General features: G+C 42.8%; 1 protein-coding gene across 1 annotated transcript; it reads right to left on the reverse strand.

Moving 5' to 3' along the window:
- Window positions 1-18,191: 18,191 nt before the first annotated feature.
- LOC124803026 (Parkinson disease protein 7 homolog) lies at window positions 18,192-49,472 on the reverse strand. Its single transcript, XM_047264138.1, has 5 exons — window positions 49,354-49,472; window positions 42,193-42,354; window positions 29,846-29,915; window positions 28,214-28,339; window positions 18,192-18,608 (listed from the first exon to the last, which is right to left on the reverse strand). The coding sequence occupies exons 1-5, from the start codon at window positions 49,441-49,443 to the stop codon at window positions 18,490-18,492; spliced, it is 567 nt and encodes a 188-aa protein (XP_047120094.1). The 5' UTR covers window positions 49,444-49,472; the 3' UTR covers window positions 18,192-18,489.
- Window positions 49,473-72,089: the final 22,617 nt, after the last annotated feature.

Here is a 72,089-nt window from a genome sequence, read left to right on the forward strand (position 1 = left end):
GTGGGCGCATAATGCCGCATTCTTTTTGTTAAAATATACGTGATCAAAGCTGATGAGACCATTTTTGAACACTCTGTACGTGAGAGAAGCAAATTTGTCTGGTAGTTTCAGTGAAATGCTATCGTAGTTAAAACCGACTGCGAGAAATAAAACAAAACTGCACGTTTTTACACCACAGTACAATGCACAGGGTTTTCTTTTCATAGTCGGTTTTAACAGAAAACCTGTACATTGTTGTTTGAAAAGTCAGGTATAGCTAATTTTAGTTTAGTTTAGTTTTAGTTATGTCATTTTCCGTAGATCATTTTCTCAATTATTTTATCGGTATGATGTCCATCCAGATGTTTAATAGAGTATTGGGCAAAAATCTGTAGTGAACCAGTTAAGACCTTTTCGAAATTTTTGCTAAGAACGTATCCTATTTATATGTTGTACATATTTAAAAAGTTTATATAACCCATGTCTGTCGGATGTATATATTACGATTTATTTACCGAGCAATGGCTCATTCTCATCAGTACCTTGAATATATATTCAAGGTACTGGTGAGAATGAGCCATTGCTCGAAACCGATAGCGGTAAATAAAACATAAAAAAAGTATCTCTGATGGATTATTGTTACAGTAGTATGCATTTCATACCTTTGAAGAAGAGCATGAAGGTCGACGGTCGGAATTTTGTCGTCGACTGATTGGAAATAGCCGAGTAATCCCATTAATGCTGTTTATTGATGAAACCAGTTTCGCTCGTGTAATACGCGTAATTCGCATCGATGGTCCGCCTAAATCCGATATGCCTTTGCCGAGACACATTTTCAAGAACGCTTCTCTGTTAATCTGTGCTGCTGCATGATAGACAATCAGTTGATTGGGCCTGTTGTCTGACCACATCGTGTTACAGATTCCCGTTGGCTAGGCACACTTGAAAACTAGCTTCCTGCACTGTTGAAAGAGGTACTTTCTGCTGCATGGTTATGTTTTTCAAGCGTGACGCTGTCATTGCCCATTCTAGTCGTCTGTTGGCACACCATTTAAACCCATCATTCCTCGGAAGATGAATTGGCGAAAATAGTCACGTTTCTTGGCCAACAAGGGCTCCGGACATTGATGCTTTAGACTTATACATGTGAGGATACTTGGAAGGTGAAGTCTGCAAAAAAAAAAAAAAAAAAGTAAATACAAGAGGAGAAATTGACTGGAATATGAATAGTGCTGTCGCCATTAAAGAACGGCAAGAAGACCTCAGAAGAGCAATACTTGACGTTGCCAAGAGAATTGGAGAATACATTGAAATAGTAGGTGGAATTTGTGGAAATTACATATGAACTAAATGATTTGCCTTTGCCTAACACCTTCTGTGAGTGTCTGTTTGGGTTACATTGTAATAGCTGTATCTCTGACACCAAGAAAAACTAGGCACATGATATATGGAATGTTTCAGTCTGTAGTGCCGCTGTGGAAAGGATTACCATTCCTCCTGGAACACCCAGTGTAGTCATAGGCGATGGCGACGGACTTTCAGATCCAACATTCCGACTGCCACCCAGCCCCATGTTTACCGACACTCACAAGAAACACAGGCTTCAGTGCGTACGACGTGTAACACGCCCGGGAGTACTAATCGGTGTGGTACTTTAAACTGGTTGTCGTTTCGACCGTGCGCCCTGTCCACACCACGTACCTGATAATCCCGCGGCGGTCGTACTGTTCTGCTCCACACTGCTGCTGGCTTGCCTGAAATTATCTATCGAAATACGCAAGTGGGTTTAATGGAGCCACTCAAGTCAAGCACAACACTGTCCTACGTCTGATATGAACATCTATATTCTGAGACGATAAGAAATCACAGGTTGGACTGCGTTCATTCTAAGTCATAAGTTCTGATGCCAACTTCAAGATGATCATCTGTCCACAAAATCACTTGAAGCAGCGTACGCGTAACCGAACACGGCGCGGATGATTCTTGATGGTGCGAAAGCCTAATCGAACGAAAGTTCTTACGCTCGCCACGCATACACAGATTTCTTTTGGTACCAGTCCTCCTTGACACTAGTAATGATATAACACTGTCCGTAAAGTTAATTTTTCAGTTTTCAGTTCTCACTTGTACGACGAGCGTGCGCGTAACCGTCGCGGCGCATCTGATTGTTGATAATGCGGAAACGCGATGATCGAACGCACCTCGCAACAAGACACTGGCACTTGACTGCACTCTTTTATGGTAACTAATTTCTACTGATTCACATCAGTTCATTCTGAGAGACCGATCACGGCGCGGGTGGTTGATACTGTGCGACACGCAACGACAGGAGACACAAATACGTTATCGGCGGCACTGCTCATTTTTAATTACTTCTTGACGCACTTTCCTCCAAATTACTTCCATATTTCATCACTTTACTGTGATAGCACTTGTAACAAAACTTCAACTTCCATACTAACAATGCTTCTTACATGCAGAGCTACCCACAACACAACATAACAGTTCGGTGACCCGCGCTCGACTGAACAACGCTCTGCCCGCAAAGATACTCCGCAATTAAGCCAGTGATATGATAGTACGCTTACAGCCATAGCATGTGACGTTGCAGATCTTTTTAGTGCCAGTATCCATTTCCAGCGGTTAGAGAGTAACTATTTTAGGCGAGTTTAATAACTCTTAACTGCCTGTTTAAATACATGCAATGCCATACTGATTTCCCTGTGCCCTGCACGGCGCTGACAGTTCGTGAAGAATGGAGGACAAGGCGATTAGTGTGACGTCACGAGTTCCTTGCAGGGCCCGTATTTCTCGCAGGCGCCGGTTTCTGCACGGTGGCCGTGGGCCCGGGCTCGTCCCGCTGCAGGCCTCTCCCAATGCCGGCTGTGCTGCCCTCTCCTGCCGCACAGCAGGGCTCGTCAGCCTGAGCGGCTGCTGTGTCTCTTTAGTTTGTTTATTGACATTAACAAAGCATTACAACGAAGGAAAACGTTACGCTTCATCAATTCTTTTGTGTATGGTAAAGTGGAGAATAGTGAACGGCATACAGCATTGTACAAATACACTACTGGCCATTAAAATTGCTACACCACGAAGAAAAGCAGATGATAAACGGGTATTCATTGGACAAATATATTATACTAGAACTGACATGTGATTACATTTTCACGCAGTTTGGGTGCATAGATCCTGAGAAATCAGTACCCAGAACGACCACCTCTGGCCGTAATAACGGCCTTGATACGCCTAAGCATTGAGTCAAACAGAGCTTGGATGGCGTGTACAGGTACAGCTGTCCATGTAGCTTCAATACGAGACCACAGACCATCAAGAATAGTGACTGGCGTGAGCCAGTTGCTAGGCCACCACTGACCAGACGTTTTCAATTGGTGAGAGATCTGGAGAATGTGCCGGCCAGGGCAGCAGTCGAACATTATCCAGGATCCAGAAAGGCCCGTACAGGACCTGCAACATGCGGTCGTGAATTATCCTGCTAAAATATAGGGTTTCCCAGAGATCGAATGAAGGGTAGAGCCACGGGTCGTAACACATCTGAAATGTAACGCCCACTGTTCAAAGAGCCGTCAATGCAAACAAGAGGTGACCGAAACGTGTAACCAATGGCACCCCATACCATCACGCCGGGTGATACGCCAGTATGGCGATGATGAATACACGCTTCCAATGTGCGTTCACCGCGATGTCGCCAAACACGGATGCGACCATCATGATGCTGTAAACAGAACATGGATTCATCCGAAAAAATGACGTTTTGACATTCGTGCACCCAGGTTCGTCGTTGAATACACCATCGCAGGTGCTCTTGTCTGTGATGCAGCGTCAAGGGTAACCGCAGACATGGTCTCCGAGCTGATAGTCCATACTGCTGCAAACCTCGCCGAACTGTTCGCGCAGACGGTTGTTATCTTGCAGACGCCCCCATCTGTTGACTCAGGGATCGAGACGTTGCTGCACGATCCGATACAGCCATGCGGATAAGATGCCTGTCATCTCGACTGCTAGTGATACGAGACCGTTTGGATTCAGCACGGCGTTCCGTATTACCCTCCTGAACCCACCGATTCCATATTCTGCTAACAGTCATTGGATCTCGACAAACGCGAGCAACAATGTCCCGATACGATAAACCGCAATCGCGATAGGCTACAATCCGACCTTTATCAAAGTCGGAAACGTGATGGTACGCATTTCTCCTCCTTACACGAGTCATCACAACAACGTTTCACCAGGCAACGCCGGTCAACCGCTGTTTGTGTTTGACAAATCGGTTGGAAACTTTCCTCATGTCAGCACGTTGTAGGTGTCGCCACCGGCGCCAACCTTGGTGAATGCTCTGAAAAGTTAATCGTTTGCATATCACAGCATCTTCTTCCTGTCGGTTAAATTTCGCGTCTGTAGCACGTCATCTTCGTGGTGTAGCAATTTTAATGGCCAGTAGTGTATGTACACGTAAAACATCGTGTCCGCTGCCCACTTCGACATTGGATGCCGCCTGGTGACATTGCGGTCACGTGACGCGGCAGCAAAAGTATGTAAGTGGAGCAGACGCGGACGGGAGATCACATTAGCGAAGATATTGGCAGTAAATAGGGAAATCCACTGAGATGGGTGATTTTGACAAAAAGAAGATTATTATTACACAGAACCTGGTCGAATGTTCTCGTGATGCTGTCGTGAGGCTACGGAAAGACGTAGAAGGACAGTGAAGCTACCACTAGGCGCTAAATGGTCGGACGTCCACGACTCTTCACAGAACATGGGATTCGGTGGCTTGTCTGTTCTGTAATTAGGAGAGATGGTATTCTGTGGCACCTCTGCTTAAAGAACACAAAGCTGGTGTAATCAGAAGTATTTCGAAGCACACCATTTATCGTACAATGTTGAACAAGGAGCTCCGCAGCAGACCACCCTACATGTCCACGTGTTGACCCAACGACATCGTCAATAGGATTTCAGTGGGGACGGGACGGTCGGGACTCGACCGTCGGTTAGTGGAAACGTGTCGGCCCTTGGCTCTTCAGTGTACTTACACATGTTTAAGTGAATCGCTTTTATGGAAACAAGTAATTAGTCCAGAGGCTTGATACAACGACGGAGACTGGTCAAGCAGGCCCACCGTGGCAGTGCTTACTCCGCCATAACCAATCCTGGCCGATTTGTTTTTGAATTTTAGAACATGGGACACTTTTGCGAAAGTTCCAACAACATTAATAATTCACTGTAATCGTCTCCTCAAGAGATTTCCTGTGGCATTAGGAAATATATGTTCCCAGTAAACCAATTAATGAAAAACATACTTGCTGCGTTACTTCGGTTGATAAACGAATTGAACTGATTAAATACGGAAACAAATTATGTACCCCTAGGTACTATCATATGCCGAAACATCGCTTAGATATCTCCTACGGTTCATGGAAAAAAGGATGCAAGTTTTGGGTCATCTTTGAAAAATGTGTATGTTGAACATGTAGGAGTTGCTTCGATGGGTTGTCACAAAATTCACAGACAGGCATTTCTGGCGTATCGACATCACAATGAAGGATACTACACAACGACACAACATGATGAGGAAGCTATGTCTTTGAAATATACATTCGCACAAGAAAAATGTTAGGATGTGTTGAAACGGTACAGTGGTTTCTGCTCTATAAGCAACAGGTTTCGCTGCTCGCTTGCACCGGGAAATAGAAACAGAGGCGGCTCCGCAGCCAATTTTATTACACGACGCGGCCGGTCGCGGGTGCAACAGAACCCATGTGAACGGGTGGAAAGAAATGTGCCAGGCTTCATAATACGTTTTTATATGTGTCGTGTATTATGCATTTCTTGTACGTGGATGTGAATCTGCACATGAACTTTCCTAATCCTCCTCACACCTTTCCGTAAAGCGTGGCCAAATCTTTGTTGGGAAGTAGTTCTGTAGTATAGTAATGCCAACCTTACTCCTGGCTAGGGCATCAGAGAGACAGCACAGGCAGGTAAAAGTCAAAGACTTTCCAGCGTCACAAGATTTGGGGTGGAGAGATTGGTCACGGCCAAGTGGTTCGACCACCCCCTCCACCGGGGTCCAGGAAGACCTCCGGGAACCCGCCATATTCTAGGAGTGTTACAGAAGACGGGTGTGAGCAGACGTGCCCTCAGTGCGTCTGTCTCAATGTTCACTCATGGAAGAGAGGTATTTGAATATTTGTACTAATTCTTTTATTTCCAGCTTCGGATTGTGTCAGGTAATGAATGTTCTCGTTTAATTCCTGAAATTTGACCCCCTGTGTTAATGTATCTAGTCCCCAGTTGGCCTGTTATCCTCCTCACGTAGTGGATGTCCTATGTAAAATATTGGGAGGCTTCCGTGGTATACATTTGGCCAACGCAATTCCGTCTTGCCCGTAGAAAAGTGCGTGCAGATTCCTATATAATATACCCGAGCTATAATTTGTAAAATTGTAATATCTGTAAACTGGAACAATTGTTGCAATCGCTGTAAAATCGAGTGATAATATTTAAAATAAATACGTACTCAATTGTCATCAATATTTAACATACCTTAAAAATCACAAAGAAGTCAAGTTAAAGGAATTCATTTAAAATAAAAGATATAGAATGCAGAGACCCACACATCAGCGTGTGAGCCCTCCAGCCCCTTGCCTAGTATCGTACAGAAAGGGCACACGCTCTCTAGGTAGCGCTCTCAAGCTCCCCTCCCCAGTTATCCGTTGCGCAGTTTTGATTCAGGGCTTGACGACATCAATTTTCATCTGGCGTCCCTAGGCAAGGAGGAAAGACGGTAAACTTTCAGTGTGTTCAATAACAACATATCTTTTCGGCTATTTTCGGTTGAAAAATGCGGAATTTGCTGTGGGACATCATGAATAATTCCCGCTTCGGTCCATATAGTTTCATGGAGTTTGTATTGATGTCGGCGCTATATGTGTCCTTAAGGCATCTCTAGCAGAGGTGCTTTCTAAGCAGGTAGCTGTCATTGAGTTTGGTTTGGAGGAAAAGCAGAGCATCGCAGATTTTCATAGGCGCTTGCAGAATGGTCACGGAGACCTGGCGGTGAAAAAACGCACGGTGAGTGGTTGGATGACGCGTCTGTCATCACTGCAACAAGGTCGCACAAACCGTCTGATCTCCCACGTGCCGGCCGGCCGCACACAGCTGCGACTCCTGCAATGTTGGAATGTGCTGACACTCTGATTATCGCAAATCACAAATCTGGACAGGAATGCTATCCTACTGAATTTAATTCCGAGTGTCCTACTTTATTATGAGAAAGTGGTTGAACTTGTATTTAATATTCTGTTGTCATTTGCTCAGCCAATTAGATTTCTGAGTAGGTCAAAAGACTACTTATGAAAGCACATATGTTATTTAAAGAGTTTTAGTTGCTGTGCTTTACTTATTTAATAATGAATGGTAAATATACTTACCATTTATCATACATACTGGTGTAGTTTTGTTAATGAGCATGGTTCTTCAAACTATGAAAGTTTAAGGGCCCTCATCTACTAGCCCAGTTAGTTATTGAAGCAATGCAAAGGTTCCTTCGGAGCCAGTGTAGTTAGATTTGCGTTCTGTTTAGTTGCATCAAACCTAGTTTAAGAAAGAACTATTTACTGTGTCCTCTATTCTAAGGCAGCTTGGTTTAAATTCAGAATCATTTCAAGCTTTTCCCTGTGCAGTATTGCTACTAGTTTTATTGTGTCGGTAATTGGTTTTACAAACTGTTGCACCTAGTTCACGTGTTGTTGAGAGGCATGTGTTACTGTTCACTATCTCGTTGGCAATTTTTTTGTTAGTAGCACATGTATCTACAAGGTTAGGTTACTGTGTTGTAGTAGAAACAGACGTAAGAAAAGAGTTTAGTGCGTGTGTGTGTGTGTGTGTGTGTGTGTGTGTGTGTGTGTGTGTGTGTCAAAGAAGGTTAGGTTAGCCTCAGCACTGCCTTCTGCTTTATCGTTTAGCTTGACACAAGAATGCTTAGTTAGGCTGGCAACCGATTGTAATATGTAATGTTACAACTTGCTTTTGTGCTGAAAGAGCGTCTGTTCCTGACCCACCTTTTTACTGTTTGTTATACTCTGCTGGAGTGTTTCGGAAACGAATCCCAGCTTGATTGTTCTGTTTCCATTAGGTTATCTCACTGTCACAACTACTTGCAATTCCTTGCAGAGGTATAATGTTAGCGTCGATTGCCGTTTAAGGTGGTCGGTGGTACTGTTACAACTCGTCCACCATTTGCGGTACTCAGAGGCATGTGCCCGTTGGGTTCGTTGCCGCCTAACAGAAACCATGAAGAGCAACGTAGGACCATCTGTGCAGAATTTCTTGAGCGTTACGAGGCCGACCGTGACAATTTTTCTTGAACATGTCATAGTCGATGAAACTTAGGTTCATCACTTTCAATCGGAAACAAAACAGCATTCCATGGAATGGCGCCACACCACCTCTCCTCGGAAGAAAACGTTCAAAACTTCACCCTCAGCCAGTTAAGTCACGGCGACCGCCTTTCGAGACTCTGAAGGGGTTATTATGTTTGACGTCCTCGCTCATAGAGCAACGATCAACTCTGAAGTGTATTGTGCTACACTCAGGAAACTGAAGAAACGGCTTTAGCGTGTTCGTTCCCACAAAAATGATACCAACTTCTCCTTGTGCGTGACAACGCAAGGCCTCACACAAGTCTGCGCACCCGAGAAGAGCTCACAAAACTTCACTGAACTGTTCTTGCTCATCCAACATACAACCCAAATCTTGCATCATCCGACTTGCAGCTGTTTGGCCTAACGAAGCTGCAACCCGCGGGAAGCAGTACACGGATCATTGGGACGTTACCAATGCAGGAAGACGTTGCGAGGTGCCGGGGTGGAGTTTGTACCTCTTTAATTCAGATGAATTTTGCATGAGAATGAGACGTGCACTGACCCCCTCCTTATCTACCAGGTAATTAATTATGAGCACCACGGTAACGGAAGGAAATGATGGTGGATCCTTATAGTTGGTAAAATAAGGAGTGCACACTCACAATAATTTAATAAAAATTGTAATCTACTGAAAAAAAAGAGAACTTTAAAATAATAAACAACAGGAAAAGGGATTCTGCCAATATCTACGAAATGATATGCGGATTAAATATTACAATGAGATTTATCATACATCAGGACATAAATGCACATGATTGTCTACACACACAGTAATTTAAAGGATAGGGTATACTGAGGCCGGCCGTTGTGGCCGTACGGTTCTAGGCGCTTCAGTCTGGAACCGCGTGACCGCTACGGTCGCAGGTTCGAATCCTGCCTCGGGCACGGATGTGTGTGATGTCCTTAGGTTAGTTAGGTTTAATTAGTTCTAAGTTCTAGGTGACTGATGACCTCAGAAGTTAAGTCGCATAGTGCTCAGAGCCATTTGAACCATTTTTGACAGGGTATATTGAAATATTATGAGAATAAGAGTTGGCTCAAGGACAAGGGGCTCCTACTCTCTGTGATGCAATAGATTGACAATAATGACTGGAGGTCCTAATGAATCAAATATTAATCTCCCAACTATATAGCAGTATCGCAATTAGAAGTGAGAGCTCAAATGGGATCACATGGAAAAACAAGCAAGGTGGACATGAAGCAAAGCGAGCACGCATGCTGCTGAGGGATTCAATATAAAATTGATAAGGTCCTACAATGTCGGAGCCGAAAAATACTGTAGCAGCACGTCGTCGGTAGGCAGCATTCTGTCGTAGGCGCCGACTTCTGCCGTGCAGCGACTCTGTGTCAACCCCTGGCCTCGAAGGCTGTCCGAGAATTCCAAGTTCTGCCGAGAACGAGCGACTAAGTCGCAATCCCGTCCGACTCCGACGAAGATCAGATCCCAAATCTTACTGCCCGCACAATGCAAGGGCGAAGCCAACATTGCTCTACTCCCTACTCTCCTGCGAATCAGCATTCAGTTCTGATTCCAAAATTCCCCCACACTGTCTCAGAACGTCATTCGCACCAATAGCGAGCGTTCCCTCCAATTTCTAGCAGGGCTTTATGATGTCAACTAGCCTCGGTTTTAGTTGACCAATCATGCCTCTGCTATTCAGCTGAGGGCACTGAACTTGTCGTTTGACCGGCTACGAAAATAACCTGCCCAGACCACCGGCCATCCGGCGCCAGGCAGTCGCACCCTTCAGGGCACAGTCCACAAGTATTCTCAGAATCATGAGGACAATGCAGTCAGTCGGTGCCAGGAATCTTCGTTCCGGACGCGCCGGAACGGCAAACACATAAACTGCGGCGACACCCAGATGTCTCGCAAGTCGTTCCGCACTGCATACAATAGGCGAAACTAGACCGACGTCAGTCGTTCCGCCAGGCGCATCAGCCTATTGTACGAACCCCTCAGAATTCAGGGAAGTGCAGCCCCCAACCGGAAGCGCAGTGTGCCGCGTCCTACGCTGCTCGCCTCGCCCAGGCCACCCACGGAAGTAAAACTACATTTTAGGAATCAAGTTAAAAGTATTTTTTGAGCTCTCAGTCAGATAATTTCATTACAATAACCTTATTTGGTCTGTTACTACCATGCAATGACATAGAACATTAATAAAATTGATAAAAATGAGAGGAGACATGCCAAAGAGGGCATGGAACCTGTCAACGTTGGCTCCGACGACGTGCACTAGAGTGGAACCATGCAGGCAGATAAGGCCTCCCAGTACGATGGAGTAAGGCCGTCACATTGAACAGTGGTTATGTTGAAAATTAGGGTTTTGTATCCAAACGAGTGTCGAATAAAACCAACTAAATTTCAGAAAAGAAATGTGCCACATTACTTATTGAATAACCCTCGCACAAAATTGAGTAAAAGATTTTATTACAAAGTCTTGCAGTAGATACTTCGGTGAAAGGTTACGTTAAGCACTCGATGAAATTGTACGAGCAGCGAGCAGAACAGCCGCGATGGCGGCTGCGGCTGCGGCCACACACGTAGAGCCGCGACCGCGCGGGCTGTTAATCTGCAGGCCGCGCACACCCACAGCCGCGTCGCGCCAGCGCCGCCTGTCAAATTTATGGCGCGTGAAGCGGGCGGCTGCGTGCCTGGCCCAGCGATTGAATTTCGCGGTCCGACAGCCGCGCCCCGCGACACAGGCGTGCGTGGAGGGCTGCCTGCGTGCCAGGCGGCGAGGTGGCAGCAGCAACAGCAGCAGCAGCAGCAGCGGCTCCCGGGCACGCGGGCACGCCTGGACTACGCCGGAACGCCAGGCGTCTCAAACAGCTCCGCGAGCTATATGCGTCACAGCTGGAAGTTTGTTCCTCCGTGTACGCGATTAACGGCTCAAATCTGGCTACACGCTATATACACTGCTGGCCATTAAAATTGCAACACCACAAAGATGTGCTACAGACGCGAAATTTAACCGACAGTAAGAAGATGCTGTGATATGAAAATGATTAGCTTTTCACAGCATTCACAGAAGGCTGACGCTGGTGGCGACACCTACAACGTGCCGACATGAGGAAAGTTTCCAACCGATTTGTCAAACACAAACAGCAGTTGACCGGCGTTGACTGGTGAAACGTTGTTGTGATGCCTCGTGTAAGGAGGATAAATGCGTACCATCACGTTTCCGACTTTGATAAACGTCGGATTGTAGCCTATCACGATTGCGGTTTATTGGGCCTCGACATTGCTGCTCGCGTTGGTCGAGATCCAATGACTGTTGGCTGAATATGGAATCGGTGGGTTCAGGAGGGTAATACGGAACGCCGTGCTGGATCCCAACGGCCTCGTATCACTAGCAGTCGAGATGACAGGCATCTTATCCGCATGGCTGTAACGGATCGTGCAGCCACGTCTCGATCCCTGAGTCAACAGATGGGGACGTTTGCAAGGCAACAACCATCTGCACGAACAGTTCGACGACGTTTGCAGCTGCATGAACTATCAGCTCGGAGACCATGGCTGCGGTTATCCTTGACGCTGCATCACAGACAGTAGCGCCTGTGATGGTGTAGTCAGTGACGAACCCGAGTGCACGAATGGCAAAAGGTCATTTTTCGGATGAATCCAGGTTCTGTTTACAGCATCATGATGGTCGCATCCGTGTTTGGTGACATCGCAGTGAACGCACATTGGAAGCGTGCATTCTCATCGCCATACTGGCGTATCACTCGGCGTGATGGTATGGGGTGCCATTGGTTACACGGCTCGGTCACCTCTTGTTCGCATTGACGGTACTTTGAACAGTGGATGTTACATTTCAGATGTGTTACGACCCGTGGGTCTACCCTTCATTCGATCCCTGCGAAAACCTACATTTCAGCAGGATAATGCACGACCGCATGTTGTAGGTCCTGTACGGGCCTTTCTGGATACAGAAAATGTTCGACTGCTGCCCTGGCCAGCACATGCTCCAGATCTCTCACCAATTGAAAACGTCTGGTCAATGGTGGCCGAGCAACTGGCTCGTCACAATACGCCAGTCACTACTCTTGATGAACTGTGGTATCGTGTTGAAGCTGCGTGGGCAGCTGTACCTGTACACGCCATCCAAGCTCTGTTTGACTCAATGCCCAGGCGTATCAAGGCCGTTATTACGGCCAAAGGTGGTTGTTCTGGGTACTGATTTCTCAGGATCTATGCACCCAAATTGCGTGAAAATGTAATCAAATGTCAGTTCTAATATAATATATTTGTCCAATGAATACCCGTTTATCATCTGCATTTCTTCTTGGTGTAGCACTTTTAATGGCCAGTAGTGTATATATCATTCTTTACTGCTCAGGACCACTTGTGTATCTGCGAACGTTTTTAAGCTTCGATACGGTAGGAGCGTCAATGTATCTGTGTGTTATTAATCTAAGAAACCTACATAACCTCCTAAGTGAATATTTTTCTTGCAAGCTCCTCTGCCTCGGTGGGTAATAGCGCTGGCTGCCTCAGTCGTGCAACGTGCCTTGCTCAATTATTCAAACATTGCAGCTTTGATTTTTAGTTAATGCATCTAAATTAAAATTTGTTAGGATCGACTATAATGTATTAAAGGCGACCGGGGGACCCGTGGAAAAGTTTCATATTTTTATACTTTTAAATAAAGACAATATTTCGAATAAGTGAAGTCGTTGGGATAAAGGTAGATGTGCGAATGCTGCCCTCTGATTAGGTGTCTGAGCTGCAGCCAACCTTTTGGAGTAACGCTTCTCACTGACAGCTTCTAATGTCCTTTTTCTTGACATCGTAAACTTATCATTTATTGTTTATGCAAGTAGTATTTACACCACCACGTTTCTGACAGAAATTAATAATTAATGAGAAAATACCAACACAAAATAAAATAAGCAAAGAAAAGTAATTTACTGCTCATGACAACATTTGAGTGTTATCAGTTCATCAGTTGCTCGTAAATTCTAACTTTTGACGGCAGTGTACATTTACCTGATGGTGAAGAGAAATGTAATGAGAAATACGAATATAAAATACAAAGAAGTAAATAAATGCGTAATGTATCGGTCAGAACGTAGTATTATCTACTTACCTGGTATATCACTAAGGGCACTGTAACCTCTTACTGGATTTGGAGATTTTAATTGCACTGCGCATTTTATGTAAGGACGTTAGGCCATAGCGCAACAGGCAAATCACAACCCAATGTGACGAGAACAAATATGTTCATCGTTTCGGAAAGTCTATTCGTTTAGAGAAGTCAACTTATACGACAGGCGGAGAACGAACTACCACAGTGGCCACGGTTATGGTTCAAATGGCGCTAAGCACTATGGGACTTAACATCTGGGGTCATCAGCCCCGTAGGCTAAGAACTACTTAAACCTAACTAACCTAAGGACATCATACACATCCATGCCCGAGGCGGGATTCGAACCTGCGACGGTAGCAGCCCCGTGGTTTCAGACTGAAGCGCCTAGAACCGCTCGGCCACCACGGCCGGCGCCAAGGTTATTATCTACGTAAATCATGTATACAAATTATTCAGTTAATAAGTAGTTTAAAACAAATTGCAGTGTACCCACAGGAATCAAATCATCAGTGTCAAAATAACAGTAATCGCCCTCTACAAACAAGCGAGACCTCGAGTTCGTGCCACCCCCAGTACTTACTATCGCGTCTCTGCCGCACGCAGACATCACAACCGCTTCTCCGACTACTCACCATCCTTAAAATTTTTTGTCTTCTTCCCTCTTTTCAGTATTTCCACCTCACCTCGGTTTACGTACCAACAGCGATATTAGGCGTTTGATTCCAACCAAAAAGAAGATTTCCTTCCGACACAACTTCCCGCCAAAAAGTACGCATCTCTTCCCGAATCCAATCATACTAAAATATCGTCTCCTGATTTAAGACCTCTACGCTAAAGACATTGACGTCAAAAGCTCTGTGCGTGACTGCCGTGTTTTCGTTCAAAGTTTTAGTCTCTCATTCAGGCCCTGTCTTATAGAGATCAACGCACTGGCTGTGAGGCTCCAGAGCCACTTGCAATCACCTCCATGATTTTTTCCTCCAGCGAGTTTGGCTGCCCCGCTTCCTAAAAGCCTCCCTGTTGCGTCACCTCAGCCTGGCGCCATGATATCGCCAAGCCAGCTCCGCATTGAGCAGGTCGGAACAATGCATTTCAGGTCCCTGTCCCTAAAACAAGCCACGTAAAAGTCACTCAGTTCTCCTCGCTGATTAATTATTATGGAAAACACGCGCGCTACGCGTATATATATATATATATATATATATATATATATATATATATGTGTGTGTGTGTGTGTGTGTGTGTGTGTGTGTGTGTGTGTGTGTGTGTGTGTGTGTGCGCGCGCGCGCCTACATGCATGCGCGTGCGCTTATCTTTAATTTTTTTTTTTTTAGCTCTATGCGACTTAACTTCTGAGGTCATCAGTCGCCTAGAACTTAGAACTAATTAAACCTAACTAACCTAAGGACATCACACACATCCATGCCCAAGGCAGGGTTCGAACCTGCGACCGTAGCGATCGCTCGGTTCCAGACTGTAGCGCCCAGAACCGCACGGCCACTCCGGCCGGCTATCTTTAATTGTGTAGTTTCGTTCGATTTCTCTTACTTTCTCCAGAAGTGAAATCTTATAAAGCCGTACCTCCAACCCAACTTGAAAAATTGCGACTAACGATGACCTATAATTATAATTCTGTGCACTTCAATAGCCAGCTGCAGCTCTTTCTACCGGAGAGTTATCCAACTGGGGAAAGGGGACGTACAGTGTAACGTGGTATCCGAACCACGTGGCGCTCCTGGCGACTCCTTACATCCCTGAGAGGTGAAGGCTATATTAAAGGCAGAAGTAAAATTTCCTTAGTCCGGCGGGAGTTCGATTCCTCGATCTCTCCGTTCCGGAGCAGGCATTTTACCGCTACACAACCAGACCAGACAGGAAGACCCATCCGATGTAGGGACGTTACGAATCGTGAGTTAAATGTACTTTACATCCGAGGATTGCTCAGCTGTTTATACAGAGCATATACCGTAAAAATTACAAATAGCCTACAATTCCTACAGTTAATGGCAATATATGACATCAGTGGATGTGTTTTTAAGATACATGTAGGCTTCCAATAATGCTTTTTCAATAAAAGCCAAAAGAATTTGACATTTAACTATGTACATTTATTTGTTACACAAAAGTGAATACTATGAACATAACATGTATATTTGACAATGAAGTGAGCAATAGAATTCACCTATCATCAGAGGTTGAGCATAAAACAGACAAAATCAGTTGTAGTATTCTCAGTAGTGTTACATTTGAGTTTTAAATTTAAACACACATAGGAAAGGAGACACATAGTCAAACGTCTGAGCTTCACTGGTAGCGAAAAGGTCAGGCCAGTCACTGATGATGGTGGTCCTTCCCGCTCATAAATGTAGGACCAGAACAAGAAAGGCGAAGAGAATAACCCTCGATTTCTTTTCATCAGGTAACCGTTCCCTTTCCTGTTCTAATGCTCTTACCCATTGATCGTTACTATCATAAGATCAAGACTCCTTTTCCAGAGCCGCAATGAATGGACCTAAAAAAAAGCCACTTGAAGTTCTAAAACCATGCTGAACGTCCAAATTTAAATGAAACCGTGTTTCCTCAGACAGGTAAGCGGTTTGACCCACATTCACGTAACTGTTTGGTTTTCCCATTGTGGCAGGCCTTCACTTGCAAAAATGTAGAAGTAAAACTAAGTTTAAACTAATGTAGATAAAATTTATATAATGACATGACTGTTTCAGTAGGCAACAGTTCTTACTATTTTTTCAGCAAAGTAACATTGGCGATTTATTAGACACAGTGCTGTAAATATACCAACGTTTCAACATTCTTTTGAGATGAAAAAATATCTATGTAATATTTTTTGTAGGTGAAGTTTAACAAAATGTGGGTACACTTATAAAGCCAATTAAACCAATTTTTAACTCCATAAAATGGCAAACATGTAACTTAATTCATAAATAGAAATATCTTCTTGTAACTGGAACGATTAATAAGAAATTAGGAGAAACGACAAACAACATTATTCACTTAAAGCAGTATAGAACATTAATTTATGGACGTAGTGTAAAGAAAATATTTCGACAAGTATCAAAATGTGAATGTTTGCAATGTGACATGTGTTGCTGTCGAAATCACTACACTATGTTTTGCACTTTGACGCAGTGAGGTGACTACTCGAAGATTTCCGAAGAATGTATATTCTGCAATTGCCTGAGGTGAATTGTATATGACAAAACCTACGCGGTACGTTTTACGATCCCTGTTTAGAACTTGTCCAGTCTCTCCAGTCTACGGTTGCAGAAAATGTTTCATCTCTTGAGAACTTTGTGGTATATCTTCATTGAGCTGGGGTTCGCAGCTGCGACAAATGGTTTGAGTGATTTGGTACTACCTGTGGTTGTTGTTTTTTTTTATTTGTGTACTATTGTATAGTTTCGGTCTTAGCCATTTTCAGATACCCTGATAAAGGAAGCAGCAGAAATTCAACAGTAACAAATCAGATGACGAAAAGTGCAAGGATTAATAAAAACTTACTATTCATGACACCTCTTGGATCATCTCATGTGACTGAATAAATCATCTCTTTAAGTCTGGTGTAGTAGAGCATAAGATCTCTGCGACAACATACTCCGTAGTTCCCATATTAAATACTGTGCGATCATAATGCGTAATTTGGGTGCAATGGATCGTAGGATTACACAAACTTTTAAATGAGTGACGTGCACACGTGTGTGTATGTGTGTGTGTGTGTGTGTGTGTGTGTGTGTGTGTGTGTGTATGTCAGTGTGTGTGTGTGATATTGATGTATAACAAATGCAGCGAAGATATTTACGGATTTCAAAACAGATATTTTTCAAACCACTATAAAGACTTACTTGAAAAGAGTTATTTGATGACCTCGACTCTAAACAGTGGTAAGTGACAGTCAATGAGAATCAAGAGTTACTGCGTGTAAAACATGGTAGGTGATGTGCTTTACTCATATTAGTTGATAGTTTCACGATGAACCATGAAATGAAAGTTTCATCTCTAATTCCAGCTTCTCACTGACGGCAAGTTTGCAGAATCTTTGCATGTAAACAGTGATAAGTGCAAAAACATAACCGCCAGTAGTAGTATTACGCGTTGTGTTCGTGCCAAGAAACTGTTTTTCAGGGATGAGCTGTACAAATTGGAGGTGATGTGGATAACTACGACTCAGATAAAGATTCCGAATATGTTCAGGAATGCAAATGCGCCTCAATAGTTGTTGCTAATGAGCAGATAAGAATAATTACTTAAGCAAGTAAACAATGTTAAGCTATATCCCTTACCACGGTCTACGTGAATTTACGTGACAGTGTGATGACAGAAATGTTAGAGGTCACCCCTGTCATCATTTACGTGCTCTAGTAAGGTGACAATAAAAATAATTTTGTATTTTGCTGAATCAAACAAGTAATTTTTGAGTTTGTTATACTTTGTTATTGCAAAAATTTGTAATGCAAAATCTTAGTATCATAAACTGAAACAGTTTTAGCATTTTGAATTTATATTTTTGAGAGGTTTCACAGTAACGTTTTGCTAACTCGCACAGTAAGTAAACAATCGTAAGTAAATGATTACTCACGTTTGGAAGTAAACGAGTGCTCACTGAAAACTTTTTAAGAATAATATTTTGAATAGGTTTTGCAATTTTAAAAATGTAGCGTTATATTGGAAACATTTGAAAAAATGACATACCGGAATAAATAAATCACAATTGATGCGCTTGAAATTCCAGCTTGTCCTTAATCATTGTTTACAGCCAGTTCTTCAATTTGGTAGCTCATTCTCAACGTTATCTACAAATTATATTACCATTAAGTTGCCTACCACGCCGAAACTACGAGGACCATTTACGCATATGGAGAGACGAAATATCACTGTATTTGCAAACGTGAGGGTGGACAAAGTGTGTGTTCTCGTATTTTGGCGTGAGCGCTGAGTACGTAGGAGGCGTGGCCCCCTCATGCCAGCAGCATCGCCTTGGCCACGGTGAGCGCTGCCTCCTTGTCCACCATCTCCTCCACGATCCGCAGAGCGAAGTCGAACGCCGTGCCCGGTCCACGGCTCGTAATGAGCTTTCCTGTGGGCACATCAACAGCATTAGGTTCAATTAACATAGCTTACATACACTATTAGGCAAAGAAACGACCCATTACAAAGAAATTATCCGAATGGGACGGAAATTAGTAGATGCGATGTACATGTACAGACAATCAAATTACAACAATTCCAGAAAAAATGGATGATTTATTCAAGAGAAAGAGCTTCTCAAATTGAACAAGCCAATAACGTGTTGGTTCATTTATGGCGCTTATTCAAGCAATTATTCGGCTTAGTACTGATTGATAAAGTTGTTGGGTGTTCTCCTGAGGGGCACCGTGCCAAATTTTGTCCAATTACCGCGTTTGATCGTCAAAATCCCGAGATGGTTGGAGGCCCCAGTCTATAATACGCCAAACGCTCTCAGTTGGGGAAAGATCCGGCGACATTACTGGCCAAGGTAGGCTTTAGCAAACACGAAGACAATCAGCAGAAACCCTCGTCGTGTACAGGGGGGCTTTACGTTTCTGGAACGTAAGCCCAGAATGGCTAGCCATGAAGGGCAACAAAACGAGGCGTGGAATATTGTCAACGTTCCGTTCTGCTGTATGGATGCCGCGGATGGCAATCAAAAGGGTCCTGCTACGAAAAAAAAATTACACCATCACTCCTGGTAGTTGGGCCACATGGCGGGCGGCAGTCAAGTTGGTATCCCATCGCTATCGCGTCTCCAGACTCGTCTTGGTCCTGGAATCTCATTAAAGAGAGTAGAATTATCGTCAGTGATGAGTCCCGCTTCGAACTGAACTCCAGTGGGCAACGAAGACATGTCTGGAGACGCCCTGGACGGTAGAGGAATACCAGCATGACTGTCGCCCGCCACACGGCCCGACAACCTGGGGTGATGGTTTGCGGTGCCATTTCTTTTCATATCAGGACCCCTTTGGTTGTCATCCGTGGCATCCTTACAGCACGGTAATAGGACGGTATTCGGAACAATATCTATCAGGAGGACATCCAACAACTCTATCGGCCAATGCCAAACCGAATTGCTGCTCGCATAATGGCCAGAGGCGGGCAGACGTGTTTCTGACGTAGTCAACTTGTGAAACTCTCTCTTGAATAACTCAGTCGGTCTCTTGAGAAATAAAAATCATTTGTTTGTTTGAACATGTACATAACATGTACATTGAACATGTACATCACATCTATCAAATTCCGTCTCCTTCGGATAATTCCTTCGCTGTGTGTCTTTTTTTCTTTTCTCTTAGAATGTATTATATAATATTTTAACATTGGAAACATTGGAAACCGATTGGACAACGGGAGCTCGTGTAACATCAACATAACCTAACGATGCCTTGGAAGAATACGGAACAATGGTTGCGCAGTCTGGTCAGTTTTTAGTGTTACATCCAGCGGTGCCAACAGTCCCATATTGTAAGAGATTTTCCGTAGTTGAGGATTAAAAATTATCCCGTATAGACCTTGTACAGGACGCTAAAATCCTTCATTTAATGTTTTCCAGCAACGTAGCATTTTCGTAAAACTCATTTGTCGAAATTACATCAATGCTAAGCCTATGTGTTGCAGATCAATATATATAAGTAACATTTGTCGGAATCACACTATCTCACCTTACGAATATATTATTAGACTAACATTCTCCACAAGAAGACTAATAATTTCTTCTCTGCCTGGCCTACAGCGTCATGAGGTCAAATTATGACATCCATACATATTTTAAAATGGATATATATATATATATATATATATGTGTGTGTGTGTGTGTGTGTGTGTGTGTGTGTGTGTGTGTGTGGTGTGCGCTCACGTATGCCGCTAAATGCACCTACAAAATTTTATAATGACACCACATATACTTTAGGAGAAAGTCGTCATAAACACTGAGATTCGTGAACAACTGCCGCATTGTGTACGACGCTTGAATGTATTACTTATTTGCTAGTAAGTTTACTCCCAATATATTTCGCAGTCAGTATCCACCCATGGGGCTGAACGTACCTACACAAATATATCATTATACGACAAATAGTTCAAGAGATATGCCAGCATAAAAACTGATATACGAGAAATAATGACGCATCATGTAGGAAGTTTTAAAACATTTATTCCTTACTACCGAGACAGTCCTACAGTCGAGTCAACTTAAGAAAATCCCTGACTCCTTGCAGCGCTTTGGACAGTTCTCAGTGAAAACAACAGCCGTCTATAGAGCTTTGAATAGGCGTTGCCATAGAGACATATACAAAATCGCGTTGTAATCACGCCAAGCAGCTGCGCCCGGCCTACAGAAACGGTTCGAGATCATCTCACATCGATTCTACTGCTGGAGTACGTATAAGGCTTCGTTTCTAACAGGAAATTGTCAAAATCAATGCCCGGGAAACACATGTCTGTCAGCTAGTTTTTATATAAACCGACTCCCAGTTAGCTGCAAAATATTGTATGTAGCTTATTCTGGTGGTATTTCTTTGTTTTACAGTTTTACTTACGTCCAGGTAGAATGACGTTCATATATGAGCGGAAATTTGTCTAGTGACAAGTTGTACAAATCATGTAAGTTCATTTGTATAAAACAACATGTTTACAGATGAAATGACATTCCTCACCCCCACGACGCTTTATCTTTGAAGAGTAAATCGCATCTCTGAAGGTCAGAGATGGTGATTGTGTATCACAGATATTAGAATTTTGTTGTTTGTGCGTGGAGGTAAAAATGTTTACCTCCATGTGTTAACTGCAGTTTTTGTGTCACTCACGTGGCTTTCTTTCCGTTTCGTTTTTCTAAAATTGCAATAAACTTTTCTAAATTATTTTTATCTTTCAAACTGGTTTCTTCTTTGAGGAAATTGTTTAGATATTTATTCGTACGTGTGTAAATTTCCAGTTCTTCCATAATGTTCATAGTGGACCAGGCGTTTGTAGAATTGTATGTCCCGGCTGCCATCCTATGTCACAAATGTCGCACTATGTGTGACAAGCCGCTAAACTGCTTGAAGCCAGGTTTAGCGATCTTGTCGCCTTAGATCGAAAAATTACGACAGAAAAACCTAACTGCGCTGCTTACGTTCTTGAAAGTGGGCATATTCCACCTGATTTGTTCTCACACATGAGAATGCTCCATCCATGTGAGAAGGGTACACGTGAGGACCTAGTGGATGCATATGAAGGCGCTATTTGCGATTACACTTCTTCTAGATCACATGTGAGTACATGGTTTTTGAGGACAAATAAGAGGGTTGGAACTTTAATAGTGGCAACTATTTATTTACTGCTCGTACAAAATAGATACACAAGTTTTACTGACCTTCAGAGTAGTCACCAACATTGTGTATAACCCGTTGCCATCGATGTGGAAGTCGTAGGATACTCTTAGCAGTGCCAGTTGTGTTGACAGTTCGAGCGGCGCGGTCTATTGCCCGACGAATTTGCAGTAGTTCCGAAGCGGATGCCGTGAAGTGTTTCCTTCGGTTCAGAAACTGAGTTGAACTTACGTCAGGGGAGTGCAGTAGGTGGTATAGCACTTAGCAGCCCCACCAGTCAAACTAATCAGTAGCAGCTTGCACTTTACGTGCTTGAGCATTGTCCTGCAAAATGATGGCCAGATCCTGCCAAAAGTGTCATCACTTCTGTCCCTAAGCTAGTCGTAGTTTGTGTTCCAAAAATGAACAGCATTGAAGGTCAGTAAAACTTAGAAACACGTATATATTTTGTACGAGCTGTAAATAAATAGTTGCCACTATTAAAGTTCCAAACCTCGTACAGTGCATTTCCCAAGTTATTACATGATGTAGTTGAAAGTCTGTTTTAACACCAAACTGAGTAAATTATAATTCATTTTTACGTGAAGATTATGAGAAAGAACATTACAAAGCAGAAAGATTTCGGGTATTTTTGACTTAATGCTTTTGGTGCTGTATCTTGTACTCCATTGCCTGTTCCCGTTCGTTCCAATGTGCTTAGAAGGTAACAGTGTTTCAATAAAAAAATTTGGTACTTAAATCAGATCTTTTGAACAAGATGTTTTGTATTTTAAACAATGTTCAGTTGTGAAGTATTCAGCAATAACCAATGCCACTGCCTAGTTCGCATAATTACCACAACGTATGTATGTATGGAAAACATAAGTTACTATGTTTAGTTACAACCACCTTATTTGTTTTACGTACGTAAGTTTTATAAAGTCTAAAATACAAATAAAATGATGACACATAGTAATTTCAAAATAAATACCGTTTGTTAAAATATCACACATGAACAGAGGGTGCTGTAGATTAATTTGACGTACACCGAAACAGACTTCATTGTAACTAGAAACAGCGGGCTCAGTGTGAACTCAGCCTTTGATATGAACACTCCAGTTGGGACTACGTGTAGATATAAGTGGTGTTAATATTTTAACTTACATTTAACGATCTGTATTTTATCACTGACTTGCATAAATTTTAAACAACTGTGCATGTAATAAGTCATGCAGGTTACCTTATTGTACCTCTAACGACACGTGAATCTCCTAATCGAGTGGTGTAATACGTGGAAACTTCAATTAAATACACAGAAAAGTCAAGCCACCATCTTATTATGTTGCACCACCCGGCGTTTCCATCGTCCAGACTTCCATCTCTCCATCTACAACCAACCCATCCCTCTGACTAACATGGAATACACATCTCCTAATAATCCAACACAAAGCCCGAAACCGACTAAAATTACACAAAGGCAGCATCTCGGGTCTACATCCTTCTACTATTATCCTCACCTACAAACCCCTTATCCGCCCCATCCTAAACTAAGCCAGTGTGACTGGATTTCTGCCTCAAATAAATTCTATCAGTCCCTTGAAATCCTGGAAAGACGTGCACTCCGCCTCGCCTTCCGCATTCGCCTACCTTTCCCAAGTCTCATCGTGTGCCCACTCATCCATAAGCCACACTTCTTGCACTTCTTCCCAGAGCACCTTCGGATCCCATACAATAATCGCAAAATTCAGCTCCAGCACCCAGTTTCCCACCCACTGATAACTAGTCCAGATAGCCCGCTGCGCCGCTACATCCGTATTCCACCTTCCATGCGCTGCCATGCCTTAACCATCCTCTGCCGGCTGAATTTTAACCAACTCCTACTCCCCAACGATGAATTCCGTTCTGAGACATGCTCTTCTTCCCAACACTAATCACAACGTTCCATCTCATACTATCCTCCCATTTTCTTCTTCCTACTTCATCCACCTTGCTGACTTCTAGTCGATACCTGCGCTTCTACAGGGCCCCATAGTCACACTCATCATCGCCCCTTCAACCTGACATTTTTTCATGTGTCACCTATGATCCCGTTACACCATGGTATCATTCACTTTCATCGATGACTGTACTTTAACCATAATTTAAAACTGTCAAACGAATTTTAAAAACCGTCAGTATTTTCCAGCTACGTGAATTTTACAAGATCCTCCTTTATTGTCACTTGCTTTTATGTAAAAATTGTCGATATCATCCAACTATGTATTTTTTACAAAATCATTTATTACCTTTTGTATACATTAACCATCTTTAAATATAGTTCTGCATTCTCTGGCTGAAGAGCGATTTTATACATTGTCCGGCCGCCCCCTTTGTGGGGAACTGAAAAAAAAAACCTTATTGCAACTGGCTCCTTAAACGTCTTTTAACAATGAAGATGGACACACAGTGAACTAAATCTCGATCTGGATTTGTAATACACATTATTTGCGATTGATTCCTGTATATTTTACTATTTAAGTCTCTTTCTCAATCAACAAACACAAATACCGCGTTTCTTCCACTGACCCTATTTCCCGAATGCTCTTGAGGCAAAAGACTTTTTCCACATAGAACCTCCTTTTTTCTGGAACCTCTTTCAAATTAACTTGTTCTTCTATTACGTTTGAATTACTTTGCAACAACAGGTAGCAGGAAAATCCGTAGATAGCTATTTTGGGCTGTTCAGTCTCCATTCTTATGTGATGGATTTATAACGGTGCACTTCCGGTCTCCAGAGACTTTTTATCTTTCGTATAAATTGCAGATCGGATGATGAATGTTCTGTTTCTTTGCACCCTCTAATTTTCTCATTTCAGCTACTATACCTTCGCTCTCGACGCTCATTTGTTTTTGTGTTTTTTGGCAATCTTTTATTTTATTTGGATAAGACTCAGTGGTTTTGCCTCCGTGTGAAGAATTCTGGTGGTTTCGTCTGTTCTTGCGTGATTTAGGTGGTTTTCAAAACAAAAGTCGAAATGGTGGTAATTCTCGCTGTTTTTTAGTACCAAAACGATGTCCCTCCTTTTAAAACAGAGATTACTACAGTTATAATCCTTCTTTAAAAGTTCCCTAGAGCTCTGTATTTGTCTGTTCTTTAAGCATTCTTCCAGACCAGAATGAGATTTTCACTCTGCAGTGGAGTGTGCGCTGATATGAAACTTCCTGGCAGATTAAAACTGTGTGCTTGGATAGCTCAGTTGGTAGAGCACTTGCCCGCGAAAGGCAAAGGTTTCGAGTTCGAGTCTCGGTCCGGTACACAGTTTTAATCTGCCAGGAAGTTTCATTCTTCCAGACGTTCAAACAGGTTTTTATTTTATTCCCCTTGTACACTTATCAGCCAGAATATTGTGACCGCTGATTACTATTGATATAAACTCGTCCAGGCAATAGCAGCGTCATCTGGCACACGAACGGTGTATATAGTATCAGTGAGTGTGCTGTCCATGTTTACATTGGGGAAGCCGCGCGATCTATCTGAGTTTGATCGAGGGCACATTTTGATGGCCCGGAGACTCGGCACGAGCATTTCGGAAACTGCACGACTTGTTGGGTATTCGAGCAGGGCTGTGCTGAGCGTCTTCAACATGTGGCGAAACCGAGATAAAACCACATCCAGACGTCGTGAGGTTGGGCGGCCATCCCTCATTACAGATGTCGTACGTCCTAGGTTGGGCAGGCTGGTAAAACAGGACAAGTGGCGAACTGTGACGGAACCGGCATTGGACTTTAATAATTGCAGAGCACAAGTGTGTCTGAACACACAGTGCACCGAACACTCATAACGATGGGCCTCCGCAGCCGACGCCTATGTATGTGGCAATGTTAACATCGCGGTATCCTATAGTTCGGGATGGACACAGGTTGGCGGCAGTTCCATTATGCTCTGGGGAACGTTCACTTGGGCATCCATGTGTCCAGTGGAGCTCGTGCAAGGCACCATGACGGCCAAGGGGTATCGTACACTGGTTGCAGACCTCGTACACTCGTTCATGACGATCATCTTTCCCGACGGCAGAGGAAGAGGGATAATGCTCCACGTCACTAAGCTAGGAGTGTGATGGAGTGGTTCGAGGAACACAGTGGCGAGTTCCAATTGATGTACTGGCCCTCCAACTCGCCAGACACGAATCCGTTCGAACACGTGGCGCCAGAGCTCATCGCTCCCCTCCCCGGAATTCACGGAAATTAGGTGAGTTGTGTGTGAACATGTGGTGCCAACTCCCTTCGGCGACCTAGCGAGGCCTCATTGCTTCCATGCTACGACGCGTCGCCACTGCTATCCGTACCATAGGTGGACATTTCGGCTATTAGGAGGGTGGTCATAATGTTCTGGCTGATCAGTATATATCGTCTGATGATGCAACAGTCTTATCTTCGTTAAATAAGGTTTATTTCTTCCATAGTTTGATTGGAATACATCTTTCAAGGCCACCGAGCGAGGTGGCGCAGTGATTAGCACACTGGACTCGCAATCGGGAGAACGACAATTCAAACCCGCGTCCAGCCATCCTGATGCAGGTTTTCCGTGATTTCCCTAAAATCCCTTCAGGCAAATGCCGGGATGGTTCCTTTGATAGGGCACGGCCAATTTCCTTTCCATCCGTCCTTAATACGATGGGATCGATGACCTCGCTGTTTGGTCCCCTCCCCCAAATCAACCAAACTAATCTTCCAAGACCTCGATCTCTAGACGAGGGTATCGTCACACCTTTTGTTTCGTCGTATGTATTTACATTTCTTTTTCTTGTCTCGCGTATTATGATCTGCTTTTGCTATTAATTGATTTCTTCCCAGCAGCCCATATTCACCTGCGACAGACTGAAGTAACCATTTCTTTGGTTTTTTTAATTTTTATCTACTTTTTTCACGCAACACCTAAATTAGTGTTGGAAAGACTTTATTTTACATCATATTTCATGTAGTTGCTAATTTACGGAAAGGAATAGTTTTAACGCATGTTTTCGTTAATGTTAAAAGTTAATGTAATCAACTGTAGGCCGTAAGAAAAGTCGCTTTGCGAACCGTCAGTTGTTCAGACACAGGCGACAAAATTGTGCCATCTTAACTGTTTGAGTACGTAACTTTATCCATAGTACAAAAGTAGATCCTGAATGCATTAGTACATGTCTCTGGTCCACATGATGTTTCTTGTACATCTTTCTGTACTCAGATAAAACTACAAAGTCAAAATTGAATTTACTTAGCCGCTACAAGAAAGGAATATAAAGTGACGGAGAGCATTTGACATAATAGAGACGTTAAGAGAACGTTACGCTTTTTACAGACTCGCTACTAGAACAAACCTCCGTGTATAACGTCACCGCCTGTCCCGTTGGAGCGTACAGTCACTGTCTTGCTTTCTACAGGCAAAATGTTATGTATTTCATTATTTCTCTCCTCGCGTAGCGTTAACATCCAACGAAGCCCACAATACAGTAGCAGTTCCGTTTCTAAGTAGTTGACAGATGGTATAGCCAAAATATGCGATGCAGTGTTTGTATCTTAAAGACCTAGTAATAAACATGACTGGGCCATTTCCCAACAGAGTGCACTCAAGTTAGCTGAAGTACGAATTGCGACAGACTTCTGATCCTCTCGAGTTACGAACAGCACGCGCTATGCCAGCTCACGTGGTGGCAAGTAGCAGCTGTTTTACTTGTTCCTAGCCTGTGGACTTTATTTTCTTGTCCCCTATCTCTTCCTCCCTTGTGCTAATATGTTTCTCCCAACATCACACTGGAATCTTTGTCTCTCCCTGTTGTTGTTATTCTCAAACCGCTCCTTTCGGCGCCAAGTTAAATTATTGCTGGACGGCGAAGCATGTATCCCGTTAACAGTTCCCAGTTCCTTTTTCTTGGTAGGGATGTTTTGTAGACTACTTTCCTACACATTCTCTCACACTTCCTCATTTCATACTTTACATTTCAATTACAAATTGGTTCTAAGCTTAGAAAGTAGCCATGATGATAGACTTCTGATATTTAAATTCAGGAGCGCCAATACATCTAGTTTAAATTATTGTGCTAAGCATCAGTGAGGAGGAAGAACATCAGGGTTTAACATCCCTTTTGTGACGAGGCCACCGAAGACGGAACACAAGTTCGGATTGAGGAAGTAATCTTTTCTGAGGAACTGTCCCGTCATCTGCCTTCCGCGACCGGGGGAAACCACACGAAACCTTCGTACATTTACTGGGATTTGAACCGACGTCCTCCTGAATGTGAGTCCAGATTGTTACCTTAGCTCCACCTCGCTCGGACTAACCAAGAACATTTCCCTTCACTTCGGCCACTATGCACTGTCAATAGCACCACACATATCTCTGAGATACGTAAAAACCTACCGTCCACGACTACTTTGTCTTCCTTGTAGTTGTACTTGTTGCCCTCCACCATGGCGTCCTTAAGAGGCGGAAAAGATGTGATATTCTTTCCGTAGCCAACACCGTGTGCCTTGAGAACTGTAGGCGCTGCAAATAAGAGCAGTTCATACATATTACTACTCAACGGTGCTAGGGAGTACTATTATATCTCTGTTAAATTCAAGTCATATCCCATGAACAAATACAACGAAAAATGTTATTTCTTTTAAAACTTATTATCTTCACTGATAATCGCACTATAGCCCGAAACAATATGGTAATTATTTTTGACCTTGTGTTACGTTAAAAAAATAAATGTATTTCTATTAGTAATATGTACTCATCCCACAGATATATTATACTTTGGACAAATTATTTTTGATCTTTTAGTTGGTAATCATATATCCACAAACCTGAATTTAAACCCCACTTTAACATTTGGAGCAATTAAAATTCATTAGAATAATATCACATAATCAGTAACTTACTGAAAAATTCAAGAACAAATTGTGATTAACAAGCTTACTGCTTCAAGCTTCACTGAATATCTTCTTCCTGATATGTTGTTGTTGTTGTTGTCGTTGTTGTGGCCTTCAGTCCTGAGGCTGGTTTGATGCAGCTCTCCATGCTACTCTATCCTGTGCAAGCTTCTTCATCTCCCAGTACCTACTGCAACCTACATACTTCTGAATCTGCTTAGTGTATTCATCTCTTGGTCTCTCTCTACGATTTTTACCCTCCACACTGCCCTCCAATACTAAATTTTGGATCCCTTGATGCCTCAGGACATGTCCTACCAACCGATCCCTTCTTCTAGTCAAGTTGTGCCACAAACTTCTCCCCAACCCTATTCAATACCTCCTCATTAGTTACGTGATCTACCCACCTAATCTTCAACATTCTTTTGTAGCACCACATTTCGAAAGCTTCTATTCTCTTCTTGTCCAAACTATTTATTGTCCATGTTTCACTTCCATACATGGCTACACTCCATACAAATACTTTCAGAAACGACTTCCTGACACTTAAATCTATACTCGATGTTAACAAATTTCTCTTCTTCAGAAACGTCTTCCTTGCCATTGACAGTCTACATTTTATATCCTCTCAACTTCGACCACCATCAGTTATTTTGCTCCCCAAATAACAAAACTCCTTTACTACTTCAAGTGTCTCATTTCCTAATCTAATTCCCTCAGCATCGCCCGACTTAATTCGACTACATTCCATTATCCTCGTTTTGTTTTTGTTGATGTTCATCTTATATCCTCCTTTCAAGACACTGTCCATTCCGTTCAACTGCTCTTCCAAATCCTTTGCTGTCTCTGACAGAATTACAATGGCATCGGCGAACCTCGAAGTTTTTATTTCTCGTCCATGGATTTTAATACCTACTCCAAATTTTTCTTTTGTTTCCTTTACTGCTTTCTCAATATACAGATTGAATAACATCGGGGAGAGGCTACAACCTGTCTTCCTGATAGACGAACATTATTAATAAAATTGTCACAACTTCTCAAGATACGTTGCGTTTGATGAAATAAAGTGAGCAACTAAACGAAATTTATGGGCGTATACTTCAAAATGGGACTTAGTATTATTTTAAACACTTACCTGCACAAATAGCGCATACGAAACGACCAGCTCTCTCTTGCTCTCTTAACAGCGATCCAACCTCAGGTGACTGAAAAAGAAACGAATTTATAATTTATCTGTCTATAATCAGTATGAAACTTCTCTTGATGCTGAGCGCTAAAAGTGAACCACCTTGCTGTAAGGTTCCAACTGCGATTATCGAAAATAATAGGTCCGTGTAACATCGACATCCATACGATCATAGGGTATTAGAACTTCTAAGTAAGGATGTTCACACATTCCCTGAAGCTTACAGCTACAGGCAAGAGAATATTGATACTCTAATTTTCATTTCTGTTTAAAACATATTGTTGGTAGCTGTGTCTTTACGAAACTACTGTTTGCCCGATTTTAAATTGTATGCGCCGAAATCCATAACACTATAATTCTTCGAAAGGGACAAAATTTACTCATACACTTAACGATGCAACAGTATGTGGGTTATAGAGTGACATTTATCACTATATGCATGTTCCATTAAGTTATCGATATCTGGAGCGACTAAGATGTTTGTTGTCTTGTAGCAGATAAATAGAAATCATAATGGTAAAATAACCCGCATTATTTTCTCTCTTTGAATGTAAGAAGATGTACAGCTAGGAATGTTCGAACTGCATAAGGCTGTAGAGCTATAGAAGCGAAAATCTCAGACCTAGACAGCATGTAATACGCTATATTGAAACATCGTCAGTACAACGCAGGCCTCACCTGTGCGGAGCCATGTCACTGAACAAGAAAATAGATTAGAGATTCTGAATTGCTTTATATTACTCGTTTTGACGACCGCCTGCTTAGCTGATTTATGACTGCAATTGTCTGTCACCTTATTTATGTCACTTCATTGTAAGCTAGCCATTTTTGTTTTTGGGATAGCAATGGTAGTAGAGACAAGCCGTCGTTTGGCTTGCAGGGCGATTCTGGTCGTCTGTTCGTCTGGCGCTCCTGTGGGGCACGAGAAAGCAGTCGGTATGGCGGCGCCAGTCTTTTCGTTTGCGGTGGCTTTATTTTAAGAAGACGCACTCCATTGCAAGGAGTACGTGACGACGCAGTAAATTCGATTCAGTGACATACATAATTTTCCCTCTTCTGTGCATCAATTTCTCAAGTAATTCATTTTGAAGTATTTCAGCATAAACGACGTAACAAGTGCTGCCACCTGATAGTGACGTAGGAATCTATTTGTGTAAACGCCTTTATTTTTCTGTCCAAAGTTGTGATTTTATTTTTTATTATTTTTGTAATACGTTATCTTAAAGACTTAAATTACATGTAACAACTGAATGTGTAGTATACAATAAAATATATGTGTAAAGGTGTTTGTTCAAGTTGGAAATGGAATTGCGCTGGCTGTACCAAAGATATTTGTTGTTGAAAGAGTCAACAGTGGCAGTCTGTTGCTGGCAGTAAATGTCAGTGTGCTCAGAAGGCTTAGTAGTTCTGTGGTGTCAGTATACTGAGATGACGGAGGGAGATATTTATCGCCACGTATTATTAACCACAAAATCTTTATAAGACACACACACACACACACATACACACACAGAGAGAGAGAGAGGGAGAGAGAGAGAGAGAGAGAGAAAGTTTCTCTCTAAAGTCATCATACTCCACACCTCAACAATGAGCTGACACAGTAAGTCTATCAGTAAACTTTGTAAAGTATAGCTCTCAAAAATTTTGAGCTATTTAGACTTCCATCAATTAAAATTGATTTCAGCGGAGGTGCCTTTTTAAATCATTTTTTTCTAAACCCATTATAATAAGACATAGTTATTTCGTTTAAATGTCAGGATAAATTTGATTTAGTAACTCTGTTTGGAACTAAAGTTTATTTTATGGTGCTTCACGACTTCGTCCTGACCGTATTTCATATTTGATGGCCGTTACAGTCACGTGACAGAGTGTTACTAGCAGCTCATTATTTTTCAACATTGCAGTAATTAGTGGTATTTTTGATAATGTAGTTCATATTAAATATTTAAATGCAGTGCTAGAAGATACTAAATGACTGACCATACCTACGTCAACCTTCCAGTTATTGTATAAACAAAAAATTTTTCCTTTAATTTCGATTTCAAAATTATGCTCACAAAGTAAAGTACTCTTATGTTCACTTTTAAAATTTTCGTTGTCACAGGGCGTTGAGGACCCGATATGCCCACAGTCATTATTCCTAATTAGGAAGGATAGTTAACTAGTAAATCCCGACAGCCGTGTTACAAATGTAGACTCTAGTGGACCGGACAATAGTTAATTTTTCCTGGCCCATGTATTTATACATCGACAAAACTGAAAGTTTGGTGGTTGTGAGAAAATTAGAAACCATTGCGACACTGGTGCCTGGCGTATCGGGAATGGAATAGGCACAGCAGAACAGCATTGCAGAACCGGAACAGCTAGGTAGCGAAGACAAAATAATAACTAATGACATAAAACTAGTGGGTTTTGAAAAACAGAATTATGACAAGTTAAATTTCCCAGTGAATGCATTTACAGATATGCTGATGAGCAGGGTGTTAAATATTTTCATTAAAGGAAATCGAAAATTACAGTAATGGATCAAGAGCATAAAATTAATGTAAAAACAGAATTGATGAAATTAATGTTAGCCGTGAACCATAAGCTAGACGTGCAATGGTCTGAAACGCTATCGTCAACAACATATCAAGTGAGAAAATTTAATCTTCACGCGTCAATTAGGAATCTTTATTGAAAGTGAAAGTTTTACTTGACATGATAGGTACAATGAATGAAAGTATGAAAAATGTTGACGAATAATTGGACTCATAAGAGGACAGCGTCTGTCGAAAATAAAAGCTGTAGATGAACAGCTAAAAGCAGATAAAATCGAAGCTTGCACAGCGCTTCCTCAGTCAGTAAATAAACTTCAGAAACAGCCTGGCCTAGTGGTACGTAAAACTAATGAAAATATTCAGAGTTTAGAAAAATGAGTTAATGAAACGTTGGACAATAAAGTGTCATGAATTAAAGCAAATGTTTGTGGAAGAAACGAATCATTGGGAGCTTCCACCGACCTACAAATTTCTGAAACTAAACAGAAAGAAAAACTGAAAATCGTTGTTTCTAAAATTTCAGAGGAATTAGTCCACAAGCATATTGTGAAAATGAAAAATCAGAATTGCAAAATGAAGATTTACAGCAGACGCACGAAGTTGGGCAGTCAGAGCTGTTTTAGGATTTAACATTTTGGAAGAATTCTTAGAAAACTTATAATCACAGAGTACAGATCGAATGGTATTAAGAATTCTTAGACGCACCTTGACATAGATCTGGGGATAATACGAGGATGAAAGTATGTTTGTGAAGATCTGTATATGTAAAACATATAAGTGGGCTAGTTCCTGAGGACTGTTTGTAAATGACTATGCATAGAAAACTCCCATAGGATAGAAGAAAGTGTGTGCTGTCCTTAGGTTAGTTAGGTTTAAGTAGTTCTAAGTTCTAGGGGACTGATGACCATAGATGTTAAGTCCCATAGTGCTCAGAGCCATTTGAACCATTTTTGATAGAAGAAAGTGTATCATTGTTGGTGATTATAATGGAAACCTTTTTGAGAAAATTGAGGGAAGCAAACAGTTGAAATCGAAGAGGCGATAAAAATTTTCATGGTAATCACGAATGGTATAATGAACTGAATCAAAACAAAGCATATTGCTGACGGAAGTAGATGGAGGAAGAAGTGAAAGAGATATCAGAGCCTGGAGGGGTGCAAATATATAATATCATGATAGATGTGATGAGGAAACACCCGCTCACAACGATGAGAGGCCTACATGGTGCAGGTTGTGACCAAAGATCCCCTGATTGCACGTGTAAGTAATCAAATGGTGACGGCAAAACCATTCACATCAATAATAGATGTACTGCATATAATGGGAATACAGTCAATTGTTGTCAATTTTGGGACAGTAGTAACAAAATTCTGTGGAGTAACGAATAAAGAAGTTGTAGTCTGAAGAAGGTTCAGTCGCCAAAACGTGAAGACGAAAAACAAACAAATAAACCAGCTCTATAATGTTGTCTGAGGTTTTCATTTCAATGACAGATATGATCTGCAGGAGTATATTAATAGGGAGAACATATTGTTCTACGGTAACATAAAAAGTGAGGATAAGCGTGTAATGACTTGCTTAGATTAAATAAAGATTGACTGTGGTGTTAATGTTTTTAGCACCATTGTAGAGACGTATGAGATGATGTATAACAAGTGTGTGGAAAAAATGAACGGGTTAAGTCAGTGGTCGTCAACGTTTTTTGCCCATGAGCCAACAGTGACGTTGTGGAATGGCACCTCGGGCCACATGTGGCGATCTTATTATTAATGGTAACCCACATATGTTAGTATGCTATGAACATCTGATAGATTAGAAATAATAAAGGCTCTATACATTGGCCCCCGGCCGCCAGCACCCAAGTATCGATTTTTAAAAGCCAGCACCATCGGAACACTTCATGTCGACTGTTACGTTTCAGACTGCTTCCACCCTCAGCGACGCAAAATTGCGGCACTAATTGCCCGATGGAGATTTGTTGTGTTTTCTGTGTGAGCAGATGACTAATTGATTAATAACAGTAACTATACTTACATTTAAATGCGCTACGCAATTTGAGACACGATTACACATGTTTACTAAATGTTTTGAATGTTATTATTCTTCACTCATTGCATTGTATTATAAAAACTTTAATTTAATTTCATATTCATTGCAACAAATATTTAGACTACCACATTTGAAATAACTGTCTCTGTAACGCTCATTCACGGATCGATGTTACTTCCATGCCAAAATTTATAACATAGGAGCTGATTGGTACGCTTCAGGCATGCCCATGATTTGTCAGCACTGGAAGACAAAAGAGAAAACATTCCTCCCACAGTGACCATGCTACTTAGCCCTCTGCAGCTTTACTTAGCTCACTGCAGAATTCACCATCGTCAGTTACAATTAAGCACACCTTAAAATATCACTGGCTCTGTAAGTATTTTTGTTCGTTACTGAGCAGTAAAACAGCCTCTTAAGAAGGTCCTGACGTTAGATGATCTTTCTTGGATGCAGATTTTAGTTAATATAAACACATAATATAAAATGTAGCTGAGGACCACAGGCCGCCTGAATACTTAATTTGGGCTACAGGTGACCCGCAGGCCACAGTTTGACAACCACTGGGTTAACGGATAGTCTTAAAGAATGTTCAGAAGGAAAAGGAGATGTAGCAAACGGGAGTTCTAAAAGATGTGTAGTGCATGATAGTGAAGATATTGAAGAGAAAGTGGGGTGTTGTAGTGGGGATAGTGAATCAAGTACAATGGGGAAGAACTGGAAGCGGATGTTGAAGAGGAAGGGGTATGGAGGATAAAATCAAGTATAGGGTTGTTTTGATGCTGGTAGAGGCAATGAAGGACAAAATACAGTGAATAAAAAATTGTTCAGCCTACTAATGTTGAGCAGAAAAATGAGATCGATCTATCCTGGTTATCAAAATGCTTCTGAATCATGCTGCGGCTCACGTTGGTGCTGTTAGTAGGTTTCCGCCCTCTCTTGGAGACCAGGCAGTATCGGTTAGTTGGCATGGTTGTGGTTGTTTGTCTTCTTCTCGTGTTGACTGGCCACTCGGTTTCGCAAGCGTGTCCTGTCCGCTAGTGGCAGCAGCGGCGGTTATCGGTATGTAGTAATTGTTGCCCTGTCTTTGGGGCGACGTCGCTGTTTTTCGGGTCATGTAAGTGTGCGAGTTCGATTGGGGACTCAGGAGGAGCCAGGTCCGCGTAGTGCCAAAACACGCCGGGACCACTGGCAGCACGCATGGACTGCCGGATGGAAGGGCTGTGGTCACGAAGGTGCACGACCTCGTCGTAAACCAGATCCAACAAGCTTTAAGATGAGTGCATTTCAATCCAAGTAGAGAAACCTCCACCATTGTGATGTCCACCGATTCCCCAGTCACTTGGTTTCGTGTTGCTGCTCGTAGTGTCGCCGAGGCGAAGAGCAGCGAGTGGAGTGCTTGGGGAAGGAAGATCTGATTAGCTTTCCTCGACTTCTTATTACTATTTACTGCGTGCAACTTGTTACAATTTTTTAAGTTCAATCAGCGGTAATTTTCTTGCCTGGTGGACGCTAACGCCCCAGTTACCTGCCCTGGGGGTTAGTGTATGTAACGGCAGTGTACGTTTCCTCGCCTTGCCGCTGCTGTCCGGTAAGGCGTGTAGTTTCGACAACTTTCTTGATTGTAGGCCGGTTGGTGATTCTTCTTTTCTGGTGGTAGTGATTTCTTTCTCGTTCCGGGCGCTCTAAGCACAGTATTCTGTGGACGTAGTGCAGACCGCCGGTTCCGGCTTTGGCGTATTGTTCCATCGTTGCATTTGGTTTATCGGAAGTCAGGTAGCTTCAGCAAGATTATCATTAGACATTCGTTAAACTGCCACAAGGCTGAGTTACCATCTTGTGAAGTGAATGCAACTCTTGGCTGCCTATCTCATCGCTCGCGAAAGTGTTTGTTGCCGGGCATTCTCAGAGGTCGATTCCTGGAGCACCCTCTGTGGCCACTTGGTTCTTGTAAGACGTGTGTGTTCTAAAAGGCGGTCTGATGGCCAGAAGTTCAGTGTAACGCTCCTTCAGCCCACGGTATCTGCGGGTATAATCTGTCTCAGTACCCTTTAAGAAACGTATGTACTGGTCCTTGCGTTTTATTACTGTATTATTTATTACAATACCTTGTAATAACTACATTGAAGGTTATATACGTATAGTTAATAGTTCTGGTCGCCTTCTGGAATAAATGTAGCAGTGTAGTGTTCAGCGGACGTTGAGGGTTTTGTTACAAAGTTTAGCATCATCTTATTTCACCCGTTTGGTGACCAGTTGCTTGTTTTTTTAATTAACCTTTGCTATTGTATTTACTATTTTAGAGCAGGTTATTAAATTTTTTATATTATTGCTGTTCCTGGCGTGTAAGGACTTCAGCCGTGATTGTGGTCATTTGCCTTAAAATTCTAATTTGGTATTTGTATTTTAGCAGTAAGCCTTAAAACCTTATTTACTGCCATTCCTGGCGTCTGATACCTTCTGCTGTGTTTGTGCCGATTTACCTTTAATATTTCAATACCTGTAAGTTGTAATTTGCAGCGAGTTTTAAACAGTTCTTAATTTATTGTCATTCCTGGCGTGTAAGACCTGCTGCCCAGATCACAGTGGCCTGCCTTTAAAATCTGTATCTGTATTTGATGGTGATTTGCTAAACTGTAACTCACTGAAGACACTATTATTTGCACAGTTGTTAATTCCTTCATTAATAACGTGTGGTATTTCTATTTATCGTTGAGTCTGGAATTACTGATTTAAAATAAATTGCGTGTAACTGTAAAAGGCAGCGAATAGTAACTGATTACGGCCCCGTCCACAATCGTAACCGAATTCTGCCTTCCCTTGATTACCAAGTTTCAGGATCAGCTGGGAGTAAAAGATCATCAGTGCATAGAATCTGTACAGACAAGAGAAAAGGGGAGATTAACGAAAATAAGGAGAAGATAGGGATTCCACAGAATCGTAAATACTACTGTGAAAATTAAAAAGTTAATGAAATCTCAATGGACGGCAAGGCCAATTGAACAGGAATTGTTAGAGAAGAATAGGAAGGAGTAGTATGTAGGAAGGGGCAAGCTATAACAATGGTTAACATTTGTGGCTTAATGGAAAGGGTGTGACTGGCCTCTGGGACGAGATCACTGCACTGTCAGAAGCGTTAGTTCCCTGCCTCTCCCCCCTTCTTGATTGACTCCTGGTAGTAAGTCGCATATGTAATCAAAGCATCTGTAGTTCTGGAGGCTAGAAGGAAAGTTTCCATTGTTGTGAATCCTATGTGTCAGTCCAAAGTTTATGGATGTTCACTCATATTTGTGTATAGTGAATTCATGAAAGAAATTTATGTAACGCTCCAAACCACCTTCAGCCCGAAGAAAGCGCATCACTTGTTTGTATCGCTTCAACTTAGCATCGATTTCTATGTGTTAGAAGACTGAAGAGTTAAAGTTGTTTGTATAGTTTCTTAAATTTTTGTGCGAAAATATTTTAGATATGTGACACTTGAGGCTCTAGAAAAGCTGTGTCCTGTCAAGTCAGCGAGTTTGCAACGCCCAGCCGATTGCTGAATCGCGGCGTGCGACAAAGATAATAGCTGCGATGCAACTGGCCACTACGAACGTTTGCCGGCGACTGCATAGAAGAAACACAGTTTTGATCTGCCAGGGAGTTTCGTATCAGCGCACACTCCGCTGCAGAGTGAAAATCTCATTCTGGAAACATCCCCCAGGCTATCGCTTAGCCATGTCTCCGCAATATCCTTTCTTTCAGGAGTGCTAGTTCTGCAGGGTTCGCAGGAGAGCTTCTGTAAAGTTTGGAAGGTAGGAGGTAAGATAATGGCAGAAGTAAAGCTGTAAGGACGGGGCGTGAGTCGTGCTTGGGTAGCTCAGTTGGTAGGGCACTTGCCCGCGTAAGGCAAAGGTCCCGAGTTCGAGTCTTGGTCCGCCACACAGTTTCGATCTGCCAGGAAGTTTCATATCAGCGCACAATCCGCTGCAGAGTGAAAATCTCATTCTAGAAACACTTATTGTTAAAGAAAGAATTAGCATGGAATATTTGTTCCCAGAAAATGGTTCTTGGCTTGTCCTTTGAGAATTTCAGTATTAGTATCCGAGTATTGTTCGAGTAGTGAGGCTCGAGAGAGATTATCGTGGCTGTAATGAGATCGGCTCACACGTACGATACGTGAACTGGTCTGCAGTGGGGATAGAACTCAAATGTGTTCAGAGCAGTTCTACGTCGTTTAGGAGATATTTTGAGAAGATTATCGGCTTATGTAGGAAATGACTGTTCCTCAGATTTTTGGTAGAGTGTAGACTCACCAAGTATAAGAAAAACTCCGATTCATTGAATGTGAGATTAGTTCCTCCTAGCTGTGATTAATGGTGCGTCGTGCTGCTTAACAGCAACGCGATGGTAGGCGAACCTTTTTTCAATATTTGTGTGAGATTTTCCGTAAGATGGTGTATGTGAAGAGACGTGTTCACGCGAAGTCAATTAGTTGTCTTGTGGTTGAGGGTTAAAGCACGCACTAAGAGATAGTGGCGTTGCATTGTATTATTGTGGTTCTATAGGCGTACACAAGCACTGAGGAGTAGTGACTTAGCGATGGTTTGGTTAGGATTTATTATGTGACTTCGGTTTGAGCGTCGCAGTATAGTAAATTCCGGAAATCTCGTTGGATGCACTGAAGATGTAATCTATACTAAAGAGAACGGTCGTCCTACACAATAATTATTTATTGAGAAACAATCTGAAGTTTATTGAGAATGTGATAGCTTTTCCAAGAACCATTCAAAAGAGAACGCGCTAATTCTTTCTGAAAGAGATTATCGAGTGCTGTATTTTGAATTTTAGATATTAGTGGGTCGCGGAAGTCAACGACTGAAGTGGTTGAGTTTTGTGTGACTATTTGAAGTTCAGATGACTGGAAAGTGGCGGTCGCACTTAGGTTCTTCGTGTTATTTTATTTTATTATTTTTGTTTTGTTACATTTTCGCTTCGTGGAGTTTTGAATAGTGAACCAGTACTTGTAATTAAAACGCTGACTTGTACGTGTAGTTGATTTAATTGCAGGAAAAAAAAAAACAGTATTAAACTGAAAAGGTCAGTACCCGAGCTGTCTTTTATCCCCATACGATTACCAGGAAAAAATAATCAAAGTCGCATTTGAAAGCAGACTAATGTCTGGAATATATATTTTCGGAATAAAGTAAATCCAAAGGCCATTAAAGCAAAAGACTGGAATATTGGTAGAAGCTAAGTTCAGAGAAATTAAAGAAAAGGAATAGTATTTTTCAGTGAATGACTTGTAACGAAAGGAAATACAATTAATCTTTAGACAGGGAAAGCAAGTTTGCTTGTTATGGAAAAGTGATTAATTATAAATGAAAAGTTAGTCCATGTAATCCTGAAGGATTGAGATCGACGGAATAATTTCATTATGATAAGACTTCATTTGAGTCAAGGATGTTGTTTTAGCAAGGCGGTACTTACAGAGGTTATCGTTGATTGAGAACGAAACATAAATAGTATAAAATTATATCATTGCATTATGAACTTATTCTCCAATATAAATTGGTGTTATTGGTAAAGAAAATACATCATTCCTACTCCCCCTGATGACTGGGTGTTGTGTGCTGTCCTTAGGTTAGTTAGGTTTAAGTAGTTCTAAGTTCTAGGGGACTGATGACCATAGATGTTAAGTCCCATAGTGCTCAGAGCCAGCCTACTCCCCGTAGACTCTCGCACTTAATATTTTTCTGGTGAGTGATACTAGTTTTCGTGGTATTTCATCTTTCGAACCTAGTAAACTCTGATAGTCAGATGTGTTGTTGTAATTGTTATTCAGATAGCTATCAGTAACCCCATTACACCACGAAAAGTGTTATTGTGTCCATGCTTTCAAAGATAGTGATGTCGTAGCGAGCGGCAGTGTAATATATAGCGTGAGAAGTTAAACATAAAATCTTATGTGACGTCGTTGTGTTATCCCTAGGACGACCAAGCCTTTTTTTCTAACTTGGATGCCTAGGGGGGGTTCGGCAGCCCACAGGTATTAAATAAGTTTACTGACGAAAAATTACAACTTTCAAAATGATTTATGTATTTTAACTAAGGCATCGGTTTATAAATGTTGTTAATTGTTATAAATATGGGATTGAGTGAATAAAAATTTACATATTACAATACAAAATACAGATGTGTTCATATACAACAGACTACTCTGAGTCCTCAACTTCAAGACAAGAGACACACTTCACAGTTTTTTTCTGAATGTGTGTTACACACGTGTTTATGACACTGTCCACAATACTGTTTTCGTATACTTAGATTGGTGTATTTCTGCTTCTTTGTTTCAGCTTTTCTTACACAAATATGGCACCGACCTTTTCCTGCAGGAGGCTGACGTGCTTCTGTTGTCACTTCTTTGATTTTCTTTTGTAGAATAGTCTCCACTGATTGAAAAATTTGGTTAGACAACCCTCTTGCATTGGCACTTCTTTCTTCTACCTGCAATTTCACTAGTTCCATCCCAGCTTGCAGAAGGTAAAGTTTCCGTTTGTTGTGTTTCTTTTCATTCCATCTTGGATGTTGCTGGATGAATATGGTGGTTGCATTGATAGCACAAATGTCGATGAGAGAGTAAAATACAGATAGAGGCCATCTCTTTGTTCCCCTCTTGCAGGTGTACATACTCGCCATTTGATGAATGGTATCAATTCCAGCTTTAGTGGAATTATAATATGCATTTATCTCGGTTTTATTCTTCTCTCCTCCTACAGTGCCTTTATCTTGGTGCATTGTTGAGAACATCAGTAAGTTTTTACTTGGTTTCATTTTTGCTGTGTAGGACTCCAAAGTTACAGGAGGCCTACGTGTTGGGAACTGCACTAACTCACTGCAAGTTTACAAGATAAATAACAGCTGACTGACATCAACAATCACTTCCTCTGAAAGTAAACCGATTGTTGTGAATATCTAGAATACCAACCAACAAGAAACTAACTTGCATTGTTGTAGAGATGAGAAATACGAAATCCTACTAAGGGAAATTTTCTATAGCATGGAAGCCTAAGGGGGGGGGGGACCCATAATAAGTTTATTTATTTTTTCTTTCAAAGCATGAATTTTCTATAAAATATATTGACACTAACGTTTCATAAAATACCCAACAAACAATTACTCAAAGGGAATATGTGGTATGAAAGTTACTTGGGCAAAAGCAGGGGACATAAAAAAATTGTGGGTTCAACGAACCCCCCCCCCCTCCCTTAGGCGTCCTAGGATTAGTACATTCGATTATTTGGAGTCAAACAGATTACATCGTTGAGTGTAGGCTAGATCTTGTCAGGACAACTAATTGTACTATTACACGCGTGAGCCTCACTGGCCGACGTTGCTTTTCACCTGCGTATTAGAGTTTGTTCATACAGTGTATCTCCTACGATTGGAACATAGCACAAAGTTGGCGTTAGTGGTATCTAAAGTGTGGCGTACTACAGTTATTCGTGCGGACTATTATCATAGAATTACCGAAGGTGCCTAGTGGAGGATGACGCAAAGAGTGCTCCATTACCATTAACATCTGCGACAAAGTAGAGATGTTAACAGTCGAAGTTGAAGAAAGGCAAAGTGATACCGTTACTTAATAAAAAAAAGAGAACGATAGTTGTACTGGAGAGACTGGTGTAGGCCGGCTAGACGTGCCCACTGTGATGTGCAGAGACTCACCGCAGCCAGGTTCTTGGCGCCCGGGATGCCGCCGGGCAGCACGACGGCGTCGTACGTGCCGTGGGTCATGGCCTCCACTAGGCTGACGTCTGGCACGACCAGCGTGTCTCGCCGGCAGCGCACGGGGGAGGCGCCGGCCACGCCAGCCACCATCACGCGGATCTGCGAACACGTACAGCCGCGCACACTCAGCGACTCCGACGGCAAGGCCAAGGCAACAGGTCTCATTTACCTGCGGCTTGCATTGCTACTGGTAGGGAGAAGGCCTCGCCGTAGTCCAACGTGACACTTTTACAGCTTTGAATAGCATATACACTACTGGCCTTTAAAATTACTACACCGAGAAGAAATGCAGATGATAAACGGGTATTCATTGGACAAATATATTATACTAGAACTGACATGTGATTACATTTTCACGCAATTTGGGTGCATAGATACTGAGAAATTAGTACCCAGAACAACCATGTCTGGCCGTAATAACGGCCTTGATACGGCTGGACATTGAGTCAAACAGAGCTTGGATGGCGTGTACAGTTACAGCTGCGCATGCAGCTTCAACACCATACCACAGCTCATCAAGAGTAGTGACTGGCGTATTGTGACAAGCCAGTTGCTCGGCTACCATTGACCAGACGTTTTTAATTGGTGAGAGATCTGGAGAATGTGCTGGCCAGGGCAGCAGTCGAACACTTTCTGTATCCAGAAAGGCCCGTACAGGACCTGCAACATGCGGTCGTGCATTATCCTCCTGAAATGTAGGGTTTCGCAGGGATCGAATGAAAGGTAGAGCCGCGGGACGTAACATCTTAAATGTAACGTCCACTATTCAAAGTGCCATCAATGCGAACAAGAGGTGACCGAGATGTGTAACCAGTGGCACCCCATACCATCACGCCGGGTGATACGCCAGTATCGCAATGACGAATACAAGCTTCCAATGTGCGTTCACTTCGATGTCGCCAAACACGGATGCGACCATCATGATACTGTAAACAGAACCTGGATTCATCCGAAAAATGACGTTTTGCCATTCGTGCACCCAGGTTCGTCATTGACTACACCATCACAGGTGCTCCTGTCTGTGATGCAGCGTCAAGGGTAACCACAGCCATGGTCTAGGAGCTGATAGTCCATGCTGCTGCAAACGTCGTCGAACTGTTCGTGCAGATGGTTGTTGTCTTGCAAACGTCCCCATCTGTTGACTCAGGGATCGAGACGTGGGTGCACGATCCGTTACAGCCATGCGGATAAGATGCCTGTCATCTCGACTGCTAGTGATACATGGCCGTTGGGATCCAGCACGGCGTTCCGTATTACCCTCCACAACCCACCGATTCCATATTCTGCTAAGAGTCATTGGATCTCGATCAACGCGAGCAGCAAGTCGCGATATGATAACCGCAATCGCGATAGGCTACAATCCGACCTTTATCAAAGACGGAAACGTGATGGTACGCATTTCTCCTCCTTACACGAGGCATCACAACAACGTTTCACCAGGCAACGCCGGTAAACTACTGTTTGTGTGTGAGAAATCGGTTGGAAACTTTCCTCATGTCAGCACGCTGTAGGTGTCGCCATCGGCGCCAACCTTGTGTGAATGCTCTGAAAAGCTAATCATTTGCATATCACAGCATCTTCTTCCTGTCAGTTAAATTGCGCGTCTGTAGCACATCATCTTCGTGGTGAAGCAATTTTAATGGCCAGTAGTGTATTAGCTGGCTAAAGTGCAACATAATATTCTATCACATTCTTTTCTTGTTTTCTCTTTGAAAATTATTTTTAGTACTAATGGTTGCTCACTATTGAACTACAGCAGCTCATAAATGAATTTGATGTTTTTAGGACATGTGTTTTTAAACACTCATGTCTTAACAATATCATAAAAGGCATGTAATTACTGATACTTATTACTTTACCTACAAAGATACCAAGATTGATATCCTACAGATTACAACACAAATTTCTTGACAATTGTAGCGCAATTAGGTCATAGTTCCATATATGCAATGCTCCTGAAAGGAGTCAGTGTAGAAATAAAGTTTGCTTGTTTGGGATGGTTTGTCCCCGCCTATTCACACTTTTGTAAGAACCACATTTCTGATGGCATCTTAAGACTGTTGCATTATATCATTTATAGAATAATTAATTATTTACAGAAGAATTTGAGAAAGAAACAAATCAAACTCTGAGGAAACATGTCACTCTACTAAGAGCAGATCTGGTTAAACAATAAACGTGCCCTACCAACAGATCCCTTCTTCCAATCACGTTGTGCAACAAATTCCTCTTCTCCCCACTTCCATTCAGTACCTCCTCATTAGTTATGTGATCTACCCATATAATCTTCAGAATTCTTCTGTAGCAGCACATTTCGAAAGCTTCTATTCTCTTCTTGTATAAACTATTAATCGTCGCCGGCAGGGGTGGCCGAGCGGCTCTAGCAGCATCACCTGATTTAATTCGACTACATACCATTATCCTCGTTTTGCTTTCGTTTATGTTCATCTTATATCCTCCTTTCAAGACACGGTCCATTCCGTTCAATTGCTCTTCCATGTCCTTTGCTGTCTCTGACAGAATTACAATGTCGTCGGCAAACCTCTAAGTTTTTATTTCTTCTCCTTGGATTTTAATTCATACTCCAGATTTTTCTTTTGCTTCCTTTACTGCTTGCTCAATATACAGATTGAATAGCATCAGGCTACAACCCTGTTTCACTCCCTTCTCAAACATTGCTTCCCTATCGGGCCCCTCGACTCTTATAGCTGCCATCTAGTTGCTGTACAAATTGTAAATAGCGTTTCGCTCCCTGTATTTTACCCCTGCCACCTTCAGAATTTGAAAGAAAATATTCCACTCAACAAAATCAAAAGCTTTATCTAAGTCTACAAATTCTAGAAACTTAGGTTCGCCTTTCCTTAATCTATCTCCTAAAATAAGTCGTAGGGTCAGTATCGCTTCGCGTGTTCCAACATTTCTACTGGATCCAAACTGATCTTCCCCTATGTGGGCTTCTACCAGTTTTTCCATTCGTCTGTAAAGAATTCATGTTAGTATTTTGCAGCCGTGACTTATTAAACTGATAGTTCGGTAATTTTCGCATCTGTCAACATCTGCTTTCTTTGAATTGGAATTATTATATTCTTCTTGAATTCTGAGGGCATTTCGCCTGCCTCATACATCTTGCTCACCAGATGGTAGAATTTTGTCATGGATAGCTCTCCCAAGGCCATCAGTAGTTCTAATGGAATGTTGTCTACTCCTGGGCCTTGTTTCAACTTAGATCTTTCAGTGCTCTGTCAAATTCTTGAAGCAATATCATATCTCCCATTTCATCTTCATCTACGTCCTCTACAATTTCCATGATATTTCTCTCAAATACATGGTCCTTGTATAGACCCTCTATATACTCTTTCCACCTTACTGCTTTCCCTTCTTTCCTTAGAACTGGTTTTCCACCTGAGCTCTTGATATGCATACGGGTGGTTCTTTTTTCTCCAAAGGTCTCTTTAATTTTCCTATTGGCAGCATCTATCTTACCCCTAGTCATATATGCCTCTACATACTTACATTTCTCCTCTAGCCATCCCTGCTTAGCAGTTTTGCACTTCCTGTCCATCTCATTTTTGAGACGTTTGTATTCCCTCTCGCCTGCTTCATTTACTGCATTTTTATATTTTCTCCTTTCATTAATTAAGTTCAGTATCTCTTTTGTTACCCAAGGATTTCTACTAGCCCTCGTTTTTTTTTTTACCTATTAGATCCTCCGCTGCCTTCACTATTTCATCTCTCAAAGCTACCCACTCTTTTTCTACTGTATTTCTTTCCCCGTTATTGTCAATCGTTCCCTAATGCTCTCTCTGAAACTCTCTACAACCTCTGGTATTTTCAGTTTATCCAGGTCCCATCTCCTTAAATTCCCATCTTTTTGCAGTTTCTTCAGTTTTATCTACAGTTCATAACCAATAAATTGTGGTCAGAGTCTACATCTGCCCCTGGAAATGTCTTACAATTTAAATCCTGGTTCCTAAATCTCTGTCTTACCATTATATAATCTATTTGAAATCTTCCAGTGTCTCCAGGCCTCTTCGACGTATACTGCCTTCTTTCATGATTTTTAAACCAAGTGTTAGCTATGATTAAGTTATGTTCTGTGCAAAATTTAACCAGGTGGCTTCCTCTTTCATTGTTACGTTAGCTTTATTAAAACGAACATGCCCACTGAGGAAAGATATCAGCTTATAAAAGTTCGCCAAATCAGTCAAACTCACTCGGACAGAGAGCGAAATTATATTTACACAACACCAAGTATAAAGAAATTAATTCTATTAATTTCATATGAAACTCCTACAGCCTTTTAGAAAACGTGAAGGTGAGAAAAGAAAACTGGATACAGTAAGACGCAAAACCTCACCCGAACTATCCTCACTTCTATATCACAATGCCTCAACCAACTGCGCGATGCTGATGCTCGACATCTATTCGCCTCAATTTCTGTACTTTAATCGCCGAAATGTGATTTGACATTTAATTTGAATAAATCTCTACAAGAACGACATGTTTACATGAATCTTAAATGGCGTTAAAACGATTTACTCTCGTAACACGCGAGTTATAACGCGAAAATACCTAAATAGGAAAAGTCTTTAACCATCAATATGACGTTTCCCGTCATTTTATTACAACAAACCGTACCAGTAACGAATCTCGAGACATTCAACGTGCTGGTGCTTAGAAACAGCATATATTCGTAGGATGTAACGTGTAACATGAAACCTATCGTATATAGGCTTCTGCCGAACACGACAAATAGAGTATGGCGTCTTGCTTTCTGCGTGTGACGTAGGGAGCGTTCTTGCTTTCTGCTGGTTCTACTTTAGGTAGCACGTTGCCGAAATATCGCAGAACTTATTTTGTGTTCCACGAAATGGCTTCTCAACGATAAATAGCAGGAAGTGACGTCACAAACCTCGTAGAGCGCCACGTCAGCGTTAGGTAACTCGTCCCGTGTGGTGACAGCTTTAGGTGCAGTTCTCACTGAGGCGACACGGTACATGCTGCGACACTTTGCAGAAAGGTTGCGCGACACGACGCATGTCGGTGTAACGCTCTACTTCCCGCTGTTATGACAATACGCCATACGATAAGCGATGTGACACGCCATACGGCAACCATCAAGACAGCAAGAATCACGATTCTGTTTCGGTTTCAGTGTTAATCACGAGCTCTTCTGAGACGACGTTATTGTGGCTTATCATTATTTAAACTCAAGAAACTGAAAAAAGAAAGTAGCTACTGGATGCATCCGTACAATACTATACGTGTCAAACATGTTCAGCTGTAGTTTTTAGCGAGTTCTTCCAACACGAATACAAATTCCAGAAATTGTACAGAATGAGTCTAGCCAGTTTCCACTTTGTGGAGCAACTAGTATCAGCTGTTCTGACAAAGTAGGACACGAATTTTCTCCTTGCTATTGCTCTTGCTGAGAAACTTCTCATTACAGTAAGTTAAATTGGTGAAAGTGTGTGAATGACATCAAAAATACCGCCAAGAAAAATTTATTTTTTGTAAGAACACCTACTATAGTACTTTATTCAATATGGTATACTCGTAAGTAATGGTTAGAGATGGATGAGGCTAGGTAGTATTCCTTCAACTATTCAATTTCGCAGAGTAGTACATGATTCAGTTAGTAGTTTTCAGAAGAAACGTTGCTGGATTCGAAGAGAGATCATTAGTAATAATGGTGTAGCTGTGGGTGGTGAATTGTGCGTAGGGATAGATAATGTTTTTGAAGAAATAGCAGAAGGCTTTGATTATAAGGAACATTCCGACGAATCCTCAATGGTTTCATCCAGCTGCTGATTCGGAAGCAATAGGAATGTAGCTTTCTGCTGTCTTTACGGTTGTCACAAAATTTCCTGAAATCAGGGAGCAGAGACTGAAATCCAGTCAGCGTCACCAGCTGATGACTCCCGGTGTCTTTTCATATCAGTAAATTTTTCGTTTCCCGCTTCGGCTTGTATAGGCAGGAGGCGAAAAAGAGAAACACGAGGCAGTTGTGCTTGTATCGTGGTGCAACCATATCGTTGGGCGGGGCACAACGTAGGTCGTCGCGGTCAAATGTCAAAATGGGTTTGGTTGATTTGCGGAGGAGACCAAACTGCGAGGTCACAGGTCTCATCGGAGTAGGGAAGGATGGGGAAGGAAGTCGGCCGTGCCCTTTCAAAGGAATCATCCCGCCATTTGCCTGAAGCGATTTAGGGAAATCACGGAAAACCTAAATCAGGATGGCCAGACGCGGGATTGAACCGTCGTCCTCCCGAATGCGAGTCCAGTGTGCTAACCACTGCGCCTTCTACGTCAAAATGTATCACGTATAAACAAGAGACTAGAAAGAGGCACGGCTCTTCTTCCATTGTTAACAATAATTTTCACATGTTAGCTACTTTTCTTACGTAGCAACATATGCTCGGAAATCCACCAAATGTAAACTGGTTAGCGACTACATTTTCCATTGGAATTTTTTCAAAATATGCACTGTGTATTACTTTATTTCGAAGTATCACAATAAGAATGGGAAACAGTGAAAAGAAAATGTGTTCATTATCAAGCTTCTATATCACGCAATAAGATGAGGAAGAATCAATAGTTTTACCAAATAATTTCCTCGGAATCGAACGAGAAATATTGCATTGCGGAGAATGCACGAGAAACCCAAGATAATGGTTAATTTTTTGACTATAAAATTGAGTTTTACTCCTAGGTAACTACAGAGACGGATGCAGCTTTGCTTGACCCACACAAAAAACTTTTATGCACGTTGGATGACTTGAAATTTGCCCCTTCGCGGATCTTACGACACAAGTCGCGTTGCTCGACCAACACTCAGTGTCGTGCGTGGCGGTTCAACAGAGAGATGTTTCGGTGTCGTATCGCCGTTGTCCGAGTGGTGACCAGTTAAGTCGCATCTACTATGTTTCTATGTGCTCCGCCGATGCGGGCTGCTTCTGTATCTTGTCGCATAGCATATCGTATTATATCGCATCGCCTCAGTGTGAACCGCGCCTTATTGTTATCAAACAGAACGATACAAGATGAGAATTACTAAGGGTAATTTATGAGGAAATACGTGGAGAGCACAGGTGTTACCCCTGCACGTCGCATGACGTCAATTGAGATGACCAGCTCCATCTCCTCGGCTCCTTCTGCCAGCAGCACCAAAGCCGTTTTGTCTGCCATGTCTGCTCAAGCTCCTCAGGACGATTTCTATCCTGAAAGAAAGAAAAATAATCGCAGTGATACTATAAAACATGTACTAAATATGAATGCTGCTTTCCAAACAATTGCAGTTGGAATTTTTAATATTTCATGAAGCCACGTCGTACTGCGTGGAGTGAGCATGCAGAACAGGAGGGCTTTACGGCTCGGCAGGATATCCTAGACCACTAGCATGGAGTAAATTGTTTCTTTTCCCACTTAAAAGTCTCTCCCGGTGTTGGTATACATTGAGAAATTATTCTTCCTCACTCTTTCTCTTCCTAAAAATCATGTCACCTGATTTCTCTCGTATTTAATAAAACCGTTTTAGGGTGGAGATGCACTGTATTAAAACGACAGCACGTAAAATTTTTTTTGCCCAAGTTGAGCATCATACCAAAGCTTTGTATAGGCATACTGAATTGCCCTACGTAAGCTACGTCGTGAGTATCAAAATTCAGCAACAAACCTAGAATAAGAACGTCTCACATTGACGGAAAATAATTCCCACGTGATTCGGATAGCAGCACAAATGACCATATTCGGCTACTTTGAGTCCATTTGCAGCCATTCATGGACTACTTGTTCCCTGTTGCAACTGCGACCAGGACGGTCGCGGGGTAGCACTCACTAAAGGCGCGGCGGGACCCGCGGAGAGGCCCGCGAACAACAACACAACGGAAAACGGCGGACATGACCAACGTAGGACAGAACGAATACGACAAGACCGAACCATAGAGTCACAAGGAAACAAACTCGTACACAAACCAGGAAGAAAGCAGTCTAGCGCAAGCGAGGTGCAAACCGACGTAAGCGAGATAAGACTGATGTGCTTTTTTTTTCTTTATTATGATTTCATTCCCCTGCCCCATATGGGCAGGGGAGGGCTGTCAGCGCCACAATCCGCCGCTCTTCAGCCGAGTGACATGGCAACTAAAATAAGAATAAAATGTTACATACATAAGGCGACAAAAAAAGGGGAACATAAAACAGAGTAAAGGGAGAAAATGGAGGTAAAAATAGACTGACATGGAGATGTTCATGGGGGACAGTTAAAAAAGTCACCAGTAAGTTAAAAAACACAGTTGGCAATTCTTAAAACACAGAGAAGACACTGAATGGACATGCACAGGTTAAAAGTCGGCCACAGTATTAAAAACACTCCAGAACAACACACTTAAAACCCACTTGTAGCACACACGACGAAGAATAAAACTGCCAGGTGGGACTTGCCGAGGGAAAGGTCAGAGAGGATGGAGAAGGAGGGGAGAGCAAGGGGCAGCAAGGGAAGCGGCGGGATGAAGAGAGGAGGGGCATCAGTGGGTACACGAAGAGGCAGGAGACACGTGGGGTGGGAGATGAAGAGGGAAGACAGGGCAGGAGTGAGTGCAGAGACACTGAAAGGGGGCACAAGAGAGGGAGGGGGAGTATGAGGGGGAAGCCGCTCAGGAGGAGAGAGGGGGAGGAGAGGGAGCCCTGAGGAGGAGGCAGGAAGATGGGGCTAGAGTTGGTAGGAAGGGTAGATGTCAGGGCGAAGCTCATCATCTGGGAGGGGTAGACGGTGAAGTTGCGTTGGGAAAGGAGACGGAGGGTGTGGAGATGGAGAGAGGGTGGGACACAACGGTAAAGGCGCAGCAACTGGTTGGGGGTGGAGAGGGAGGGAGACACCAGGGGGTGAGGGGCATCAAGGCAGTGGACAATATATAGTGTGCGGATGTGTTCAAGGAAAAGGAGAAGGTGGGGGAAGGGGATGAGGTCGTCGAGGATGCGCGTGGGGGACAGAAGGCAGATGCGGGAGGCGAGGCAGAGCGCATGGCGTTCGAGGATTTGGAGGGCTTTATAGAACCGGGGAGGGGCGGAAATCCAATCTACGCTGGCATAACAGAGGATGGGGTGGATCAAGGATTTGTAGGTGTGAAGGATGGTGGAAGGATGCAGACCCCACGTCTGGCTGGACAGGAGTTTCAGGAGGCAGAGGCGGTTGTGAGCTTTGTTTTGGATGGTAAGGAGATGGGGAGTGCAGGTGAGGTGGCGGTCGAGTGTGAGGCCAAGGTATTTGAGGGTAGGAGTGAGGTGGATAGGACGGCCATAAATGGTGAGGTAGAAATCATGGAGGCGGAAGGAGCGGGTGGTGCGGCCTATGATGGTCACCTGGGTCTTGGAGGGATTGATACAGAGGAACTACTGGTTGCACCAAGCGGTGAATTGGTCAAGGTGGGTTTGGAGAGTACGTTGGGACCGTTGAAGGGTAGGATAAAGGGCTAGGAAGGCGGTGTCATCAGCAAACTGGAGAATATGAACAGGTGGGGGAGGTTTGGGCATATCAACAGTGTACAGGAGATAGAGGAGAGGGGAAAGGACAGAACTTTGGGGCACGCTGGCAGAGGGTTAGAAAGTACAGGAGTTGGAATTGCGGATAGTCACATAGGAGGGACGATGGGAGAGGAAGGAAGCAACGAGACTGACGAAGTTGTTGGGGAGAGCATAGGTCTGGAGTTTGAAGAGGAGCCCGGGATGTCAGACACGGTCATATTCGTTCTGGAGATCAAGGGAAACAAAGATAGTGAAGCGATGGGAGTTAAGTTGGGCGGAAAGAAGATTGTTAAGGTCTTGATGTGCGAGTGGCCGGCGCTTAAGTACGCTCTCGGGGGCGCCGCTATTGGCCGCTGGGACCACGTGTTCCACTGGTGGCGCCACCACACTAAAAGCGGGCCAGGAGGCGCGCGCCGCCACAAGTTACGGTGCAGCGACCTCTATGGGTCTTCGACGTCCATGACGTCTGGCGCGGATTCAAATTCCGCGGCGCGCGGCACCAGATTCCCAAACAACGAATGGAATTGTAACTGGGTCACAGTCGTTCCAGTTTGAAAAACATTGTGGACAATTCGAGCAAATGGTTTGGCCACCCATATCACCTGAAGTGAGTCTCATCGAACGTTTATAGGACAAAATCGATAGGTTACTCGCGCACAAAATCCTGCACCGGCGACACTTTCGCAGTTATGGACGGCTATAGAGGCAGCATGGCTCAATATTTCTGTAGGGGACTTCCAATAACTTATTGAGTCAATGGCACGTGGAGCCGCTGCACTATGCTGGACAAAAGGAAGTCTGACACAATATTAGGAGATATCTCATAACTTTTATCCCCTCAATGTAAAGAAATGACGTCGTTACAAATGAAATTTTGTTTCCGATATGTTGATGCTTTTGGACATGCCACGGAATAGTTTTAATAGACAGCTTCTTCTCTTTTTTTAACCGGCCATTGTGAGTGTATTGCATTCAAAAGGTAAGACTAGACTAAAACAAGTCAGTAAAATTCCTCGCACTGGACATTTTACCGTCAAAAAAAATACATCTAAGGTAAGTAATATTTTATAACAAGTCTTCTCCTTCGCGTCACCAGTTAAAAAATAGAGCAGTGAGTCCTTGAATTGAAGGTGGTACACTTGAAAGATGCTTCAGAACCGTAACAACAGACAGAAATCCCACATTGTAGTATCAGACAATTGGCGATTAGGAGCCTATGGAAAAGGTAACCATAACAAAAATTTTAAGTAATTTTTGAGCCGTTACGAAAATTAACCAGGTGATATTGAAGATAAGACGTCTGTTCACCCCTTCAGGCCAAAATAAAAAAACAACATCAAAGTAGTGGGTGGAAGGCGGTAGTCTGCTCCAGAAAGGTGAAGACAACTTCAGTTGCCGAAAAGGTTATAGCCAGGGGTCTTTTGGCGTGAAAAAGATATTCTTTCTACTGATTAAGTACCAAAACAAGAGGCACTCGGGACATTAGTTTAGCATGAGGGAGGGATTGGGGAAGGGGGCAATTTGTATTAGGTTTGTGGAGGAAAAGAAGCACGATTTCTTACAGATAAAACTCAAAACTATTGTAAAGCTGTGTTTGCTTAAAACTAAACTTACTAATACTCCACATTATAACAAGTACCTGCTATGAACTTGGGTGACAGAGTATAACTTGAAGAAGATTTACATATATACTAGTTGCTGTGAGGCAGCTCTTTGTTACCCACCTTCGCACCTGAGGTCGGTAGCGCACGACTTAGAGGGATATAGTGCTTTCGGGGGAGTACTATATAATGTCTGGTGTACTGAATAATATAATATAAAGATGCTAATATCTTCCATCTGCAGCACGTATAAATTGTGACGTGTACATACTGTACAGATAAAATTACGACAGCGTACCTTTTGTACTAAACAGTGGGAAGAATTAGTATGTTTGCATATCATACCTGCAGTAGGAACTAAACAGATCGAAACTGTAGCTTTTTATGTTGTTGTATTACAGTTGTTAATCGCAATTTGTATTTTACATTTGCTGTAAAGGATCTGAAGACACTTGACGCCGAAACCAGTAAACATAATACAGTGTATATGCGATCAAATAATTGTAGTAAAAGGGGTTCTCATTGTGACTTTATGTTTGTATTTGAATCCACGAATCCATGTTGAGTTAATGGAAGCACATGGTAGCAATGCACAGTCGTATGACCGATGACCGTAGCAGTCTGGTCCCTTCAATTCCACAAACCAACCACCACAAACCACAGTCGTATGACGTGGATGCTTCCGGTGTGGTCAAAACGAGCCTGAATGACGTGAAAAGCACTGTCAGACAATGTCTACATCTACACGGTTACTCCGCAGTTAAGTGACTGGAACAGCGTTCATCGAACCACTTTTAAGTTATTTCTCTACCGTTCCATTCTCGAACACCGTGCAGGAAAAAAGAACACACAAATCTTTCCATGTGTGCTCTGGTTTTTCTTATTTTATTATGATGATAGTTTCTCCCTATGTAAGTGGCTGCCAACAAAATATTTTCGCACTCTGAGGAGGAAGTTGGTGAGTGAAAGTTCATGGGAAGGTCATGCCGCAGCGAAAAACGCCCTTGTTTTAATGATCGCCACCCGAATTCGGCTATCATAATCATGGCACTCTCTCTGCCCTATTTCGCGAAAATACAAAACGAGCTGCCCTTCTTTGAACTTTTTCGATGTCGTCCGCAAATCCTATCTGATGCGGAGTCCATACCGCACAGCCGTACTCCAGAAGAGGACGGACAAGCGTAGCGTAAGCAGTCTCTTTAGTAAATCTGTTACGTTTTCTAAGTGTTCTGCCAATGAATCGCTGTCTTTGGGTTGCTTTTCCCACTATATTATCTATGTGATCGTTCCAATTTAATTTATTCATAGTTGTAATCCCTAATTATTTAGTTGGGTTTACAACAAGAATTGCAAAAAAAGTGGAAGGTCCTGGTGATTGAAGACCGACGTGGCACAGACGAAGCGATGGTGGAAAAACTGAAAATCAGTCGTGGATCACTTTTCAGCACTTTCCACTACATGGTGAACATGGGTAACGTCGCCGCCCGCATCAGCGTTTCGCGACTCCTCACACCCATCCATAAAACGCACACCAGCGAGAGTGTTGCAGCTATGCAGACCACCCCAGATTTATTTACCTGACTGTCCATCATGGACGTGTGCTGGGATTCTCACTATGACCCCGAGACAAATGAGCAACTCAAGCAGTGGAAACAAATGGAAAAGGTTTTTATGGAGTACTGCGGTGTGGTACAACCAGATTTTACTCCGTATTCCCCTGGTCACCAAACTCCGCGGATTTAAACCCAACTGAGAATCTGTGGGACCACCTCGACCGAGCTGCTCGCGACATGGATCCTGTACCGACAAACCTAGCGCAGCTGGCTACAACCCTGGAGTCGGCATGGCTCCACGTCCATGTCGGTTTCTTCCAGAACCTCACTGGTTCTATTCCTGCACCTTTCGCAGCAGTCAGCATTGCAGAAGGGATTATTTAGGTTTTTGACACACGATCACATTAATGTGACCGGACAGTGTAATAGGTTGCCTGTTCATAGCGCTTAATTTCTAAAATTTCAGGTGCCCAGACCCACCTATTCAACTATACAACTGTTCCTCCCCCCCCCCCCCCCACCACCACCATCACCCTGACACCACCGCAGCCATACAAATACCCCCCCCCCCTCCCCCAGCCCTAAAAATCACAACCTTGAGGCTACTAACAGTCGTAAACAAAATGCGATATGTACCAATTACAACTTCGGAACGACGGCTATTCGGAAAGTAAGGTCCGATCGGTCGCGAAATGGAAACCACAGTGAAAATTAAAAATATTTTATTTGCAACAGTTATCTACATGATGCAACAACTTTTCTACATAGACTACGCTCGGACTGAGACATTTGTCGTAGCATTGTCCCAATTTTCCAATACCCCCGTCATAACCTATGCTTTCTGCCAATTCTCTACGCTGATCAGCGGCATGTTGTCTGTGCCAAAATGTTATCTTCGCAGAAGCGGTTCATGTGAGCAGAGATGAACATCAGAGGGAACCAAGTCCAGGCTGTGTGATGGGTGATCAAACAGTTCCCCTCGAAAACGCTGCAACAGCGTCCTCTGTGACCCTGCAGTGTGTGGTCGAGATTTGTCATGAAGAAGACAATGTGTGACACTTGCACTATGTGGGATGCATGAAATCAGGCTTCTCTCTCTTGGGTGTAGTGTACACACACACACACACACACACACACACACACACACACAGATACCGTACCTCGCTCCACGCCTGTGCCCATCCTATCATGGTGATCAGCCACTGACACGTTCATTGGAGCTTGGGCAGCGGAAAACTACAGTTACGCTGCGATTTAATACACGTGTACTATTTGAAAGCTTCATTGCCGATTTGTTCCAGTGAGTTCAAAAGAAATTCCCTGGGAGGTGAAGGAACGCCATACTGGCGAGTTCCGGCCGAAAATTAAGTGTTGCCCATTACTAGTGGGGTAACCCAAAGGGGACCAGTTATGTGACAAGCGAAAAAAGCGAGGAAGAACGAAAGAAAAGAGGAAGAGCGAAGGCCGACTTTAAGGAGGAGAGGAAGAGGTCCAGAAGAAGGTGATTAAGACGAGGGAAACGGTTGGACGGCACTGATAATGGATAGGGGTCTGGGAACGTATGAAAGGAATTCATGAGGAGATACAGAGTGGATTCAGTTAAGCAACAGATTCACAACATTTATCTGTCCCTGTTAAGCATATGCTGCTTTTTTTTTGTTTTTAGCTGCTAATATGGAGCTACTCTTGTTATGACAAGTGAACGAACGCAAGAAAAAGTGTAAAGAACATGTTTTACATTTGTTGTTTTGCTTTCTGAGGCTTTGCAACGGACAGCAATGAAACAATGAAAAATAAATCGCGATATGGTTGCAAGAAATACGACTCTGGTTTTTTTTCTATACGTATTATAAAAATTTACGTATTTTTGTATGTATGTGTTCCACATCTCCTGCTAAACCACTGAGCCAATTAAACCAAACTTGGTACATATCACGTACTGTTTACTGTTTGGAAAGAATCGCTGTGGGGGGCGGGGGGAGGGGGGGTAAAATTCATCAACCTATCAAGGGGGTTGGAGTGGGATGAAAAAGCATTGTAGCCCACGACCCGCAAATATCCATAATTTATTCATCCACTATTTGAGAATTAGCGCACTTAATGTCTTGCAACAAACTTTACATCTAATTTCAAACATTTATGAAACCTTTTCTCACTGGCAGCACTCACAAAATGACGAAATGAAAATAGTTTTTCACTTACAACATTTTTGCTGCTCGTGCGATAGAAGTGCCGCGTGAAGCATAACGTTTTATTTTCTTACCTCTTTTCTACGAATTCTGTTTGCAAAAAATCTTACAGACAATGTTTACATATACCACTGAATGTACCAGCAGTGTAATTCTGCGACACATAGTTCAGGAGATACGATGTCATAAACATTGAGCTGCATGAAACAGAAAATGCAGGGTGAAATTCGACAGAGACTTAGGTGAAATATGTGTACATACATGTGTGAAACAAATGAAATATATTTAAAATACACACATCAAAAAAAATTTTGCATCACCCTGGTTCCCAGAACTCCTGAAGATAGACGTTGACTGTGGATATTGTATCACAGATTCAGACCCTCTGACTGTTCAGAGATGTCACTAAACCCGCACAAAGATGTAAATAACCATGCATGAGCAGCGCCTATTAGACGGAGGGGGTCCGACAGCCGATCAGTTCCAGTCATTCCACCAGGAAGGAGATACACGGCTCGTGTTGTCTGTAGTTCAACCATGCCTAGACGGTCGATACCACGGTTCGATCGCGTCCGCATTGTTACTTTGTGCCAGGAAAGGCTCTCAACATGGGAAGTGTCCAGGCGTCTCGCAGTGAACCAAAGCGATGTTGTTTGGACATGGAGGAGATACAGAAAGACGGGAACTGTCGATGACATGCCCCACTCAGGCCGCCCAAGGGCTACTATTGCAGTGGATGACCGCTAACTACGGATTATGGCCCGGAGGAACCCTAACAGCAACGCCACCATCTTGAATAATGTTTTTCGTGCGGCCACAGGACGTCGTTTTAAGACTCAAACTGTTCGCAATAGGCTGCATGATGCGCAACTTCACTCCCGAAGCCTATCATTGCAACCACGACACCATGCAGCGTGGTACAGATGGGCCCAACAACATGCCGAATGGACCGCTCAGGATTGCCATCATGTTCTCTTCGCCGTTGAGTGTCGCATATGCCTTCAACCAGACAATCGTCGGAGACGTGTTTGGAGGGAACCTGGTCAGGCTGAACGCCTTAGACACACTGTCCAGCGAGTGCAGCAAGAAGGAGGTTCCCTGATGTTTTGGGGTGGCATTACGGGGGGCCGACGTACGCCGCTGGTGCTCATGAAAGGCGCCATAACGGCTGTAAAATAGGTGAATGCCATGCTACGACCGATAGTGCAACCATACCGGCAACATATGGGCGAGGCACTCATCTTCACGGACGACAATTCGCGCCCCCATCGTGCACATCTTGTGAATGTCTTCCTTCAGGATAACGACATCGCTCGACCAGAGTGGTCAGCGTGTTCTCCAGACATAAACACTATCGAACATGCCTGGGATAGAATGAAAAGGGCTGTTTATGGACGACGTAACCCACTAACCACTCTGAGGGATCTACGCCGAATCGCTGTTGAGGAGTAGGACAATCTGGATCAACAATGCGCTGATGAACTTCTGGATAGTACACCACGACCAATACAGGCAGACATCACCGCAAGAGGACGTGCTACTGGGTATCAGAGGTAAAGGCGTGTACAGCAGTCTACACCACCACCTCTGAAGGTCTCGCTGTATGATGGTACAACATGAAATGTGTGGTTTTCATGAGCAATAAAAAGGGCGGAAATGATGTTTATGTTGATCTCTATCTGGTTTTCTGTACAGGTTCAGGAACTCTCGGAACCGAGGTGATGCAAAACTTTTTTTGATGTCTGTATATACGGCATGTGTTTATGCAGGCAGAGCTGTGGAAGAAAAGAACTCCTCCTAAGGACCTGTATCGAATTCAACCAAACTTTGTGCACATATAAGTGTGTAGAAAGAAATACTTAGATTGTAAGAACCAGCAACTTCCTATTGGGGTGAATGTGATAACCTGGAGAGGGAAGATGTGAGGAAGAGATCCACAGACCCTGAGGGCGAAGGATTACATGGGCACCGATATGACGTAGTAGGAAGTGAACAGAGGGAGGATGAGGAGGAGATGGACAGAGAGAGAGGGCAGTAGCAGATAGACAGAGAGAGGGGCGGAAGAGTTAAGACGGACAGTAGGGTAGAGAAAGTGGACAGAGAGGGGGAGGGAAGGAGATAGACAGAGAAAGAGGAAAAGAGGAGAAGGACTAATATAAATGGAATAAACACATGCCTGGGCAACGCTGGGTTACACAGCTAGTTGTATCACATAAAAACTATTTATGTACCTTTTACTTTACTGTAAAGTTACAATTGATATCAGTAAATGAATGAGGATTAAACAAATAATGGAGAGTAGTCGGCAGAGGAAGGCAGGAAGTTTCGTAAGTTTGCTGTGGGCGCCAGCTATCCTAATTAGGCCTCTGCTCGTTACTGAACGTTTTCTTCGATTGTTTACTGCATGTTCTTCAGATTTCGAATCGCTTGTCGTTAATGGCCGTATGATTTCAGTCGAAATCACAAAATAATCTTAATAATTTACTGATGATTTCTGGGTTCCCAGTTTGTTTTTGGATGTCGCACGAAATACACCCTAACTCTTTCCATTAAAGCAGAAACATATTCTTTACGGGTTGCACTGGCAACCTGACTTCCTAAATTATTGCCATGTCGATAGAATCGCAGAATTTGCACTCTGTATCTAAACCAAGGATGTCACTTGCACTGTCACCACTTAGTAAACTGTCGTCGCGCTTTCACCTGTTTAGACGAAATCCTCACATTTTGGATGTTCTTCATAGAAGTGATGGAAAAGATGAGTGCAATATACATCTCTAGATCTGTAGAGTTTTACCATCTGACGTTTCTTTTTTAGCCCTCTACCCGAATGTGATGGAAAAGATGAGTGCAATATATATCTCTAGAGCTGTAGAGTTTTCACATATGACGTTCCTTTATTAGTCCTCTAACCGAATGTTGCTTCGAACACCGCAGTGGTCCTACTAGAGTACGTCCTTGCCTTTGAGATGACTTCCCAAGGGTGAGCTACACTTTAATTAGGACTCTAAACTATTGTGCTACTAGGCATATTTCATATAACTATTCATTGTGAAGGAGGGATAAGTAGCAAACAATATCTCAGGAGCACCTGAGGATTGAACTACATACCTTTAGCCTTCGTGCCACACACGACTAACTAGAAACTTAGTCTGTGCGTTGAGCTTGATCCATTTTTTTTAACAAACTCAGATATTATATTTCATGGTTACTGCCACACTTACTGTCTATTACCGTTCCGAGTTCACCGACGGGTTTATTGATCGTTATCAGTGTGAGCAATGAACGACATAAGTTGTTGGCTTGATTCATTGTAATCATAAGGGTCGGTCATACACCGTCGCTTTAAAGTCCATGGATTTAGCAGAGAACCAGACGTTAAACCGCGTAGTCCAGGCTGCCGTAACCTAGTTCCCCAATAGTAAGCAAACATTTGATTTTTATACTGACTAGACATAGAGAAACCCGAAGGCTTTATTGAACGAAAGTGTCGTACTTCAAAGCTGAATGGACGTTGTACAGCCTCGTAAGTAAAATGGAGACGTTTGCAGTATATCGTTTCTCTTCTGTTGAGAAATCTTGAAATCTGTACCCCCATCTCAGTACACTGCAGTTTTACGCCTTCCGGTAACTCATACATGTCTCACATAACATAATTTTTTAGCAAGATGTGACTCCACATCATTGGCATACTGAAGAGATGGAAATAGCCACCGTAGTACAACAACCGAGTTAGAAAACTGCTACGGAAGCAAAGGGAACTTCACAGCAAACATAAACATAGCCAAAGCCTTGCAGACAAACAAAATTACGCGAAGCGAAATGTAGTGTGAGGAGAGCTATGCGAGAGGCGTTCAATGAATTCGAAAGTAAAGTTCTATGTACTGACTTGGTAGAAAATCCTAAGAAATTTCGGTCTTATGTCAAACCGATAGGTGGATCAAAACAAAATGTCCAGACACTCTGTGACCAAAATGGTATTGAAACAGAGGATGACAGACTAAAAGCCGAAATACTAAATGTATTTTTCCAAAGCTGTTTCACAGAGGAAGACTGCACTGTAGTTCCTTCTCTAGATTGTCGCACAAATGACAAAATTGTAGATACCGAATTAGATGACAGAGGGATAGAAAAACAATTAAAATCGCTCAAAAGAGGAAAGTCTGCTGGACCTGATGGAATACCAGTTCGATTTTACACAGAGTACGCGAAGGAACTTGCCCCCCTTCTTGCAGCGGTGTACCGTCAGTCTCTAGAAGAGCGTAGCGTTCCAAAAGATTGGAAAAGGGCACAGGTCACCCCCGTTGTCAAGAAGAGACGTCGAACAGATGTGCAGAACTATAGACCTATATGTCTAACGTCGATCATTAGTAGAATTTTGGAACACGTATTATGTTCGAGTATAACGACTTTTCTGGAGACTAGAAATCTACTCTGTAGGTATCAGCATGGGTTTCAAAAAAGACGATCGTGCAAAACCCAGCTTGCGCTAATCGTCCATATACACGGGTTCCCAGGTGGATGCCGTGTTTCTTGGCTACCGCAAGGCTTTTGATACAGTTCCCCACAATCGTTTAATGAACAAAGTAAGAGCATATGGACTATCAGACCAGTTGTGTGATTGGATTGCAGAGTTCCTAGATAACAGAACGCAGCTTGTCTTTCTCAATGGAGAGAAGTCTTCCGAAGCAAGAGTAATTTCAGGTGTGCCGCAGGGGAGTGTCGTAGGACCGTTGCTATTCACAATATATATAAATGACCTTGTGGATAACATCGGAAGTTCACTGAGGCTTTTTGCGGATGATCCTGTAGTATATCGAGAGGTTATAACAATGGAAAATTGTGCTGAAATGCAGGAGGATCTGCAAAGAATTGACGCATGGTGCAGGGAGTGGCAATTGAATCTCAATGTAGACAAGTGTAATGTGCTGCGAATACATAGAAAGAAAGATCCTTTATCATTTAGCTACAATATAGCAGGTCAGCAACTGGAAGCAGTTAATTCCATAAATTATCTGGGAGTAGGCATTAGGAGTGATTTAAAATGGAATGACCATATAAAATTAATCGTCGGTGAAGCAGATGCCAGACTGAGATTCATTGGAAGAATCATAAGGAAATGCAGTCCGAAAACAAAGGAAGTAGGTTACAGAACACTTGTTCGCCCACTGCTTGAATACTGCTCACCGGTGTGGGATCCGTACCAGAGAAGGTTGATAGAAGAGAGAGAGAAGATCAAACGGAGAGCAGCGCGCTTCGTTTCAGGATCATTTAGTAATTGCGAAAGCGATACGGAGATAATAGATAAACTCCAGTGGAAGACTCTGCAAGAGAGACGCTCAGTAGCTCGGTATGGGCTTTTGTTGAAGTTTCGAGAACATACCTTCACCAAGGAATCAAGCAGTATATTGCTCCCTCCTACGTATATCTCACGAAGAGACCATGAGGATAAAATCAGAGAGATTAGAGCCCACACAGGCATACCGATAATCTTTCTTTCCACGAACAATGCGAGACTGTAGGTAGAGGTACTCAAGGTACCCTCCGCCACACACCGTCAGGTGGCTTGCGGAGTATGGATGTAGACGTAGATGTAGAAGAGCGTTGTTGCTTGAATGACTAACTTCCACAGCACCGGACTGATCGATCTGGACAACACCCCTAAACACTTTGAGAATTTACCTACAAACGATTCCAAAACTCTTTTTTAATGTGCGTACTTACCCTCGGCAGGTGGCAACTTGTACTGAGCGCGCCTCACCACAAACAGGTTTATATACGGGCGTAAGAGCGTTGCTGTTTACAGCAGAGACTACAACGTCCGTTGCGCAACACGATGCAGAGAGCTGCCAGTATGGACTCGCGATAACGCATTTATCTTGATAAGGTGCACGCACTGCGGGAGGCAGCAGCAGGAGCAGTTAGCACAGCCTTTACCAGAAGGCATCCACAGTGTTTCATGTCACTGACTGCTTCAATCAATAGAATTTTAAGACAATATTAAAATATAATGTGCTTTACCGTCCAGGTAGCTTACGTCACTCAACAATAAAAAAATTTAAAAAATAATTATTATTGTCTCCATATATGCAAGCTGCTGATACCAAAACTGTCTGTTCAGTTAGCGAACTCTCGTTCGAGCTGCTAATAACAACCTCATTAAGTCCACAACCATTTTCCGCCTTTTCAGTTGATCCGTTTTCCAAGCGGGTCAAACGATCATTTGACGTTGTTTCTCTACAGCACAAGTTTCAGACCCACTTGCAAATGCCTGATGCAAAGGCCTAAACGGGTGGGGGATTATTAAGTCCACATTAGCAACGCAAGAGGCTTTTCCTTAATTAATAAAAAACAAGCCTAGTTATTCGTGTTGTATGTCACAGCCGTAATTCCCACATCTTCTTTTCTTTCTTTTTTTCCTTTTTTTTTTTGCTGTCTAACGTTGCTAAAATTACAAAGATACTTAGATTACAACGGTAATTGTGCTGAATGGCATTTCATCTATCTTACTCTATGTATAACAAAAGCAATTACAACAAATAATTTGGTCCCTCAGGAACCAGTGTCCAGTAACCCGTTTCCAAAGTACAATGAGCTTTTCTAATAGAAAGTAAAGTACAGACCTGAAGTACCTCGTAATCCGATAGTGAAGAAAATGAAAAATATTAAGACGGAGTAAACACGATCTGGCCGAATGAGTTTCCTCTTCTCAAAACATCACCGTGCACATTGAAATGCAAATTACTTTAACCGCCAGTATCAACACGCTCTACGACGTATCTACTTGCAAAACTGATCAGATCACAGGCAAGCGTACAGATGCTCCGTCTTGACAAGATATATCCAATAAGCACACTTTTCCCGTAAATGTGAGAGCATCCTGAACCATCACAACCACAGCAAAAGAAAGAAAGAAATAAAAAAACACAGTTCCTGTATATCTTGTGACTACTTCCTACACTTCCCTCAGTTTTAATTTTCGGCTCTCAGATAAATCAAAAAATTACGATATGAAATCTGGAGAAAACAGAAGAGGGTATGTATGTAGCTAGGGCCTACATGTAATTTTGTACACTAGAATGTATTCAAAATTCTTGTATATACATACATACTCCGCCAATCAATGTGAAGTACTCAGCACGGTAAATGCAAATGGCTCTAAGCACTATGGGACTTAACATCTGAGGTCATCAGTCCCCTAGAGTTGGAACTACTTGAAACTAACTAACCTATGGACATCACACACATCCATGCCCGAGGCAAGATTCGAACCTGCAACCGAAGCAGCAGCGCGGTTCCGGACTGAAATGCCTAGAATCGCTCGGCCACAGCGGCCGGCACTCAGCACGGTATCACATGTTTTGGTTATGTAGCTGTGGAAGAATGACTTTTAAATTTTTCTGTGCGTGCTGTAATTAAGTTAATCTTGTCTCGTGATCCCCACGGAAGCGATGTTTTAGGGGCTGAAGTATATTTCTAGATTGTGTGGCGGAGTGTAATTTGTGTACCACTGCTACTTACCCCGTTTCCTGCTAAAGTCGCGAATAATTCGCGGTAGAACGATTGCCAGGTGAGCCTCCGTGTGAGCTCGAGTCCCTGTAATTTTATCTTCATGATCTTTTCGCGAGATATACGTTCGCGCGAAACTTAGCTTTTCCTTTTCTCACACGATATACTGCGAGCTACGGATGAAGAGCAGTAGGCAGATTCATATTTCTAGATTCCGGAGAGCATTTGCACAATGCCCCATTGCAGACTGTTAACGAAAGTACGGACGAATAGGTTCGCAGCTACGTGAATGGCCTGAAGACCTCTTAAGTAACATCTTACGCCCCGGCTCCTAAGATCTACTTCGGCATCTCCAGGAAGCCGAACTGCCTATGTTAACGTCCAGTAGACTGCCAGCTAGATGGAAATGCTGAGCAAGTTACGATAAACGTGAAGGCTATCAGAGTACAATGGAACGACCGAGCGCCAAGTCTGCAAGCGAGGTATAATGACATGAAGGAAGACGAAAGATATCGTCATATTAGCGACAAACAGAATGTCCTAAGGAAGGCTAAGTACAACACAACAATAAGTGTTCAGGTGCCGAATCAGGAAGAAATAGCCTCTGAAAGAAGAAGTTACCAAAGTCTCTAGGAGAGCTGAGAGCGAGACAAAACTAGGACACATGATGCCATAGCCATCACAACCGCTGCAGAGCGCAATGGAAGCGCCAACATAAATATCCCACTCTTCTTAATAAATAGCTGATTACTGAGCGCCGATTGCCGACTGCCCAGTGCGTAGTCTCATCCCTTGTGTCAGTTGCTGCTATCCAGCGAGATGGGAGGTTATGGAGGTCGATCTTCGAGGCGCATAGTTGCCTTCGCTTGTCTATGGAGCCACGAGTCTGGTTGGAAGACGCTGATGCCGCCAGATGCACTGCCAACTTCCGAGGCAACGCTGATGGAGTGTGGAGGAGATGTAGGAGTTGGTCCCAGACCCCCACAGTCGTCAGGAGAGAGCCGGGCGGGATGTTATCCACGCCCAAGAGCACCAAAAAACACCAACGACAGCAACACATTTATTAGCAGTTATACAGGACTGTCTTCCAAAGCGTCGCGCCACATCTGGGCTGACAGAGTAAGTAGTGGGCTCATCAGCAGCGGAAGACCGTCTATTAAGAAGGACGGGATATTAATTTGGTGCTTCCAGTGCGCTCTGCAGCTGTGGAGATGGCTATGATATTATGTGTCCTAGTTTTCTCTGGCTGTCAGTTCGCCTACTAACTTCAGACTTTGCCCACTTCACCTTTCAGGGGCTCTTTTCTGCTGGTTCGGCATCTGAATACTTATTTTTGCGTTGTACCTAGCCTTCCTTACAATACTCTGCTTTGTCACTAATATGACTATATCTCTTGGCTTCCATGATGTCATCATGTTTCACTTGCGGACTTTGGCGCTAGGTCGTTCCTGTGTGATGCCGTAGCTTCCGAGTTTACCGTAACACGCTCAGCATTTCCCTCTAGCTGGCAGTCAACTGCTCACTGACACAGGCGGTTCTGCTTCCGGTAGCTGCCGAGGTAAAATTTGAGCGAATTTTTAACATCCGCTTTCGGTACTGTCCTGGGGCGTAACAAATAGAACCCAATATGTTGTCCTCGATGGCGAATGTTCTACATCCACATCTGCATCGATACTCTGCAAATCACATTTAAGTGCCTGGCAGAGGGTTCTTCGAACCACCTTCACAGTTCTCTATTATTCCAATCTCGTATAGCGCGCGGAAAGAACGAACTCATATCTTTCCGTACGAGCTCTGATTTCCCTTATTTTATCAAGGTGATCGTTTCTCCCTATGTAGGTCAGCGTCAACAAAATATTTTCGCATTCGGAGGAGAAAGTTGGTGATTGGAATTTTGTGAGAAGATTCAGCCGCAACGAAAAACGCCTTTGTTTTAATGATATCCACCCCCAAATCCTGTATCATTTCAGTGACACTCTTTCCCCTATTTCGCATTAATACAAAACGTGCTGCCCTTCTTTGAACTTTTTCGATGTACGCCTTCAATCCTATTTGGTAAAGATACCACACCGGGCAGCAGCATTCTAAAAGAGGACGGAAAAGCTTAGTGTAGGCAGTCTCCTTAGTAAATTTGTTACATTTTCAAAATATCCTGCCAATAAAACGCAGTCTTTGGTTAGCTTTCCCCACAACATTTCCTGTGCGTTCCTTCCAATCTAAGTTGTTCGTAACTGCAATTCCCAGGAATTTACTTGAATATACGGTCATTACGGGATACAAGGCTGTGTATGGAACATAGTTTATTTAAAGAATTTAACATGAAATCTATTGCAGTGCGTGAAATATTAAAACAATTCCGGCCATTTTTTCATTCCAGTCAAGTAAGGAAACACATAATTACACTCTCACAAACAGTTAAACATACCTGAAAGTCTTTCTCACGTCTCGCCAGCCACGCACTCTGCTCTGCTCGCGCAGCCCAGGGCTCGTAACAGCTGTCTCAACTGCTTCACCGTGCAGCCCCGTGGAAGTAGCTGCTCACGAGGGGCTTGTGCTGCGGGGGACTTGTAACCGCCGGTACCTGTGCCCGCTGCTGCAGGTAGCAACGAGTTAATACCCGGGAACAAAAGCACGCATCCTGCCGGCGTCCCCCCGCCATCTCAAGTGGCCCGTATGCATGAACCAACCTGTCAGATACCAGCGCATACGAGAGACGCCATCCTTTCAAACCAAATGCCTGACACGGAATAGCTCCAGAAATACTGTGGAAGTTTATAAATAGTTAATTTCTGGTCATATGACCGTGACGTAGGGAATATAAGGCGAACACGATAGCTATTTCATACGCATACAAATCGTCCATGTCACCACTAGTAGCGGGCTGACTCGAAATACACCTTAAAAAAGAAGATATTTGCATACCAAGAGAAACAGAGCTGTAGTTTGCTTTCCAAATGACTTAGGAACTAGAACTGAATATTTAACAATTGCAGTTCTTCATTCTGCCGTGGACTCTAAACTGCCCCAGCCTTCCTGGCGCTCTTTCTTGTGGTACACTTCATGAACTGCTTCAGGAGTTTTTAAATCTGGTGTTAGGCAATGTGCTGGGCACACATATATCTTTAAGATGTCATAACTGTTGCTTCATAAGATGTATTACAGGAAATACTAATTAAATCGTTAATAAAAGTGTTCAAACAATTTCTTTCAAACAAGCACACACGGTTTAAAACTACAACAAATAAAAAAAGATCGACACTGCACAGTAGTTTGAGTGCACAAAGAAGAGTGTTATGTTTTTGATGACAGATTTCGTTAAATAATCCAAGCATTTTATTATCTGACGTCATGACTGGAAGTGGTGATGTATGAAGTGATAGTTGGAATTTCAAATTTCTATGTGAATCTATACCGTCACGGTTGTGGATTATCCGACCACTACAGGTCAGCTAATTGTACTTCAGTTTTAAAGGTACTATAGAATTCCTAAGCTGACTGGTTCTCTCAGTTACACCACGACGAAGAAGGAAGGACAAAGGTTTTACTGGGTGATAAGGTAGAGAAAACAACAAATATCTCTGCGATGTATTAATAAGCACTAAACACAACACACTTAGACCACGGTCCAGTCCGAAGCAGTAGTTGTCGTGGATGGATGTCGGAGATTGCTGAAACATTTGCACATCCCACGCGCTCATGCTCTGAGGTCCACACTCAGTGCGCCAGTGCCCTCATACACTGCCAGCTCCAATTAGCGCCATAGCCATAAAGGGCGTCTGGGGATGAATTATGCGGTAGGAATTTGGATTTTACCAATATATCCATCATCCGGAATTTTCTCTCATACAACTGCCGCCTTTCACCCAGCACACTGGTCACTCCACACGCCCCCGCTACCATGGACAAGATCAGACAGGTCGCCCCATTCTTTGTACCTAACCGCCTGTCGGCTAAGTGAGCTAATCCGTTACTTCCAGTTGCCGACTCCTCGCGACCACTGCTGCAGCCAGCCGCAGTGCACTGTGAAACAAACAGCTGCAGCTTGCATTTTTATAATAGTTCCAACCAATTCCATTCTGATATACACCCCCCCTCCCCCCCCCCTCGCCCAGTTTAAAAATCCACTTTACCCAATCAAAGTCAGCTATGTTGTAAAGCCGGCCGCTGTGGACGAGCGGTTCTAGGCGCTTCAGTACGGAATGGCTCTGCTGCTACGGTCGCAGATTGGAATCCTGCCTCGGGCATGGATCTGTACGCTGTCCTTAGGTTAGTTAGGTTTAAGTAGTTCTAACTTTAGGTGACTGATGACCAAAGATGTTAAGTCCCATAGTGCTCAGAGCCATTTGAACCATCAATATCCTTTCCAGGCTGTTTCAAGACTTTGTTTGAATCGTCGATATCGTATGCACCAAGTTCTATTTCCACAATGTCTTTTTCACCATCAGTATCAAGATGCAGTTTGTTGTTAGCCTCAATGGTATTTGGGATGCTGTTACACAACTCTAGTCCAATCAATGCATTAATCCATTCACCAATCACACTCCTCGAATTTCTCACACGAAATGTAGATCTCTCCATTTTATAAAAGTTACTTTCGAAGACAAAAGATATTGGGGCATACTCGCTTTTTTCATATCGCTTAGGTGTCGTTACTTGTTAACCAGATCTATAACAGTATGGTATAGGCTACATTTCCTCTAAGTATTCTCGCATCAGCTAAAAAAAAAATGTTCTAATCAGCTTAATATCTGTTACATCATGCATCACAGGACTAGAGTATTAAACTGATTTTTGGCTCACGACGGCGCACTAAGATCTACCTCTGTCATCGGATGACTCTACACTTTCGATTCCCACTTAAAGTAACCGAATGCTCGCCACTTATGAAGTCTCGTAAGGTAACAGCACAGAGAAGCTGTAAAAATCTGGTTTATACTACACATCGCTTTATAAATTCGGTAACACATCTGATTTCACTACGATGGTCGTCTCTCTCTGTGTGTGTAGGAGATTGAAATTTCTTTGAAAGATACCACCGCAACGGAAAAAAACATCTGATTACCACTCCAAGTCAAGAATCATACTCGTGGCGCGCTAGCCATCGCTTCCACCTGCCAGATGGCACGTCATTGATATCAGATTGATAAGCTAATTACTTAAATTGAACATGAGTCACTTTGCATTGCGAGTAATTTTTTTTTCAGCAGTTGGATTACACTCACCAGGTAGCTCAAATGGGAATCCCCAGAGGGAAGACGATGTTCCTTTCAAGGAACCCTATTGAGAACCGATATTTGAATCTGACCACAGATGGATTCTACCACCGGCAACATACATTTTTCTACAGGCACACACAAGAGTCACTGACAGTGTTACACTCTCTGATAGAAGCACTGTCTGTGATTTAGAATGAAGTCTATCCATTCAACCACATGCTTGCATTGGATCTTGTGGAGACATCTTTTAATTATTACAGCTACCCTTATATCTCGAAACGAGTCAACTTTTCCGAACCTGTCTGCTAGGGACCCCATACAGCAAAGCTCCGATGCGGTTTTAGGCATTCCCTCTGCATCTTGTAACTGCTCCTCAGTCTCTACCCTCTCTACCTGCAGTTTTGTCCATGTGATTCTTCCAATTTAAGTCAGAACTGAATGGAAGTCAGAGAGCACTATATCTACCACCTTCTGCAACCTGTGGAGAAACAAAGTGAGCTGATTCAACACGACAGGACGGCAGACTGACCACTTGGTAGAAGTGGAAACATACTGTCGTAGATCTGCCAAACATGTATGATGTGTAAGGCCAGCGCCAAACGAAGCTTTCTCCTGCAACATGAGGTAGTAGAAAAGACATTACAGGCAATTTCAGTTGATTTTCTTATCAGGAAAATTAGGAGGACTCCACATCATACAGGAACTGGAAGAAGAACAAGGATTTTGCTACTGCGTTGAGGTGCGTCTCCAGACTACACATAGGTACTGCAGTCAGAAGGAGATCTGCATCTCTCAGGGTGCATTCGCGTCTGTCACCCAAACATTCTCTCTATCATCGTTATTTTGTAACATCCAACAGGAAAAATTACGAACTATAAAAGCTCCTACAAGGTCACCCAACAGAGAACTAGATAATATTTTTAGCACATCTCTCTTTTATGACGTATTGGGAAATGCATATGGTCTGTGTGCTGGCATAAAGCATATGCAGTGATCCTATTAAATACACAGGTTTTGATCCATGGGAGCAGATGGCTCATGATCGAAGTCACCTGCACAGACCAGTGTAAAGTTTCATTGCCTGTACTGTAGGAGGACCATATCCCACAGACTATCAGTCGCAAGAGAGGGTCCTTGTGTTGTTGTTTGACACATTTTCTTCTGTTGTAACACGTCCAAGCAGTGTATGACTACAGATTTGTACACCGCCATACATTTTGTATCTTCCACCTCGACTTTGAGATCTGTGTTCGATGTTAAACTGACAAACACATCTTGATCCATTGGCTCTTACTGAAAGCTGGACATCTCATGGTGTAAGTTCTGTTGTTGCTGCTCTCTCAACACACAGGATGGTCGAAATAAAAGACAGAGGCGGTATTTCTTATTCACAAAAAATATGCAGAATACATCACAATATTTGGAACCTGGAAGTGTTATGGCATTATGGAGCATTTCCATACAGCTGTCTGAAGGTGACTCGTGACCTTTACATGTAAACCCATCTTTCACAGTGATCTGGCAGCAGATGGCTTGGTGTTCTGACTGATTCCTCATATTACAGTTATGTTCAGTCATGCTCAAAAGTATCCGAACGACCTGAACTGCATTTCGCATGATTCGCATGCAACCCACATAACGCAGCTGTCTATCAGGTCCTCTAATCGCTCCTTGGTACAGTCGTTTGACTATTGAAAATGGTTCCATCAAGTCACCACTGGAAAACACTGCTCTGTATCGCAAGAACTGAAGATGTAAAGTAATACCATGATACTAGAAATACCAGGGAACACCTTTTCACAGATAAGACTGTCCTTAAGGCTTGTAAGCTCACATTTATTGCAATAAATGACATTCCTGAAATTTTACCACTCTCATTATTACGTCAGATAGGAATTGCACGTAATAAGTTCGTCGTGTTCATGATTTCCTCTTCAAAGTAACAAAATGGCTCTGAGCACTATGCGACTTAACTTCTGAGGTCATCAGTCGCCTAGAACTTAGAACTAATTAAACCTAACTAACCTAAGGACATCACACACATCCATGCCCGAGGCAGGATTCGAACCTGCGACCGTAGCGGTCGCTCGGTACCAGACTGTAGCGCCTAGAACCGCACGGCCACTCCGGCCGGCTTCAAAGTAACATACCGTACTTGTTATTTAACACAAAATGACATTAAAAATTTAAGTTATTCACGCGCAGCTAGTTGAGAATGTGTATGAACTTCAAATGACACGACGAACC

The sequence above is a fragment of the Schistocerca piceifrons genome, chromosome 1, assembly GCF_021461385.2.
Source record: "Schistocerca piceifrons isolate TAMUIC-IGC-003096 chromosome 1, iqSchPice1.1, whole genome shotgun sequence".
NCBI classification, from domain to species: Eukaryota; Metazoa; Arthropoda; class Insecta; order Orthoptera; family Acrididae; genus Schistocerca; species Schistocerca piceifrons.

What these genes read in the sequence shown, in the direction of transcription:
- LOC124803026 (XM_047264138.1), bottom strand. Translation starts at nt 49,443, where the DNA reads ATGGCAGACAAAACGGCTTTGGTGCTGCTGGCAGAAGGAGCCGAGGAG. An exon ending in GCGCCAAGAACCTGGCTGCG is followed by an intron (nt 29,916 to 42,192) that starts GTGAGTCTCTGC and finishes TTTCTTTTTCAG; the next exon opens with TCACCTGAGGTTGGATCGCT. An exon ending in CGTATGCGCTATTTGTGCAG is followed by an intron (nt 28,340 to 29,845) that starts GTAAGTGTTTAA and finishes TCTTATTTGCAG; the next exon opens with CGCCTACAGTTCTCAAGGCA.